Source organism: Musca autumnalis, unplaced genomic scaffold (assembly GCF_047663935.1).
Source record: "Musca autumnalis isolate F117 unplaced genomic scaffold, ASM4766393v1 scaffold_1, whole genome shotgun sequence".
NCBI classification, from domain to species: Eukaryota; Metazoa; Arthropoda; class Insecta; order Diptera; family Muscidae; genus Musca; species Musca autumnalis.
In genome coordinates, this window is record NW_027411644.1 from 217,849,205 (window position 1) to 217,910,152 (window position 60,948).

Here is a 60,948-nt window from a genome sequence, read left to right on the forward strand (position 1 = left end):
TTCGGGTTTTTCAGTTCCACAGGGCCTTCGGGTCAGCTTTTCCACTGTTTGGGTAATAGTAGTACATTGTAGAAACTAGTTCGTAGCCCTAGACTAACACCCGAGCGACGAATCCATCGTTTCAACATCCGAGCATCAACACTCCAACGTAGTATCCATCGTGTTCCCGAACATCTACAGCCGATTGCCGAACCCATCGTTTTCCCGATCATCTGCAACCGAACACCGAATCCATCGTCTTCCCGATCATCGACAGTCGAACAGCGAAAACATCGTGTTCCCGATCATCGACAGCCGAGCGCCGTGCCCTTCGTCTTCCCGATCATCTGAGCCGAACACCGAATACATCGTCGAGCCGATCATCTGCAGCCGAACAGCGAAAACATCGTGTTCCCGATCATTCACACCAGAACACAGACAACACGGTTTCCCTCGAAGAAGAACCCGCTAATTCAACACGAGCTCCTCAGCTGCCAAACCCCAGCGAGTTTGCATAATCCTCACGCCAACTATTACTCCAAATCTATACCCATTGAACTTATTCTTATCGCATTTAAACACAAATAGATTGTAAATTAGTATTTAATCAATAAATTCCTGATATAGCCCCCAGGAAATACTAGTAATATTGTCTTTTCATTTCGTAAGGTTTAGTGGGTCTTTATGGAGACCCTAGACGCCACTGAATTTACCCCAGCCGACGAGAAAACCACGTTACAGTAGGGGTCTGATTTATAATCGATAAAAAAGTGGTATGTGTCGATCTGCATCTCTTGGGTCTTCTCCAGGATTTACCGCAGGTTGAATATTTGCTCAATTGTGGACTTGCCAGGTCTAAAGCCGCATTGGTGTGGTCCGATTATTTCGTTGATCATACGCTTTAGTCGTTCGCACAATATCCCTGACACTATCTTGTAGGCAATAGCGAGAAGACTTATGCCCCTATAGTTAGAGCATACAGTCTCGTCTCCTTTCTGGATGCTCAGGCTTCAATCGTCGGGTACGCGTTCTTCCTGCCAGATGGTGGTAATTAACTGATGCATACACCTTAAAAGCTTGTCGTCTCCGGTTTTTAGCAGCTCGGCTGATAGGCCATAGGCTCCTGCTGCCGTATTATTTGCCGGTTTATTGCTGCCTTTACCTCATCCTGGCCGGGTGGTATACATTCAATACTATCTCTTGGGATTGGATCTGTGGTATCTTCGCCGTCTTCACTACTATTTGAGGTCAGTGTCCACTTGAGATGAAAGTGGGACGAATATAAATACTGGGCTTTGCCAAGTTAAAGTCGGCCAGGACCGTTCCTTGGTATCTTTCATGCCCTACGTCACCCAGAAAAAATAAAAGTAAAATCGCGAAAACCTCAAATTTTGAATGAGTGCGTTAGTGTAGGGGTACATAACTTCGGATTTAGTGCAAACAAAATACAATATGCTAAATAATCATAAATACCATTATTTATGATTACTTTAATTGCTTCAATTTTGATAAAAATCAGTAGCTCTTAATGCAAAAACAAATATTTTCGGGCTCATTAACCATTCGATGGGCAATTGAAAATGTTCCCTAAATCACCAAGTCGGATTTTATTTATTCTACTAAATTCGCTGATTCTACCGCAGATGATGTCATCAAAGGACTTACATGCTGTATCGATAATAAAATCATATAATACCAAATATTTGGAGATGTACAATGTTCAGATTAATCCCGGCAATAAGTCATTGAATATTTATTTGAAAATAGCAACATCATTTGTACAAGAACCATGGATGGCATTGACTTTAAGTTTGAAAAATATTACAACAAATGAAACAAGACGTATGCTGCAGTACGATACAAATGTGTGTGATCTACTGGACAAAGGAAAGGGTAAATTTTTAACAGCATGGATTCATAATTTTTGGAGATATGGTAATTTACCAAAAAAATGCCCATTCCAAAAGGTGAGTCGTCATTCGTTGAGAACTTTCTGTGATGGAATTTACTTTATATCTATGTACGTCTATTTTTATGCTTCTTCTTTGACGTCAAAAGGGCGTTTACTATTGGAATAATCTTACCATGGATACGAGCAGTATACCTCCCTTCCTTATAGCAAGATCACACTATGAAGCTTTAATAAAACTCTACTTTAAGGGCAGGAAATCAAAAACTGAAATAATTTCCAATACAATAGTATTGATGCAATGGAAATAATGAAAAATAAATGAATAACAATTTCTGAATAATTTGAAATTACGTACACGAATTAGATCGTTTCCACGACACCAATCGTAACTAACACTAATATAATTCGATTTTTCTTACTTTTGGGTTAGGGGCTTTTGGGGAGATCTGTAAGAAACTCATACAAACAACATATAATTTAAAATTGCAAGAATTTATTTATTTGTTTTTTTTTTTTGTATTTATTGTGAAAATTTGATGTTTTGATAAAATTTTATATTTTCCTGTTTTGTAAATTAAAAAATGTAAAAAAAAAAAATTCTACACATTTTTTCAGTTATTTGTTTGCTTTTTATATCTTTATGGGTCAGGATATTTGAATGAATGGACAGAAGATGTGCCATGGATTAACATGAAAATAAAATTTTCTTCCGTAGGGTGATGACTTTCCCATTTTTTTCTACACTTACTTACATAGTTAGTCCTCTACAGGACGTTTGTCCTATAGGTCGAACTAAGAAAATATATCCATTCATTATTATCACAAAGTAAAAATACAACTGATAAAATATTTCACATGTTGACTAAAATATTTATCGATTTTTAATATTAAACTGATAAAATATTTTGAATATTTTGATAAATATTTTTGTCAATATGTGAAATATTTAATTAGTTGTATTTTTACTTTGTGATCAAATAATTTTATCGAATTTTGTCAATATAACATTTTTTTTATCGCCGGAAAATCGATAAATTTTTGATTGAATCTTTGAATTTTTTTTTATCAAATGCCTAACATTTTTTTTCTGTGTACGTTTAACTACCCAACAAACCAAACTTCCGATGACCGAATCTTCCGAACAATTTCGGAAGAATCTTCGTTCCGATGTCTAATCGATTTTCTAAGGGATTGTTTGTTTTATTGTTGTCGAATAACAAAGTGTTTTGCTATAAAATTCGCATATACAATTTCCCAATATTTTTTCTTTGGCACTACGCAAACTCGAGCAACTTCACTTGCAAACAAAACCAAATCTTTCCCACTGCTATGCTTTCGTTGATTCTCAGCCTAAAAAATTCTCGATCAGAGTGTTTCTTTGCACACGCATCTATTTAAGCGGGCAATTGACACTTGGGTATAAAAAGTTTCTTGTTGAAAAACAAGAATCAAGGGAACTGATGAAGATCTGTGGCGAGATCTGAAACTATAGTCTTCCCTGCCTTACCCCTTGGTAAACATCGCCAATTTTTTCCCACTAATAAATTAAAGTTGTTTTAATAAAATATTAAAACAACGACTATGGGACTAAGCCTGACTATTTTGAAAAACAAAATAGAAGTCACCATCCCAAATAAAAAACCAGTAAGGAAAGGATCAAAGTCGGGCAAGGCCGACTATATGATACCCTACACCACTGTGAATATGTAAAATATAAATCGGAGCTATATCCAGATCTTAACCGATTTTTATATAATTTGGCACATTTATTTCCAGACCGAATTCAGTCACACATTCCAAATATCATTGAAATAGGACTTATATATCGTGTTTGGAGCAGAAAATACACGAAATCGACCGAAAATATATATGGGGCTATATCCAAATCTGAACCGATTTCGATATAATTTGGCTCATTTATTTCTAGACTGAATTCAGTCACACATTCCAAATTTCATCGAAATCGGAAATATATAGCGTGTTTGGTACAGAAAATACGTGAAATCGGCCGAAAATATATATGGGAGCTATATCCAAATCGGAACCGATTTCGATATAATTTGGCACATTTATTTCTAGACCGAATTCAGTCAAACATTCTAAATTTCATCAAAATCGGACGTATATAGCGTGTTTGGTGCAGCAAATACGTGAAATCGGGCGAACATATATATGGGAGCTATATCCAAATCTAAAACGATTTTGATATAATTTGGCTTATTTATTTCTAGACTGAATTCAGTCACACATTCCAAATTTCATCGAAATCGGAAATATATAGCGTGTTTGGTACAGAAAATACGTGAAATCGGCCGAAAATATATATGGGAGCTATATCCAAATCGAAACCGATTTCTATATAATTTGGCACACTTATTTCTAGACCGAATTCAGTCAAGCATTCCAAATTTCATCAAAATCGGACGTATAAAGCGTGTTTGGTGCAGCAAATACGTGAAATCGGGCGAACATATATATGGGAGCTATATCCAAATCTAAACCGATTTCGATATAATTTGGCTCATGTATTTCTAGACTGAATTCAGTCACACATTCCAAATTTCATCGAAATCGGACATATATGGCGTGTGTGGTACAGGAAATACGTGAAATCGGCCGAAAATATATATGGGAGCTATATCCAAATCTGAACCGATTTCGATATAATTTGGCACATTTATTTCTAGACTGAATTCAGTCACACATTCCAAATTTCATCGAAATCAGAAATATATAGCGTGTTTGGTACAGAAAATACGTGAAATCGGCCGAAAATATATATGGGAGCTATATCCAAATCGGTACCGATTTCGATATAATTTGGCACACTTATTTCTAGACCGAATTCAGTCAAACTTTCCAAATTTCATCAAAATCGGACGTATATAGCGTGTTTGGTGCAGCAAATACGTGAAATCGGGCGAACATATATATGGGAGCTATATCCAAATCTGAACCGATTTCGATATAATTTGGCTCATTTATTTCTAGACTGAATTCAGTCACACATTCCAAATTTCATCGAAATTGGACATATATAGCGTGTGTGGTACAGGAAATACGTGAAATCGGCCGAAAATATATATGGGAGCTATATCCAAATCTGAACCAATTTTGATATAATTTGGCACATTTATTTCTAGACTGAATTCAGTCACACATTCCAAATTTTATCGAAATCGGAAATATATAGCGTGTTTGGTACAGAAAATACGTGAAATCGTCCGAAAATATATATTGGAGCTATATCCAAATCGGAGCCGATTTCGAATAATTTGGCACACTTATTTCTAGACCGAATTCAGTCAAACATTCCAAATTTCATTAAAATCGAACGTATATAGCTTGTTTGGTGCAGCAAATACGTGAAATCGGGCGAACATATATATGGGAGCTATATCCAAATCTGAACCGATTTCGATATAATTTGGCTCATTTATTTCTAGACTGAATTCAGTCACACATTCCAAATTTCATCGAAATCGGACATATATAGCGTGTGTGGTACAGGAAATACGTGAAATCGGCCGAAAATATATATGGGAGCTATATCCAAATCCGGACCGATGTCAATATAATTTTGCACACTTATTTGTAGACAAAATTCAGTCACACATTCAAAATTTCATCAAAATTGGACGTATATAGCGTGTTTGGTGCAGCAAATACGTGAAATCGGTCGAAAATATATATGGGAGCTATATCCAAATCTGAACCGATTTTCACCAAAAGCAATAGCGTTCTTCCTATGGCTAAAAAAGTTGTAGTCCCTAATTTTTAGCTGAATCGGACAAAAAATGCGACCTGTATGTTGCGAACAAAAATACATGGACATACGGACAGACAGACAGACGGACGGACACGCATAAATCGACTCAGAAAGTGATTATATCTATATCCCCAAAAGGAACTGTGGGTCTATTTCGTTTCCTTTTGTATGTTACATACAAATGCACAAAGACATAATACCCCTTACCACTGTGTGGTGTAGGGTATAAACACCAACCCTCCTAATTCTTCTTCTTATTTAACAACTGATGATGTTTAGTGCGTTTGCCGAGGTAGACGAAGTCTTTAACTACCTTAAAATTATAGGAACCAACCTCCACAGTTGGCCTGAGTTCTATGAAGGTATTGCGCGTCGACACCATCAACTTCGGCTTGTCACCGTTTACCGGCAGACCCAATTTAGCAGATTCTCCTTCGACCTTCTTAAATGTATCGACCCATGGTGTTGATATCGTCAGCATAAGCAAGTAACATGTGGCGTCTATTGGTGTAAATTGTACCATTTCTTTTAACGCTTACATCTCGTATAACCGTTTCCAGCAGGATCACACGAAAGGCTGTCTCCCTGTCTTAAAACTCTTATGGCAGTGAACTGTTCGGAGAGATTCTTTCCTATTTTAACTGAGGACCGGGTCATCTTACAGAGCCGAATGAGCATTGTGGGGATACAGACGTGGCTTGGAATGCTTTATAATGTACAAAAAGTGCTAGATGTCGGACCTGCATCTGTTGGGTCTTCTCTAGAATTTGCCGCAGGGTAAATATCTAGTCAATGGTGGATTTGCCTGGTCTAAAGCCACATTGGTAGGGCCCAATTATTTCGTTGACCATAGGCTTTAGTCGGTCGCACAATATCCCTGACACTAAGGAGAAGACTTATACTCCTATAGTTAGAGCATACAGTCTCATCTCCCTACTTGTGGACGGGACACAGGATGCTCAGGTTGCAATCGTCGGGTATGCGTGGCCATCGGCTCCTGCAGCAAGTTTATTGCTGTCTTTACCTCATCCTGGCCGTGTGGTATACATTCAAAAACATCTTCTGGGATTGGATCTGTAGTATCTTCGTTGTCTTCGCTACTATTGGATACCAACAGTTTGTAAAAATGTGTTTTCCATGTTCTAAGCCCACTATCTGTATCTGTTGCCAAATTACCTTGCTGTTCTCTACAGAAAGATGTGCCTGTACCACAGCCATCAGTTTGATGTTTTACTCTTTGGTAGAACTTTCGGACTTCATTCTGGCTCCAGTACATCTCGATTTTTCCACACTCCCGTTTTTCCATTTCTCGCTTTTTCCTGCGGAAAAGACGTTTCTCCTCTCTCCATTTCTGTAGCAGCACGACACTACTGGTGGAGGTCTCTGCTATCCAAGTATGGACTTTGCGGCTGTTTGCATGGAGTGGACAATATTTTGCCATTGTGCTGATATGTTATCGGGACGAGAAGTGCTTTGATTAAGCAATTGGGCCGGTTGAGTGCAATATGCTGTGGTTATCTGTTGTGTTTGCAGCCAACCTATGTCCAACTTCCGCGTTCTATCTGTTCGTGCTGTATTTGCAACGTTTAGACGGGTACGTACCTTTGTTGCAACAAGTTAGTGGTCCGAGTCTATGTTTGCTCCTCGGAAAGAACGCACATCCAACACGCTCGATGAATGTCTTCCATCTAAGACAACGTAATCAATTTGATTTCTTATTTTTTGTATGGAGACAGCCAGGTGCCCTTATGAATGTTGAGATTCCTAAATCTGGTACTGCTAACTACCACATTTTTGCCGCAGCGAAGTCTATCAGCCTCATTCCATTGTCAGATGTTTCAATGTGTAGACTGAATTTCCCAACTGTTGGGCCAAAGAAGGAGAATATCCTTTCCAATTTTTGCATTAAAATCTCCTATAATAATTTTAATGTAATAGGCAGGACAACGGTAAGTCGTTCATTAACTGGGGTGAAGCTGGAGACCAGATGTTTCTACCTCCGACCAACTACAAATCCGCAACCAAACTCATGCTTTGTGTCATGGCAGCTATAATACAGTGCGTCACCTTTAGATGTTGTTGTGACGCCTTTCCCATTCCATCGTATTTCCTGTATGGCTTTAAAGTCGGCCTTGTACTTTTCAAGTACATCTGCCAATCCGTAAACTGCACCTTCTCTATAAAGTGTGCGAACATTCCAGGTGCAGATTAGCAGATCATGGTCCTTAAAACGTTGTTTTTCTTTTCTTTCGGTTTTTTATAGTAGGCTGCTTTTTCTAGGGGAGGGTTACTAACCCGACGCCGTTTTATGGGTGAACGCGCGGCACATCTCAGCGCACTAGCTTTAACGGGTCTTAAAGAGAGCTCCCCCAGGTGACACCACGGGAATTCAGTGTCCACTTGAGATGAAAGAGGGACGAATATAAATCCTGGGCTTTGTCATGTTAAAACCGGTCAGGATCGTTGCTTGGGATCTTTCCCAAGGCAGCGGTCACATAATCTCCATATGCGCTCATTGAATATATTTGATTTAAAATTATTTGGTTTCTGACAACCCCTTGTGCCTTCGGGCATGTTTGTGCAAACAAAATGTTTAATGTTTTCAAATGAAACAGGGGTCGCATTCCATAAGTATTTTATCAATCGTTCGTCACTATAAAATTATCTCATATTTTGTAATTATTTTTCCATTTAATGAACAATAATATCATCACAGCTACGATATACATACATACGTACTACCAACATCAATAACCCCTCTGCCTGTCTTCTGTTAAATTCACTCATCCGAACAGTATAAAATAATTTTTTGATTTATATGGAGGAATTATTGAAATGCATTTGAAATGACATTTAATTGGCATTTGTTTCTTCCATTGTAACGCGATAGCTGTTTGAACAAATGTTAGCCGTCTATTGTTTAAGCTGCTCTTAGTGTCAACGAGCTGGAACATCTCGAGCATCTGTTAACAAAAAAACACAAAAGTGTTTAATTAATATGAAATTAATCTATGATTTTTGTGGTTTTGTTGATTTATCCGAACGACATGCACTAATGTTGTGACCGAGCCGAACAGAAAATATTTCACTTTAAATTCAATTAAGTTTGCAAATATGATATGGAAAATTAGAAAAAAAATATTACCACTACATGTGATCCTCAGGAAAAAAAACTTTTCTATTCAGATGTCAGCATGAATGATCTGCGAATCTGTAACTGGATGTACGTATTATATTATTGTTTCATAGGGAAAGGCAACAGACTTGGGGTTATTAGAGTTAGGCAATCTAGTTCAATTGAACGATCCGGATCAGTATCTCGTTCAATGGACACCGGTAATTTCTTTGACAAAACTGCGTATACTTAATTTCACACTATGTTTTTATGATGTTACTCATTCGTCATTGAACGAGGACAGTGATCCGGATTTCAATTCAATTTCAGTTCAATTGAACGAGATTGCCCAACTCTAGAGGTTATCGAGGTTATACACAGGGAATACGAGAGCATAGACCCCACATATATTTGGACGAAGGCCGTTTCAGACATATTTTGCCCTCCTAATATTATGTCCAAACTTGATCAAGATTTTCGAACTTTGGTGCACTCCTTCAGAACCAACTAATAAATCAACCGAATTAGTCCAAAATTTGTTTATAAAAAAATATTTCTTCCAGACATAGATAGGGTTTGAACAGGGACTATTTCAGTCAACTTATTCGGTTACCCTCCACTCAAAATTTCAAAACTGTTCAAACAAATGCCGTTTCAGGACATGTTTCGTTTCGTTTTGAAATTTTTTACATCAGTTTGTCCTCGCTGCTCGTATTTCGGTGCAAGTTCTTACTTCCTGAGATAAACGCCCAAACGTTCTAAAACCCCATCGACTAAAATGAATGATAAGCGCAATTACTTACGAATTGAATAATCGATTTGGTCGAAACTTTGCACATCGTTAACTTCTGCCCAACGTATATCAAGTTCCGGAAGGTTCATATCGGACAACACAGATAAGGTACCCTTATTTACAAAGGTTCAAAAACGTTTTATAATTTTTAAAAAATGTCATCCTTGTGGTCCTGTTTACAGCTGTATAGTGGTCCTACAGTGACCAACTTAAATGGTTTGTGGTCACGAAAAGGCTCATTTATAATGTCGTCTATACAGAGACGTACAGAGAAGACTTTTTTGGGGGGTCTTTCAAATCGCAAATACCCTTTGATATTCTATACTAACTTACTAACTTAAGACTTCTGCTATAGGGAAAAGACCCCTTCGGTAGGTCTTCTATACAGAGAATACGTCTTTGGGAGGTCTTCTGTAAGAGAGGATCTCTTTAGACAGTCTTCTATACAGAGAAGGATCCTTTAGAAGGTCACTTATACAGAGAAGATCCCTTTGGGAGGTTTGTTGTAAAGAGAAGACCTTTTAAAATGCCATCTATAAAGATAATATCCCTTTAAAAAGTCCTCTATGCAAAGAAGATTCCGTTAAGTTGTCTTCGGTAAAGGGAAGACTAACTTAAGAGGTCTTCTACAGAGAGCATACCATTTTAGAAGGTCTTCTATACATCAGCCAAGATCACCCATATACATACATACGTTAACGTGACTGCAACAACAACATATGTTCTCTTTATTCTCATCTGTCGTGATTTAGCAAAGGAAATACTCGCTCAGAGAGACTAATGCAAAAAATATTTTGAGCACCACCGCTATACAGAGAATACACTTTTAGAGAAGACTAACGTAAGAGTTCCTCCACAGAGAGCATACCCATTTAGTAGATCGTCTATACATAGAAGACGTTTTTGGAAGGTTTTTTGGACAAACGGAAGTCTTTTGTATAGAGACAGCGTCTTTGGAAGGTCTTCTATATAGAGAAGACTCTTTTGGAAGGTCTTGACGGCTCCTTTAGAGAGAGAAACCATCTGGCAGGTTTTCTGTACAGGACAGATTCCTTTAAAAAGTATTCTATACATAGAAGATTCCTTTAAAAGGCCTTCTATGCAGAGAAGATTCCTTAAAAACGTCTTCTTTACACAGAAGACCCACCCAAGAAGAGAGAGGTCTTCTATACAGTTAAAACTCCTTTGGGAGGTCTTCTATACAAAGAACACACCTTTGAGAGGGTTTTATATACAGAGAATCCCTTCAAGAAGTCTTCCATACAGAAAAGATACCTTTGGGAGGTATTCAATACAGAGAAAACCCTTTTCGATTCATCTTTAGAAGGCCTTTTATGATGAACAGACTCCTTCGGGATGTCGTCTTTGCTGAAGAGGTCTTCTGTTAAGAGAAGACCCCTTTTAGAGGGCTTCTATTCAGGGAAAACGTCTTTGGCAGGTCTTCTATGCAGAGAAGGCTCCTTTAGAAGGCAATTTATACAGAGAAAAGTTCTTTTGGGGATCTTAAATGCAAAGAATCTATCTTGAAAATCTCTTCTATACAGAGAAGGCTCCTTTGGAGAGAGAACACCTCTGGGAGGTTTTCTTTACAGAGCAGATTCCTTTAAAAAGTATTCTGTACAGAGAAGATTCCTTTAAATAGTCTTCTATGAAGAGAAGATTCCTTTGGAATGTCTTCTATACAAAGAAGACATCTTTAATAGGTTTTCTATACAGAAAAGACCCCTTAGGAGGAGGTATTCAATACAGAGAAGGTCCTTTTCAATTCGTCTATAGAAGGTATTTTATGTCAAACAGACGCCTTCGGAATGTCTTCTATGCAGTAGAAGACCCCTTTTAAAGCTCTTTTATACATAAACGATTCACTTAAGAGGTCTTCTGTACAGAGAATATACCGTTTGGTGATCTTCTGTACAGAAAAGGCCCCTTTAAATTGTCTTCTATACAGAGAAGATTCTTTTAAAAGCAATTCTATGCATGTAAGGTTCCTTTAGAATGTCTTCTATACAAAAAAAAAAACAAATATGGGAGGTATTCTATGCACAGAACACCCCTTTGGATGGTCCTCTGAGTAGAGAAGACCCCTTTAAGAAGCCTTCTATACAGAAAAGATTCCTTTGGGATGGGGAAGACTCCTTTAAAATGTATTCTATACAGAGAAGACTTACTTAAGAGGTCCTCTACAGATAACAGACCCTTTTAGAAGTTCTTCTGTACAGAGAAGACCCTTTTAAAAGGTGTTCTATACAGAGAAGACACCTTCGAGCTTTTGGAGAATTGGGAGATTTTTAATACAGAGAAGACCCAGTGGACTCCTCTTTAGAAAGTCGTATATAGAGAGCAGAACCCACTGGGAGGTCTTATATACTTAGAAATCCCCTTTGGGCGAGCTTTTCTATAAAGAAGACCGTTTGTAGGCCTTATATGAGGCGCTCAGCGCCAAAACGGCCTAACCCACATTTTCAAAAAAATCAAACTGACTATGCTGGACGAACCGGAACCTTTTGTGATACATACTAAAAAAATCCCCAATTGCATAGATTAACCCTATGTTATTCTACATGCCGAAAACCGTTTTTCGTTTACTGAAAGTTTGAAAAAATGTGGACGCCAAAATGGCCTAAGCCACATAGACAAAATCGAATACTGGAAAAAATACGTGTGGGTTAGGCATGTTACGTTTTAGTCAGGAGTATATTTGAAAAATAATATAAAAATAAATTTTCGAGAAGATTTTGTAAGTAAAAACCAAAGGTTATGTAATAAAGTTGACTTACTGCCTGGCTTCAATGTACAATGTAAGAAGTTAATAATGTATCGCGATCAATGTGGTGGCCAAAACCGTAACATAAGAATGAACAATATTTGCACATTCATAGTCAATAATTCGACCTTCTCAGTGGAACGGATAGACCACCAATTTTTAGTGTTTGGCCATTCATGCCTACCATGCGATCAAGATTTTGGTCTCATTGAAAAGGAAAAAAATATTAAAAGGGCATTTTTACGCCTGATGATTGGGATCGTGTAATCCTCACGGCAAAAAGGGAACCATGTCACTTGGTAAAGATGACGACAGATGAAATAAAAAGCATATCCTCAATTGAGAAACTAGTATCAAACAGAAAAATCGATTCCAAAATGCCATACATAAATGTTTTATTTCAAGAAGTTAATATTTTAAAAAGGAACTGCAGCAAGTACGTAAATTTTGAATTGGAACCGCTTTATCCGGGAGGAAGATTCATTAAAGTTGCAAAGTTTAAGGATTTACAGAAACTCAAAGGGTAAATCATGCATTTTATAATAATTTAAACACAAATTCGAGAGCCGAAGATGAAGATATCCAGGAAGAAGACGAATAATTTTTATTAATATGTATCAATTAAAATGCTCACAGTTATTTTTATTATTCATCTGCATAACTTTTGTTTTGATAAATGGAGACAAAATGGCCTAACCCTCAGTTCCTATCAATATATTTTTTTTAAATGGATGCCAAAACGGCCTAAGCCACTTTAATTCTTTTATTAACTGATTAAAACAGTTTTCATCTATGTAAACTAATACCTAATGATTAACCTAAAACAAATATTACAACTAATATGTATTTATGATTAATAAAAAAATTATAAAAATATTTTAAAAACTTGTTTTCTTTGAACTTGGTTTTTCTCGAAACCATCTCTATGTGGGTTAGGCCGTTTTGGCGCTGAGCGCCTCATATATAGAGAGGAAACCTTTTAGAGAGGTCTTCTGTACAGGGAAGACAACTTCGGGATGCCTTTTATGCATAGTAGATCCGTTTGAGAAGTCTTCAATACAGAAAAGACACCTTCTTGCACTCCTCTTTAGAAGTGTTCTATGTTGAGAAGACCAATTTAAGAGGTCTTTTTAGAAAGTTCTCTACACAGAGAAGGTGTCTTTTACACAGAGGAGACTTATTTAAGAGTTTAGGAGATAATATTTTTAGGAATTCGTCTATATGGAGAAGAAGCTTTTAGATTATGTGTTTTCTATACAGATAATGTTTCCTATGTACAGAAGACATATTTAGTATGACTTCCATACAGATAAAGTCTCTTTAAAAGTTTTGTTATGCAGAGAAGATCTCCTTTAAATGATCTTTTATTCAGAGAGGTCCTTTTTGAGGGTCGTCTATATGGGGGTTTTTCTTAGCAGAGAAGACTATTTTAGGAGTTCTTCTATACAAAGAAGACCCCCTTCTACACAGACAACACCTGTTTGTCAGATGGTTTCTACAGAATAGACCCCCTTTTGGTTAAGCCCTTTATGTGCTATCCTTATAATGAATGTGAACGTTCTAGGTGCAGATCCTGGGTTGAAAATTGTAGCAGGGGTTGTCAACGGTGAGAATTCGTTTGTTTTTTGGTTTTTTTTTATAAATTGTCTTTTCTTAAGTTAAGTTACTTATCCGTCACCTAAAACCTATGACCTTGTAATAATTGACGTGGAGGACCTGCTAAGCCCATGACGTTTAAGTTCATGACTTTGACTTCTGTGAATGTTGCATAGTTTGTTTAGGGGTCACCAGAGACGTGGTTCTCTGATCGTTGGATCATAAGCACTTGTCGCTTATTCTGAAACTCAACTGGGCATTGTTGGCCAATGTTGTTTTACACCTGAACATTTCAACGTAAATCTCTGTGGAACAAATTTAACGAAATGAACTTATAAATCGATTAACAGTTTAGATTACCAGGTTATAGATTATTTTACACATCTTTGCAGAAGTTAAGTGGCCAATCTCCTTGAAAATATAACAATTGTATACACGTACATACAAATCGTTCATACTTTAAAATGAAGCCTTTACGCCGACCTCCTGACACACATTGACATCGAATACAGCATTGGCTAGTGAGAGTGGGAAGAATACGAACAATATTGAACAGCAGTAAACCACAAAACAAATCACTTGCAAAACAACTTGTTTCCACTTGAAAATCTACTCAAGAAAGAAATCCTATTTGCTCTCCACATATTCGTCGTCTTCTTCTTCATCATCTTCTTGTTCGACTTCTATTCATTTCATGCTGACTATTGACTCGGTTCGATTCAATTCATTTCATCTTGAACATTTCCCATCAAAGACCTTCTCATATGGACAACAAGTATGCCACAAAATAGCCACAATTCCATAGAAGTTCCTTTTTTTCCAATGGTCCTCAAGAGTAAGTAACGATTACATTGAGATCAAGCTGTAGCCTAACCCAATAGAATTGCATGTTTTCTTCTTCTTCTTGATGTGCTCTTTTCAAAGCTAAATTGTATTGCGGCTGGCTCGATGGCTGGTGGCAGACACTTGAACTCAAAGGTGGAAATGAAATTTCTCAATTTTTAATGCAATGCCAACAAGAAAATGAAACTCACACTCCGATACCGACATCGACATTAAGAACTTTGCCAACATCAATAAAAAGGTAATTATTGGCAAGTGCTTGAGAGATGAAAGAAAGCTGCTGCTTGAAATTGGAGGACGACAAAACAGAAGCAGAAGAAAAAATTAAACATGAAAACGCTCGACCAGGTCAATTGGTTTCTTGGAAGATTGAGAGATTCAATATATGAGGGTGGGATAAATAATAATTATTGAGAACTCTAAGGACTGTTGCCCGATACTATTTTTGGCAAGGTTGCTAAAATTATGTAGACATTGCACCGATGTGGCGCCAAGCGACTGTGGGGTAATACGAAATACAATTTCATTTTCATTAAAATGATCGTAATAAAATGTTATATAGTTTTTTACCTATTTCAAAACTGTGTAATTTATCGCTACACTTGACGAAATCACAAACTAATTGAAGCGTTATTCATTAACACCTATTTTTTGTGCAAATTCTAACTAACGTTTTTCGTTCCAGATCGTTGAGATTAGAATAATTATTAAATATTGTTATTAAGTCAGCAACAAACCAGAAAACATTGTTGAATATATTTTAACAAATGTTTTACGCTGAAAAAATTTAATTGATTTGAATGGAAATGGCAATATGTAATTAATTTTCACCAAAAATGCATAGTTTAAAGCTATGGGATAAAATTTGGACCCTATTAAAGGCGGCCGCTGAAGGTCATTTAATTCAGTCACTGGGAACAATTTTTATACCCTCAGCCTTTAGGCTAAAGAGATTATATACGAAATGTGCCTCATCGAAATAAATTTTTTTGACCCCAAGTATGTTCACGGTGAGCCTTAACTAACTTTAAAGAATAGAAAGGGGGCGAATGACTCGTCTTTGGAAATAAAAAGCTTCAATTTGAAATTCACAAACGCAAATTTGCAATCTTTGACGTAGAAATAGGGGCTCCAAATGGCGAAAATTGTCTAGCAACAACAACTTTTAATATGCCTGAGGATGTTAACCTAACCAGTTAACGAAACGATCCACTGTGGTCGAACTTGTATGGGAAGAGCGGCCAAAAATACTTCCTGTGCAGATATAAATACGAAATTTTCAGTAAAGGCTAGTTTAGCAACACAAATAAAAAGGAGCAAAAAATTCAACATAGGTCCAACTTTATGTATGTATAGTCCCCTTAGAACGGTACCCCTTGACTTTTGGCATTTTGGGGGTCTTGACCACATTTTTCAATGAAATTGGATGAAATTTGGCTATCGGTATTCCCAAGTGTTAGAAAATCTTCTTGCAAAATGGTACCGCCCGATTTTTGGAATTTTCAAGGTTTTATATAAATTATTAATTCGAAATGGCCCAAATGCCACTAAATCTGCTACCCCCAGAAATTTTTCGATTAGTGTAGGTCGACCCTTTGACCTATCCGTAATAATCAATCAAAATGACTGAATTTTCCAAATTGTACATTGAGGACCACATTTCGACGTATCTATATGGTAATATTCAAAAATGTTTTACAATCGTTGAAGTTGAGGTTCACCATTTAATAAGTCGCGAACTGTCAATATATTTTATATAATATGAATATATTTATAATAATTGAAGTGTTTTAGCCGGGGTCTCATAATATAGACCATAGTAAATAAATTACGTGGAAGCTGGGTTGGTGGTAATATAAAAAACTGGGTAAAAATGTGTTGAAGTTAGCAAGTTTTTTTGTGTTTTTTCTTGATTTCTGGTCAAACCAGGGAAAATTCAGACCTGAGCTCAAAGAAAGAATTGAAGAATACCTCTTTGGCAACATGGTTCTGATGTATGACTTCACGATATAAAGAGTGCATCCCCCTTAAATCGATGCTGACATTTTGAAGTTTTGAAATCGGGGTTTTTTGAATTTTTCTTACAATTGGAGGGCGCAACCAGATAATGACCTAAACTATTTATTGGATTGTAGAACTCGTGATTCCACGTCGTTTGATGTATATCTCATGAGTGTGCTCCGTACAGCTCCCTAGTTATAGGAGTCCAAAGTCGAATTTTTGGTGCGTAGATTTTCCTTAAAAACCTATTTTTTGGCTTCAAAATTTACAACTGCGACTCAGGTACCCTTGAACCCCGCGTGATTTTAGTTTTTTTCCGCGCCGGATTTAATGAGCCCTACCGCGATCGAATCCATCCACTAAAACCGCTGATATAGATACCCTGAAAATAGGAAAATAAGCAAAATTTTATTTTGACTAATCCGCATACTAAACCGCGATTTCCCTTAAAATTTTTTACATAAATGGAATCCTTTATACGCGATTATAATATTTGTCAAAAAGGTGTGTCATAAATTACAGAGATTCGGGAGTAGTATTCGTGTTTAACCAAAAATAGAATCAGCTAGCACATCCGCGGTTCTTGACGAATCTGTATAAAATTTGTCTTATTGACGTATTTTTAACAGGGGGTCACTGAAATCGGATGCGCCTTATAATCATATAAACATCGCGTTATTTTTACCCACATGAAGCATTTTGGTGTAATAAGATGCAACTGATGGCACACTTTGGTCGCTGAATGAAACATGGAAAAATGCAAACATATTGACAGAGATGCACTCGCTCTATGCGAAAAGCACATGCGCCTCAACTGATTTTAACTATTTCGCGCGTTATACGGTTTTTAACTTTTATGTTTTTTCTTTGTTTGTAATATCAATATCACTCTTTATTTCCTAAATCTATTGCTTATCACACTAAGCAAATATACTTTCACGATGATAAACTATTTTCCTTGAAGAGGTTTTAGCAAAATTATTCAGGTTTTGTTTGGAAATTTAGCGAAATAGTAGAATAACTCCCAAAAAAATGTCAAATTTTTCGTATTAAACAAAAAAATATATTCTTGAAATAATGTTCCTACAATAAACTTTTGTCTTTTGTTGTAGCTGCAATATGCAATTTAAAATCCTAATCTATAAAATTTTGGTCTCACATTTTTCTGGACATTGTCTAGATTCTGTACGTATTTTTAATTTATTTTTTAGAGATTTTTATGGACTCTGAGTTAGAATAAATAAAATTTACTCCAAGATTCCTTCATTATTTGTTGTTTTTCCGCGAAAATGAAAATAAATTAAGCAAATATTTAGGCGTCTACGGATAGATACTAAATGTTGTTACCGATTTATATATACATTTTGGTATTACAACACAAAGGGAATTTTTAAATATTTTTTCTTTATAAGGGAATAAAACCCCCCATAACTTTTGGGCGCAGCATCCAATTTTGTGAACGGGAACAGATTTGAAACCACAATTTTTTTCTTAACCCATGTACCAAAAATCGTGAATGTGCTTGTAAACAATTTTTTTAATTTTTTTTCGATGGAATTGTAAAGGAAATTTGAAATTTACCATATCTATATATGTATATAAAATTGAAATTTGTTTGTACGTTTGTTTGTTTGTTTGTTTGTTTGTGCCTTATAGACTCGAAAACCGCTGAACAGATCTTACTGAAATGTTAAGGGTACATTGCTACATGGCCTGGAATGAAAATAGGCTATATCATTTTTTGAAATTTCGCGTTGATCTGGAGATATAGCATCAAAACCGGAGGTACCTCCAAAAAATTTAGATTTTGTATGCAAATATCTTTAGAACTATTACAGATACAATCTCCAAATTTTGTATGTGTGACGGAATTTGGTGTAGCAATAAATTTACTAAATTTTATTCAAATCGGTTCAGATTTGGATATAGCTCCCACATACATATATTTTCGGCCGATTTCCTTATTTTATGTACCAAACATGCTATTTATGTCCAATTTCAATGAAATTTGGAATGTGTGGCGGAATTTGTTTTAGAAATAAATGTGCCAAATTATATCGAGTTTGGTTCAGATTTGGATATAGCTCCCATCTACATATATTTTCGGCCGATTTCTTTTTTATGCACCAAACACGCTATATATGTCCAATTTCGCTGAAATTTAGAATGTGTAACGGAATTTGGTCTAGAAATAAATGTGCCAAACTATATTGAAATCGGTTCAGATTTGGATATAGTTCCCATATATATTTTCGGCAGATTTTCTGCATTTGATGCACCAAACACGCTATATATGTCCAATTTAGCTGAAATTTGGAATGTGTAACGGAATTTGGTCTAGACATAAATGTGCCGAATTATATCGAAATCGGTTCAGATTTGGATATAGCTCCCATATATATTTTCGGCAGATTTTCTGCATTTGATGCACCAAACACGCTATATATGTCCAATTTAGCTGAAATTTGGAGGATCTGACGGAATTTGTTGTAGAAATAAATGTGCCAAATTATATCGAGTTTGGTTCAGATTTGGATATAGCTCCCATATATCTACATTTTCGGCCGATTTATTTATTTTATGCACCAAACACGCTATATATGTCTAATTTCGCTGAAATTTAGAATGTGTGATGGATATTGGCCTAGAAATATATGTGCCAATTTATATAGAAATCGGTTCGGATTTGGATATAGCTCCTATATATATTTTCTACCGATTTCATGTGTTTGAGGCACCAAACACGCTATTTATATCCAATTTCAATAAAATTTGGAACGTGTGACTGAACTTGGTCTAGAAATACATGTGCCAAATTATATCGAAATCGGTTCAGATTTGGATGTAGCTCCCATATATATTTTCGGGCGATTTTCCGCATTTGATGCACCAAACACGCTATATATATCCAAATTCGCTGAAATTTGGAATGTGTTACAGAACTTGGTCTAGAAATAAATGTGCCAAATTATATCGAAATCGGTTCAGATATGGATATAGCTTCCATATATATTTTCGGCAGATTTTCCTCATTTGATGCACCAAACACGCTATATATGTCCAATTTCGCTGAAATTTGGAATGTGTTTTAGAACTTGGTCTAGAAATAAATGTGCCAAATTATATTGAAATCGGTTCAGATTTGGATATAGCTCCTTTATATATTTTCGGCCGATTTTCTGTATTTTATGCACCAAACTCGCTATATATGTCCAATTTCGCTGAAATTTGGAATGCGTAACGGGGTTTGGTCTAAAAATAAATGTGCCAAATTATATCGAAATCGGTTCAGATATGGATATAGAAATAGATGTTCAAAATTATATCGAAATCGGTTCAGATTTGGATATAGCGCCCATATATATTTTCGGCCGATTTCATTTATTTGATGCACCAATCACGCTGTATATGTCCGATTTCAATGACATTCGTAATGTGCGACGGAATTTTGCCTATATTTCGAAATCGGTTCAGATTTAGATATAGCTCCCATGTATATTTTCGACCAATTTCATGTATTTGATTTGATATATATTTATCATTATTGACATATCTCTATCAATATTGGAGTAAAAATTATCAATAACAGAAGCAGTTATCCTAAGAATAATTTAAGATGGCCCAATAGGCTGAATAAATTACAAGTATCCTCAAACTTAAGGCACTCAATTTTTTAGGAGAGAGTGGACTCAGGAGTGTTAGAGTATATAAAATTTGTAAATGTGACATACGTAGGACTCATTCATTTATTTTTCACTTAGTCGGGGTAGCGAAGCGCACCGGGTTAAGCTAGTCCTTCATATAACTGAACCGCACAGTATCTCTTCTATATACTTAAAAAGCTGAAATGTATTACCTGCACATTTGAAAAAATTACAAAATCACCCTGAAAGGTACCTTAGTATTTTGGGAACAAGTTCCAAAGTTGCGGAAAGTTGCAGCTGATATTTTGGAAATAGAATCTATAGGCTACTACTTATCTTCAAAAAAATCGTTGGGGGGATAGAGGGGGAACATAACTAAAACTTTACATGAATTTTAATTTTACTGAAGAAATGACATTACAAAAGTCCTTCACTCAAAACACGTATTCAATAATTAATCCCAAAAATTAACAAAACTGCATAAAAATTATGTTAATACATTGTTTTTCAATATTCGAATTAAGTTTAATCTACATAGAGTTAATTTAGTTTGATATTAATATTTTACATTCACTTAACATTTGCATTGAATTCACCTCGAAATCCAACCTGTTAAAATTTCTCTTTTTTGATGCTATTCTCAAAGAGTACAGTGAGAAGTAGTCCATAACAAATTTATTTAGAAACATTTAACATGAACACATTTGGTACCAAAAATTATACGTTCATTTTTTTTTAATTTTGGCCAATGGCAGCGTCCACTGTGCGATCGTCGCATAGCGCTTCATGTGTGTGTAGGGCTTCTCTAGATATCAGTTTTTTTATTACATTAATTAAAAATCTCACAAATAATGGCATTCGCCCTAAAAAGGCAAAACTTTAAAAAATACAAAGTCAGCGGAGCCCGGCTGGGATTCGAACCTCGGTCGTCGCCAACTAACAGACAATATTGCTGACGTCTTAGAGTTCTGAACCACAATTTACTTAAAATCTTTCGATGTGAAAGACATACTTAAGCTGTGTTCCTTTACTTACCTGCGATTACCATTTGTTATCATTTTTAACGTTTTAAAGCGTTCCTTAACCCCAAAAAGTGGTAAAACTGGCAGCAATTTTTAAGAGAGTGAGAGAGGAGAGAGAGCGCATTTGCATTTCTATTCTACCACAGGCTACCAGACAAATTTCTACAGGTAAAAAATGGTAGACATTTGTTTGACGATTATTTCACAATGAAGAAAAAAATGAACGAAAAACAAAAGAAAAAGTCGAACGCTGACGAAACAAAATTAAAAACTGTGAAATAAAAGAAGAAAATTGATTTTTTACGTTTCTTTTTGACATTGCTACCAGATCTACCATTTTTCGTTCCTTTACTTTTCTGGTAAAAATGTTCGTGAGAGAGCAATTTAGAGCAATTTTGACACTTTTCTCCTTTACCACTTTTACCATTAAACAAGTAAAAAAGTATCAGTCGGCTTTGACGACAGAGATATACGCTCAGCCTATGTGAATTGGAACTTTCATCTACGGACAGATCGAATGTATTTAGGGTCTTTTCAGAATTTTGTGGCACTTTTTGGACATTTGAACTCGCCGACAAAAATGTGGATAAGGATTAAAGCAAAAGTTTTGCTGAGGAGGGAATGGATCGAAATAGTGCATTACGGAAGTGGATCTTATTTTGAGAGTCATATCTTTTCGATAGATATCGCGGCCACTAGTCATTTCAGTGGGTTATCGTACACCTGTTGGATCAGTATGCCAGGAAGCATGGACTTGTCCACGGAAAACATAAATTTCCAAAGGATCTCCGAACAGACCCTAAACTGCACTTGGACACAAATGTTGAACTTTTGTGGGGGAGGTATCCTAAGGAGAGGACCGATATGGGCCATTTTAGAAGTTAAACCAAGTTTGGACAAAATATGACGAAGGCCAAATTTTGGACCAAATCGGGTTTTCAGTTCGAGAGTTATTGTGTTCTTCAGCTACTACATATGGTGCCATAGGGGTTTTTTACAACTTTCGGGCTGTTTCACCAAGAAGTATGGACTTGGCACTGAAAAACTTTTACCGTCGTAATTGAGGCACCGATTGCAAGTTGCTTCAACAGAAATCAAAGTTAGTCAAGAGCTGGTCTTTAAGTGAACTTATCCGAAATTTTGTGTGGGAAGTACCCGAAGGAATGGACAAATATAGTCCATATTCACACCTGATCTATATCTAGTAGATATATTAGGATGCGGTCCTTCCCTTCAAGAGTTATCGTGCGCACAATTTTTCCGAACATTTTTGAACTTTTGTTGGGGAGGTACCTGAAGGAGTGAACGGATATGGCTTATCTTCGAACTTAAATTAAGTTGGGACAAAATATTATGAAGGCCAAATTTTGGATCGAATCGGCATATCCGTTCAAGAGTTACCTTGCGCTCCAACCACTACCCACGGTGTCATAGGGTTTTTTTTGAAACTTTTAGGCTATTTTCTCAGAAAGTATGGGTTTGCCCCTGATGAAACTTGTACCTCCGTATGGAGGGCCGTGAATACAAGTTGCTACAACAAAAATCAAAACGATTCGAGAGCAGGTCCTAAAGTGAACTTTTCCGAAATTTTGTGTGGGAGGTACCCGAAGGCGTCGACAGATCGAGTCCATATTAGAACCTCATTTAAGTTTTGTAGAAATTTCACGATGTGCCAAGTATGGACCAAATCGGTTACTCCCTTCAAGAGTTATCGTGCGCACAAATCTTCCGAACATTTTCGAACTTTTGTGGGGGAGGTACAGGAAGGAGTGGACCGATATAGCCCAAATTCGAACTTAAACTAAGTTTGGACAAAATATTGCGAAAGCCAAATTTTGGACCAAATCGGTTCATCCGTTCGAGAGTTATCGTGCGCACCAGCCAGCCAGACAGACAGACGGACGGACATTGCTAAATCGACTCCAAATTTTCTGAAACACATTTCGTCCAAACATACTTGGGGTCTAAAACCATTATTTCGATGAGGCACATTTTACCAGTATGAAACTGTATATACCCTCGTTAGCATAAATGCTGAGGGTATAAAAAGTAAAGGAACAAAGCTGTACAGTCTACGATGGAAAAAAGCTATCGACTGTAATATGATGTAATATTGAAAAATTGATTTCTAGAATAGAAGGTAAATTTGCAATGTTGGACGAATAAATAGGGGCTCCAAATGGCGAAAATTGTCTAGCAACAACAACATCAGTTGATGTGTATGTAGGACTTCGCTAGATATCAATTTTTCAATGTAATCTCCTTAGGTCATATATCTAAATTAATTAAATTAAATAAAAGTTGCTTAGACCTGAGAAGATTTTGCGGATTCTGGAAGTACAATGTTCATAGATGAGAAAAATAAAAAAAAAACAAAAGAATCGCCGGAGCGATTATTAAATAAATCACGGAAAAAGTTCACGTTTTTAGGGTTTTTTTACGTTTTCACGATTTTGCTTGGAAACCGCAAGTCCTATCGCAATGGGATTATGGCTGTGAAACTTCTATACATGATTGACATTTATGACTTTTTCCTAGGTTTTCCCATTTTTGAGATATAGTAGTTGAAATTGGGACAATACACTGACTGTATTGCCTCCTTATAAAACCAAATTTCAGCCATTTTGCTAATATAGTTAAAACCTTCAAAATACCAAAAATCGGGAGTTACTGTCCTATGGGGGCTATATCAAAATATGGACCTACATAGCCCGTTTTCAATACCAAAAGTCTTACATACGAGGGTTACTAAAAACCTTCTGGCCTAGGCAAAACGCAGTGTTGCCAGGCGTCATTTGACAGTTTTTAGCCTAAGCGTACTCAGGACAGTTTCACATACGACGATGTGTTGGGTTGTTTACAGTGACTTAAAAAATTCACTTTGCATAAAAAAGTGAATTTACTCGTGAACATTTTCGTCCGATAATTTTTCACAACTTTATGGAAGATACCAAGGAACGGTCCTGACCGGCTTTAACATGGCAAAGACTAGGATTTATCTTGGTCCCTCTTTCATCTCAAGTGGACACTGACCTCCCCGTGGTGTCACCTGGGGAACTGCCCTTAACACCCGTTAAAGGTAGTGAGCTAACATGTGCCGCGCGTTCACCCATAAGAACGTTAAAAACGTGGGGTTGGGCGTCGGGTTAGTAACCCTCACCTAGAAAAATCAGCCTACTATGAAAAAACGAAAGAAAAGAAAAACAAATCCCACAAAAGTTGACGACCCCCGCAAACGTTTTAAGGGCCATGATCTGCGAATCTGGAATGTTCGCACTCTTTATATAGAAGGTGCAGTTTACGCATTGGCAGATGTACTTGAAAAGTACAAGGCCGACATTACTGCCATACAGGAAACACGATGAAACGGGAAAGGCGTCGCAACAACACCTAAAGGTGACGCACTGTATTATAGCTGCCATGACACAAAGCATGAGTTTGGTTGCGGATTTGTAGTTGGTCGGAGGTTAAAACATCTGGTCTTCAGCTTCACCCCAGTGAATGAAAGACTCGCTGCAATTCGATTAAAAGCAAAATTCTTCAACATCAGCTTTATTTAGGTGTCCGTACTCTATTTTGTTAATGTACTCTATTTGTCCTCTATTTTTATTGCACGTACTCTATGTCCTCTATTTTTGATTTGCTTTACAAATACATGTGAACACATAGGTAATGAAATCAGAAAACCTTAGGCAGAAATTAAACAAAATATTGTATTGTTGTCTTAGCATGTAACTTTTCATCAATGGGTTACATATATAAGTTGCTGGCCTCATTATGAAAACGCAAAGTTTTGTCAACAAAAATAGTTTTAATGTTTTCTAAAATAGTCTTCAGCATTATTTATACACTTTTTCATGCGCTCAAACCAATTATTGAAGCCCTTTTTCGACTCCGATTGAAACACTAACAAAACGTGGTTTTTGAACGTATGGGGATTGCTGTTTTGTTTCGGGCTTATACGAATTACGAATAGATCCATGATTCGTAACCCTCGACGGTCTTATAAACGTCTTCTTAAGCAGCACGATTGTATTTTTTTTCGAAATTTCTTGCACCGATCGACACGGTACCCAACGAGAACAAACCTCTTTTGCGGCTAAGTGTTGCAGTCGATGCCGGGCTTCAATGTTTTCTAGCACAACGGCCGTTTTCAGACGACATTCCCCACCTTCGTTTTTCAAAGTTCTTAAAAATATTGTTTCAGCGCCATACAAAGATTGAATTTCATCGATGCACTCTTGTCGTGACAGTTGTGAAAAATGATCGGACGAAATTTATCACATGTAAATTTCATTTTTTTTTGGCAAATTGATTTTTTTCAAATTACAACGCAACGACCAAGTGTTACGTCAAACGTTTATGATAAAAAAGTCCAAGTTTTCAATGGAAATGTTTCCTAGGCCAGAAACTTATGTAGTAGCCCTCGTATATGTACTCTATTTCCATTCAAAAGTATTGGTCACCGTACATGTAGGGCTACTTTACAATCAGTAACAACGCGTAGCGCACGGGAGAGGTATCGGGAAAAAAAGAGAGGAGAAACGTCTTTTCCGCAGGAAAGAGAGAGAGAGAGATGGAAAAGCGGGAGTGTAAACAAATCGAGATATACAGGAGACAGAATGATGTCCGAAAATTCTACCAAAGAGTGAAACATCAAACTGATGGCTTTGGAACTGGCACATCCTCCTGTAGAGACCAGCTAGGTAAACTGGTAACTGATACAGATAGTGTGCTAAGGATATGGAAAGAGCATTTTTCCAAACTGTTGGTATCCAATAGTAGCGAAGTCGACGAAGATATCACAGATCCAATCCCAGAAGATAGTATTGAATGTATACCACCCTGCCAAGATGAGGTAAAGACAGCAATAAACCGGCTGAAGAATAATAAGGCAGCAGGAGCTGATGATCTACCAGCCGAGCTGTTTAAAACCGGAGGCGACTCGCTGATAAGGTGTATGCATCAGCTAGTTAGCTCCAACTGGCAGGAAGAACCCGACGATTGGAACCTGAGCATCCTGTGTCCCGTCCATATGAAAGGAGATAAGACTTTATGCTCCAACTATAGGGGCATAAGTCTTCTCCCTATCGCCTACAAGATAGTGTCAGGGATATTGTGCGAACGACTAAAGCCCATGGTCAAAGAAATAAATGGACCATACCAATGCGGCTTTAGACCTGGCGAGTCCTGGAGAAGACCCAAGAGATGCAGATCGACACCTACCACCTTTTTGTCGATTATAAAGCAGCCTTCGACAGCCCGCTGCGTTCAAAGGTATTCCAAGCAATGTCTGAATTTGGTATCCCCGCAAAGCTCATTCGGCTTTGTAAAATGAGTCTAACTGACACAAGATCTTCAGTTAAAATAGGAAAGAACCTCTCCGAAGAGTTTTGTACCAAAAGAGGTTTCAGGCAAGGAGACAGCCTTTCGTGTGATCTTTTCAACATCCTTCTAGAAAAGGTTATACGAGAGGCAACCGTCAAAAGAAGTGACACAATCTACACCAATAGCCACATGTTACTTGCTTATGCTGATGATACAGACATCATGGGGGATCAGTAAAAGAGGTAACCGATACCTTTATGAAGGTCGAAGGAGAATCTGCTAAAGTGGGTCTGGCGGTAAACGGCGAGAAGACCAAGCTGATGATGTCGACGCGCAATGCGTCCATTGAGATCGGACCAACTGTTGAAGTTGGTTCCTATAACTTTGAGGTAGTAAATGACTTCGTATACGTCGGCACCGCCGTAAACACAACAAACGACATCAGTTGTGAAATAAAAAGAAGAATTGTATTGGCCAACAGATGCTACTTTGGCTTAAGTAAGCACTTTAAAAACAAAGCCACAACTCGTAAAAAAAAATAACGCTTTACAAAACACTGCTGGAGGGCCATCAGCACTATGGTTTAATGAATTCAATTGTGGCTGACACTCGCCAAAAAAAACGAAGTTCGTGAGGGTCGTCAAAAAATGGTCGTTGTGCCAGACAAAATTAAGCCGTGCGTGAACGGATAATGCAAGATCGCCATGTTATGTACCGTGAGATAGAGGCAACCTTTGGCATTTATTCCACCAACTAACATTTGATATTGCATGAACGCTTGGCGCCAATAATGGGGGTTTTCTCGTCGGATTCCGTGTTGGTCGGTGCAAGAAATTTCGAAAAAATACGCGGTGCTTCAAAGACGGCTCTTCAAAAGACGTTTATAAGGTGGATCCAGGTGACGCATCATTTAACTATGTGTATGAGCCGAAAAATCGCTGCAATCTCCAGTAGATGCTGTAAAAGCGTTCAAAAACCATGTTTTGGAGGTGTCTCAATCAACCCAACACATGGTCGTATGTCAAACTGTCCTGAGTACACTTAGACTAAAAACTGTGAAACTTTCAAAAAATGTCAAATGACGCCTGGCGATTCTGCGTGTTGCCTAGGCCAGAAGGTTTTTTAGTGACCCTCGTACAATAGATTTTACCAACATTTCATCCACCTGCTACAATCCGTGCGGACGCTAGAGAGATTTCCACAGACGGACGGACATGGCTATATCGATATAGAATTGCACGCTGATCCAAAATAATATATAGTTTGTAGGGTCTAAAAATATTATTTCTGGTGGTGGAGGGTATAAAAATCTCACCATATTCTTATCTGTGTGTAGAAAACCCAATTGAACAAAAAATTTATTGACACACATCCATTCAATAATTGATTGCAAATGAAGCATTACCAAGAATTTGACGTTGTTTTAAGTCGTCTTATCTTATTTTATTCAATATTGTTGTTGTTGTTGTTTGGAGGAAATTCCCTCCCATCTATTGATACTGATCGATTTCAGTCATTCAGACACACACAAGTACATATGTATATTGTAATATTTCAGATTAAATAGGTTAATTATACTTAAAAGAATTTCATTTCAGATTCGAGTTTTAATTTTGATATATATGTAGGAAGAAAATACATATTGATAAGTCGTTTATACAAATATATACAGTGTTATATGTTTGTATATACATACATTTGTGTACATACATTGTTGATCATTGTATTTCATCGCCAACTTTAATAACGTTTCACGCTGTTGCAATAATTCGAGTGCACTCGATAACAAGCGGCAAAATCAGCATACGGGTATAGGCAACAATGGAAACATTCCACAGGATAAACATATTGATATCCTATTGGAAAGAATGAAGGGGAAACATGAGAAAATATGAAATAAGTTTCATTGTAAGAAAAAGTTTTTTGTAATTGTTTGGTGTTTTTTTGAATACCAACCTCTACAGGTCCATAGCCAACGGGCATGACCATATTGTTTTTTGAAGTAACATTTTTTGTTTTGGTAGTCCGGATAACCAGGATAATAGGGATATGTTGGTCTTTGAGGAGAATCTGTGACAGGATTTTGTGGTGTTACACTGGGTTCTTCGGGTGTGACTGGTGCCACTGTGGGTTCTGCTTCTGTTGTGGTGGTGGTAGTGGGAGGTTCAGGTGTTACCACTTCAGGGGTTGTGGATTCTGGTGTTACCACTTCTGGTGTTACAACTTCTGGTGTTGTGGCTTCCGTTGTGGTGGGTTCCTCGTTTGTTGGTGCCTCTGTCGATGGTTCAGGTGCTTCTGTTGTGGTAGTCGTTGTTGTTGTTGGAGGATCCAAGTCTGGCGGTGGCATATCCTGGGCCAATGCACCAATTAATAGAACACTTAAAATTATGTAAAATTTCATCTGAAATACACAAAAAACAACACATTGTTGTTATTGTTATATCCCATTTCCCGGGGGATAAGTTAATCATTCAATACCATGTCGATGTTTTTTTTTTCTAATCTAAAAATATAAATTCTTGTTTTACTATTCGCCGCCTCTTAGTTTCGTTTTGTTTTGTGAATTTGTCAACGTATGATTAACGTGTTACTTGTGGCCCGTGCTATTTTGTACTAAAAACTTTTCACTTGCCCACATCATTACCAAGTCTCTCAGTTCGAGCAAAGCGTTTGTCGGTTTTACTGCGCTCTGCTTTTGAATTGTTTATTTTGGTTGTGCGATACGCGACCAACAAGCATTGCTAACTGCGAAACACAACCGAAAGCAGATCAATTCATTTCGCATTGTTGTGGATGGGGGGGGAGGTGGGGACTATGGGGTGACTTGTTGCCTCTTGCCACTGCACTACAAAATTGAAGTTCATATCGAATATCACTTAGAATTGAGTGATGATGATTATTCATATTATTCTCGTTTAGTGTCAGAATGTTTCTATGAATCAGTTTGTTGTGGGCAATTTGCTGTAGATGAAAATCAATAACCTTTGTCTACAAACACAGTTTATAAATATGTAGTAACACCTGATATATGCAAATATATAGTTATTTAGCCATTTTTGGATAGAGTGGAAGACGATTAGGTGTCCGATAAATTCTTTATTCTTTTTTAATTTTATAGCCTCCTCAATGAGGAAAACTTAAAAATGTTAATGAAAAATAGGGATATACGAGAGCGAAACCAATGTGGGCAAAAATAACTTTGTTAAAAGAGGATCTGAACGGCCAGATCATCCTATGCATCAAATGAAGTTCAAGGTGTATGAGATGAAAATTTGTGTTTGGTTTGGAAGCTCGGGTTTTGGGTTCTATATACTTATGATCCGATTTTCACAATTTTTTGTAGGTTTCGTTTCTTAGCCACAACAAAGAACTTGTCAAAATTTTCATGGGATCATTAATGCGGATTTTAAAGAATTTTCGTGAAAATGCACCGTTGGCCCCATACAAATTACTATAGAAACAATGATCCCTCTGGTGGCATGGGTTAACGTTAACCGATCGCCATAACATTTCATGTATAAGGTTTTGGGATCAAATGGAAAGAATTTAGTGTGTACACGTTAAAAAACAACTTTTTCGATTTTGGGGCGCCTTAATGCACATACTTATTTATTTTGCTCAACCGTCGTGATGAGTTTTAATGACAACTTTTTATGGACTTTGTGCTTGACAATTCAAAAATAGGTATTTTGTACCTCACTACTTCGGTCCATTGCCAAACCGAGATTTTGTCTGTAACCTTTCTTTTCTCTTATGGACTGTCGGATTTTTTTGCCAATTGATGCTGTTTATGATTTATTTTCGTCCATGTACCCTGTCTTTATCCTGAAGCGATCTAATTATATTAGTTAAAACCAGTAAGAAAAGTATCACTCCTTCAATATAATTTGGCCAAATTTTTCTAGAACAAATTGGGTCACATTTTCTAAATTTCATCAGAATGTATATCCAATTTTGTGTTTTGTGCGTCAACTCCAAGAAATTGGGCAAACATATATGGGAGCTATATCCAAATCTGAACCGTTTTCAAAATACTTTGGCGAACTTATTTCTAATCCAAATTCCGTGACACATTTAAAATTTCCATGTGCTGTTTTGTTGAAATGTGTGTTTTACTTACTATTTGTTGGTAAGTCAAGCTTAATCTCATATTTGTTGTTTTCAAATTTAAAAACAACAAGTTTTAAAGTGGGATGTAGTTAAAATAGTCTTCCCTGCCATCCTCTAAAGTAATAAATTTTAACTACATCCCACTTTAAAACTTGTTGTTTTTAAACAGATATGAGATTAAGCTTGACTTACCAACAAATAGTAAATTCAAAATTTCATCAAAATTGGACATACATGGCGAGATAGTTGCACCAAATACTTAAAATCGGGCGAAAATATATATAGGAGCTATAACCAAATTTGAATCGATTTCAATATTATTTGGCAAACTTTTTTCTAGTGCAAATTCCGTCATATATCCCGAATTTCATCATAATTGTCTGATTGGTGCACCAAATACCTCATATCGGCCGAAAATATATAGGTGGGCTATATCCAAATCTGAACCGATTTCAATACAATTTGGCGAACTTATTTCTAGTCCGAATTCGGTGATATTTTCTAAAATGCATTAAAATCTGCCAGAATTTGCGTGTTTGATTCACCAAATACTTAAAATCTGGCAAATATATACATATATGGGAGCTATAACCAAATCTGAACCGATTTCAATACAATTTTTCTAGTGCCAATTTAGTCATATATCCCAAATTTCATCAAAATTGGTCACACGATTTTGATGTTATTTGGAAAATGTCACCAAATACGGTCTAGAAAAGCGTTTGTCAAATTACATTGAAATAGGTTCAGATTTGGATATAGCCCGATATATATTTTCGCCCGATTTGAGGTATTTGATGCCCCAAAATTAATTTGCAAGCCGATGCACTCATAAGTTTAGCAAATATAACGATTATAAAACAATAGGCTCCCGAAATTCGTCTACAAATATATAGAACTAGCAAATGCCCGCTACTTCGTATGCGGAAAGGAAACGAAATATATATAAACAATATTTAATACGGGAATGGTGAATACTGGAGATTCTGTTGTACTAAGACCTATTTTTACTACCAGTATTTTTTCGATTGTAGTCAGAATTTAAAAAAAAAATTGCCGTATCGCATCCCTACACAGCTACCATATTTTTTATTTCGAATTTCCAAAACTACGTATCATATTGCAAATTTCAGATTTGACTCCTGGTTTTACCCCTTCACTAACACAGCATTCTCTTCCAGTACGAATTTCCAAACACTAAACTTTATCTCACCCCTTCACAACAACAATCACGCACATTCACAATTCAAGGTTCTAGCTTTAGCGGTTTTGCCCAGAACCCGAATAGGTCCGTTAAATTTTCGGCCACGTTTTCGTATATCCCCATATAACGGTACCTCTCGACTTAGTGTATTTTTAAAGAAGATCAAATGTATATTGTCCAATTTTCTTTAAATTTGGACCATGAAAACTCAGAGGATATAGAAGCTTAATTTAAAAAATCTCCACTTCAATCCACGTTTATTAGAAGAGATATTTTGAAGGTTTAGAGTATTTTGAAGATCTTATGCACATTTTCCAACCGCAATTCGGAATTTGTGGCATGAAAGGTTAGAAAACTTCTTTACAAAAAATTGTACTTAATGTGCACCGGTATGTCAACCGTATATAACGGCAATTTTTCTGAAGGCATTTCAATTTAGGATTTTTTAATATCAGGGGTAAATACCTTCTAGTTAACAAAAATGTCGCATTGAACCACGTTTTCAAATTTACATACCAAAGCGGTCAGACAAAAAACAGTTTTTGAAAAGATACTTAACGTTTGACTACTTAATTTCAGTACATTATTTAGAAACTCCTTGGCGTTAACATCAAATCAATGGGACAATATTCAGTACAATTTTTCAAACTAAGAACTTTGTCTCAAACTTTAGAGCGATCTTCGTAACAAATATTTTTCCATTTCGTATTTTTTGTACAAATAGCATATTTTTAAATTATATAATCCCAGCTTTGTTCCTACACCCAACACCAAATTTAGTACCTTAACTATTTAAAATGGTTTTGGTATCAACATGTTACCAAACTTTTCCTACACATAGGTAAACGTTTCAAAAATTACTTCCTTATATTCAACATATATCCTAACCCCAATTCAGTTTTCCAGTTTTACCAGTTCCCCTGAAACCCATTTGAGGACCAATTGCTAATCTAATACCGAATTTCAAAATTCCAGTTCTACCCTTTACAAAATCACAAATTGTACAAAATTCTATACCATATAGCAAATACCAAAAGTTACCAAATTTTGTACCATTTAGCACTTTTCGTACACGATTTTCCAAAATGTACTTTCATATCTCAGCTCTATCCGTTCACCTAAACCCAAATTATAGCCAATGTAGTTCCATTTAGCACTTTTCCATAAGTACGAATTTCCAAAACTACCTCAATCCTACACTCCAACAATAATATGTTCACGCAAATACAAATTATAGCGAATTTCGTACCATTTAGTACTACTTCGTACACATTAGTACGATTTTCCAAAGCTACCTCCATATCTCAATTCTATATTCCAACAGTAATCTTAATTCCAAATTTCAGGATTCCAGCTCTTCAAATCCAAATCATACTAAACTCACTACCATTTAGGACTTTTCGACCTTTGGTACATCTTTCTTACTCTTCATCAGTGACCCCCATTCTAAATTTCAGGATTCCGGCCCTATTCGTTAACCCATACCCAAATTGTACTATATTTAGTACCATTTAGTATTTTTCGTATAATTTTAATTCGAATTTCCAAAAACCTTTCTTTTTTACTCTCCATCAGTGACCTTCATTCCAAATTTCAAAATTCCAGCTCTATCCGTTCACCCAAACCCAAATTGTACTAAATTTAGTACCATTTATTACTTTTCGTACACTAATAGTTCGAATTCCAAAAACCTTTCATTGTTACTCTCCATCAGTGACCCTCATTACAAATTTCAGGATTCCAGCTCAATCCGTTCACCCAAATCCAAATTGTACTAAATTTAGTACCATTTAGAACTTTTCGTGCACTTATAATTCGAATTTCCAAAAACCTTTCTTTATTACTCTCCACCAGGGACCCTAATTTCAAATTTCAGGATTCTAGCCCCATCCGTTCACCCAAATCCAAATTGTACTAAATTTAGTACCATTTAGTACTTTTCGTACCCTTATAGTTCCAATTTCCAAAAACCTTTCATTGTTACTCTTCATCAGTGACCCTCGTTCCAAATGTCTGTATTCCAGCTCAATCTGTTCACCCAAATCAAAATTGTACTAAATTTAGTACCATTTAGTATTTTTGGTACACTTGTAATTCGAATTTCCAAAAACGTTTCTTTTTTACTCTTCATCAGTGACCTTTCTTTCCAAATTTCAGGATTCCAGCTCTGTTCGTTCACCCAAACCCAAATTGTACTAAATTTAGTACCATTTATTACTTTTCGTATACTTATAGTTCGAATTCCAAAAACCTTTCATTTTTACTCTTCACCGGTGATCCAAATCCAAATTTCAGGATTCCAGCTCTATTCGTTCACCCAAATCCGAATTGTACTAAATTTAGTACCATTTAATACTTTGCGTGCACTTATGGTTCGAATTTCCAAAAACCTTTCTTTTTTACTCTCCATCAGTGACCTTCATTCCAAATTTCAAGATTCCAGCTCTATTCGTTCACCCAAACTCAAATTCTACTAAATTTAGTACCATTTAGTACTTTTCGTACCTTTATAGTTCGAATCTACAAAAACCTTTCATTGTTACTCTTCATCAGTGACCCTCATTCCAAATGTCTGTATTCCAGCTCAATCCGTTCACCCAAATCAAAATTGTACTAAATTTAGTACCATTTAGTACTTTTCGTACCCTTACAGTTCGAATTTCCAAAAACCTTTCATTCTTACTCTTCATCAGTGACCCTCATTCCAAATGCCTGTATTCCAGCTCTATCCGTTCACCCAAATCCAAATTGTACTAAATTTAGTACCATTTAGTACTATTCGTGCACTTATAGTTCGAATTTCCAAAAACCTTTCTTTGTTACTCTCCACAAGTAACCCTAATTCCAAATTTCAGGATTCCAGCTCTATCCGTTCACCCAAATCCAAATTGTACTAAATTGACTACCATTTATTACTTTTCGTACACGAATAGTTCGGAATTCCAAAAACCTTTCATTTTTACTCTTCATCAGTGATCCTCATTCCAAATTTCAGGATTCCAGCTCAATCCGTTCACCCAAATCCAAATTGTACTAAATTTAGTACCATTTAGAACTTTTCGTGCACTTATAATTCGAATTTCCAAAAACCTTTCATTGTTACTCTTCATCAGTGACCCTCGTTCCAAATGTCTGTATTCCAGCTCAATCCGTTCACCCAAATCAAAATTGTACTAAATTTAGTACCATTTAGTACTTTTCGTACCCTTGTAATTCGAATTTCCAAAAACCTTTCTTTTTTACTCTTCATCAGTGACCTTCATTCCAAATTTCAGGATTCCAGCTCTGTTCGTTCACCCAAACCCAAATTGTACTAAATTTAGTACCATTTATTACTTTTGGTATACTTATAGTTCGAATTCCAAAAACCTTTCATTTTTACTCTTCATCGGTGATCCAAATCCAAATTTCAGGATTCCAGCTCTATCCGTTCACCCAAATCCGAATTGTACTAAATTTAGTACCATTTAATACTTTGCGTGCACATATGGTTCGAATTTTCAAAAACCTTTCTTTTTTACTCTCCATCAGTGACCTTCATTCCAAATTTCAAGATTCCAGCTCTATTCGTTCACCCAAACTCAAATTGTACTAAATTTAGTACCATTTAGTACTTTTCGTACCTTTATAGTTCGAATCTACAAAAACCTTTCATTGTTACTCTTCATCAGTGAACCTCATTCCAAATGTCTGTATTCCAGCTCAATCCGTTCACCCAAATCAAAATTGTACTAAATTTAGTACCATTTAGTACTTTTCGTACCCTTGTAATTCGAATTTCCAAAAACCTTTCTTTGTTACTCTCCACAAGTTAACCTAATTTCAAATTTCAGGATTCCAGCTCTATCCGTTCTCACAAATCCAAATTGTACTAAATTTAGTACCATTTAGTACTTTTCGTACCCTTGTAGTTCGAATTTCCAAAAACCCTTTGGTACATCTTTCTAGCTCTCATTCAGTGACCCTCATTCCAAATTTCAGAGTTCTAGCTCTACGCGTTCGCGTAATACAAAGGGTACCATATTTAGTACCTTTTAGTACTTTTCGTACCCTTCCAGTTCGAATTTCGAAAAATCCAGCCTTATCTCACCCCTACACACCAACAGCAACCCACACTAAAAATTTCAAGTTTCTAGCTTCAGCCGTTTCGTCTGGGCGTTGATGAATCAGTCAGTCAGTCAGTCAGTCACTCACCTCACTACTCTTTTATATATATAGATTTTGGACCACGGGATATTCCTGAACATTTTCTGAAAATTGCATGAAATAACAGCCTGTTCATGTATGTCGACCGAAAGGTTTTTTGCGCTTCGAAAGTGGGAAAAAAATCATTTTCTGTTCATGTAAACGCCTTCGAAACGAAAATCTATGCGACCGACAAGCCATACGAAATAACACGTAAACGTACACTTTTCCATTAAATTTGGGTTTATGTATTTCGAAAGGGCTGTCTCTTATAGAAAGAGAATGTCAAAATCACTCACTTGCTTTGTAGCTGCCGAGTAGAACGTAAACTCGCGAATAACACCGAAAATCTTAAAACAAATTTATGCAACACATTCTTGAAACAAAATAAAAATTTTATAGACACTTATTAATGGCGGTTTCATTCATTATTTTGAAGAAATCAATTAAATAAAATAATTCAAAATACCGACACATTTTATTTTTCAAACAAAACAAATCACACATATTCCAATATTTGTATGTATATGTGGATTTTGTTTTCATTTTTCATTTGGCTCTCATTTATGGAACATAGTTGTACAAATGTACATTCAAATTAGTAGAATTTCGCATAGGATACGTAACGGCAGACGCACGATATTTTGCGAAATACATGAACGCATTTTTAGACGGAAGCGAGTGACTGCTTAGGTTTCCGTGCGACATACATGAACAGGCGGTTAGTTTCAGTAGTTTTGGAAAAATAATGTATTGAAAAGAGTGGGTGTTGTCATCAGTTTTCAAGATATAACATATTTAAAAAAGTGGACGTGGTCCGGTATTTTGACTCCAAATATGTACCTAGGGTACACACAACCCCATTGTCTCCCAAAATTTATGCTGAAACCCATATAATAACAAGTGAACCAAGGCTATAGTCGGGTCGGGGCCGACTATGTGATACCCTACACCACTACCCCTGTTCATAAGCTTTTGACTAATAAAATTCAAAATATTAAAATTGGGATTGCTTAGCGCCTTTGCTCTGAATGTCTTCATTAACACAGGCCAATTTTTTTGAAACGCATTTAAGTGCATCGACAGTACAACCCAAATAAAAAATGGAAAAGTGGGATGTATGCCAACCATCAATAGGCTTCTTTCTCTGTTAGACCCCCATCAACCCCCAAAATTTCGTGAGGATCTGATCAAAATTTCGTAGTGTGATTGCACAAAAATGGAAAAAGGGATGCATTACCGACTATTGCGATATCTCTGTAGTTTGACCACCTATGACAACCTACTTCACATCGTTTTAAAGGTGATATTTTCTACTTTCCTTGCCAGGTTTTGCTTTCGATATACCTCCTACAGAAAGGAGATATTAACTTGGAAATAAAACGTTGGTCTTTTTTCCAAATATTTTTTTTGTCACATTCCGACCCCTGAATAATATCGGACCATTATCAAAAATCAAAAGGTTTTTTCCTTTGTGGGACCCCCAATAACACACAAAATTTCGTGACGATCCAATTAAAATTGCGACCTGTAGCGTGATTTCCAAAAAAGTGGAAAAATGTGATGTATTACCGACTATTGCGATATCTCCGTTATTTGGATACCTACGCCAACCTGCTTTACATCATTGTAATGATGAGATTTTTTACTTTCATTGCCAGACTTTGCTTTTGGAAGGTCCCGAACCAAAGCTGTGATATTCGTCATTATTATTAAAATCTCAAACATGAAAAGTTGTGTTCTATTAGCGTCTTTTGCGATATCTTCGTTGTTTGACCACCTACGACAACCTACGTAACATCGTTGCGAAGGTGATATTTTCTACTTTCATTAGCAGGTTTTGCTTTTGATATACCCCTTTTAGAAGCGGAGATATTCGCTTTGAAATAAAACGTTGACTTTTTCTCCAAATAAGTTTTGTGCCCATTCCGACCCCTGAATATTATCCGTCCATCACCAAAATCAATAGGCTTCTTTCTCTGTAGGATCCCCATTAGCCCCCAAAATTTCGTGACGATCCGATCAAAATTGCGACCTGTAGCGTGATTACAAAAAAATTAAAAAATGGGATGTATTGCCGACTATTGTGATATCTCCGTTATGGGGCCACCTACGCCAACCTACTTTGCATCACTGTAAAGATGGGATTTTCTACTTTCATAGTCAGACTTTGTTTTTGGAAGATCCCCAACCGAAGCTGTGATATTTGTCATTATTATTAAAATCGCAAAAATAAAAAGTTGAGTTCTATTAGCGGCTATTGCGATGTATTCGTTGTTTGATCTCCTACGAGAACCTACTTTGCATCATTAGAAAGGCGATATTTTCTACTTTCATGGCCAGGTTCTGCTTTTGGTATACTTCATATTGAAGCTGAGATATTCGCTTAGGAAAAAAACGTTGTCTTTTTCTCCAAATAAGTTTTTTGCCCATTACGACCCCTAAATATTATCCGACCATCACCAAAATCAATAGGCTTCTTCATCTGTGTGACCCCCATTAACCCTCAAAATTTCGTGACGATCCGATCAAAATTGAGACCTGTAGCGTGATTTCCAAAAAAGAGGAAAAATGGGATGTATTACCGACTATTGCGATATCTCCGTTATTTGGTAACCTACGCCGACCTAGTTTACATCATTGTAAAGAAGGGATCTTCTACTTTCATAGCCAAGCTTTGCTTTTGGAAAGTCCCCAACCAAAGCTGTGATATTCGTCATTATAATTAAAATCGCAAAAATGAAAATTTGGGTTTTATTTGCGACTATTGTGATATCTTCGTTGTTTGATCACCTACGATAACCTACTTTACATCATTAGAATGGTGATATTTTCTACTTTTATTGTCGGGTTTTGCTTTTGGTATACCCCGTATAGAAACTGATATATTAGCTTTGGAAAAAACGTTGTCTTTTTATCCACATACGTTTTTTGCCCATTCCGACCCCCAAATATTATCCGACCATCACCAAAATCAATAGGCTTCTTCCCCTCCGGGACCCCCATCAACATCCAAAATTTCGTGACGATCCGATCAAAATTGCGACCTGTAGCGTGATTACAAGGTTTAGATGGACAGACGGACCTACGGACGGACGGACTGACGGACGGACACACATAGCCAGATCGACTCAGCTCGTCGAGACATTCATTTTGGATATATAAGTATGGGTCTACGACCATTATTTCGATGCGTTACAAACTTTTTGGCCAAAACCAACTTATAATACCCTCCCCACATAGTGGTGTAGGGTATAATAAAGGCGTGGGAAAGGTACTCTACCTCCTTCGAAATTCATAAAATATACATAACAACGGCAAACATTGAGCTTTTGCTGCAAATTTGATGGAAATCGGTTCAGAAGTATCGGAGATATAACATTAAAAAAACAGGCGTGGTCGGGTTTTAGGCCCCAAAGAAGTGATACATTGTAAATTAATCCGTAAATTTTTAAACCGATACATGCTTAAATTTTGCAAATATAGCGTTTCTTAAAAATATTGCATAGGGAAGTTACCCCGCCTCCTCTAGAATTCAATAAAATATATAGCCTGGTTTCGGGGGCCATCCCTGTACATTCCCTTACAATTTTAGGAAAATCGGTTCAATAGTTTTTGCAGAAAAACTTTAAATTGAAAATTTAAAATTTAAATTGAAAATTGAAAAAAGTGGACGCGGTAAAATTTTCTCTCCATAAAAATCTAAGTTGGGTTATGACGGCCTTTTATTTTTATTCATAAAGATATAGCGTTTTTTTAAACATGGTAAATGGAAGTACCCCGCCCCCTTTGAAATTCAAGAAAATATAGGATGCATATTTTCTTGAATTTCCACCGGAGGCCATTCCTGTACATTTCCTGAACATTTCGAGAAAATCTGTTCAGGAGTTTAGTAGATGTAAAATATTTTAAAAAGTGGGCGTGGTCAAGTCTTTGTGGGGGAGGTAACCTAGGGAGAGGACAGATATGGGCCATTTTAGAAGTTAAACTAAATTTGGACAACATATTAGGAGACCCAAAATTTGGACCAAATTGGTTGCCCAGCTCAGGAGATATCGTGCATATGACTTTACTGAAATTTTTGTAAATATAGGGGTATATGCACCGGTATTACCCATCTTCGAATGGAAACTAAGTTTGGACAAAATATGACGAAGGCCAAATTTTGGACGAAATCGGTTGATCAGTTCGAGAGATATCGTGCTCTCCAGCCACTACATGTAGTGCCATAAGGTTTTTTTACACCTTTTGGGCTGTTTTCTCAAGAAGTATGGACTTGCCTCTAAAAAAAACTTTTACCGTCATAATTGAGGCAGTGAATGCAAGTTGCTTCAACAAAAATCAAAGTTATTCGAGAGCAGTTCTTAAAGTGAACTTATCCGTAATTTTGTTTTGTTGTTTGTTTGTTGTGATAGGTACTCGAAGGAGTGGACAAATGTAGTTCATATTCGAACCTAATCTATATCTGGTAGATATATTGGGATGTGTAAAGTATGTACCAAATCGGTCACTCCCTTCAAGAGTTATCGGGCGAACAATTTTTAAGAACATTTTTGGACTTTTTTGGGAGTAGAACGATATGGCTTATTACGTATGCCAAAATTTGGACCGAATCGGTTGATCCGTTCGAGAGTTATCTTGCGCTCCAACCACCACACACGGTGTCATAGGGTTTTTTTGCACCATTCAGGCTATTTTCCCAGGAAGTATGAATTTGCTCCTGATGAAACTTGTACCATCGTATGGGAGGCAGTAAATACAAGTTGTTACACCAGGTCCTTAACTGAGAGCAGGTCCTTAACTGAACTTTGCCGAAATTTTGTGTGGGAGGTACCCAAGGGAGTGGACCGATTGAGTCCATACTAGAATCTCATCTAAGTCTGAAAGAAATTTCACGATGTGCAAAGTATGGACCAAATCGTTTGCTCCTTTCAAGAATTATCGTGCGCACAAATGTTCCGAACATTTTCGAACTTTTGTGGGGGATGTACTGTATGTACCCTCGTTAGCATAAATGCTGAAATAATAGTAGCTTCTTGCAGGTTCTGGAACAGAGCAAATATTTCACATTTGTGTCATAAATGTGGATATGGAACAAATCGACAAAAAATCTATTTTTTTTAAAATTCTATATAACTTTTATATTCCAATACATATTCCAAAAACATTAATATGGAACCCTTAGGCATGACACCGACCATAAGTAAACCTCTTCAACATTACTTTGCCAATGAATGGTGTAAATGGAAAAAAAGGATTCTGGAAGTTGAAAATTTTATATGTTTAGAGAATATTTATTTTACTCATGATAAAATCTGATGCCCTCAATTCATAGATTTTTGCCCATGGACGGAACCACTGTGCAATAGTATGCTTTTAAATGCTATAGAATGGGACCGATTCCTTAAAAATATACATACTTAATGATCAAGAGAGAAAAGAGCATGCACACCGATAAATGCCGAAAACAAACGAAAGTGTGTTTTTCTTATCGAAATTATTGGTAAATAGTCAAAACGTCAGAGCATATCGCCCATACAGACATTGAGTCTTCAAGTCGCCTCACATATCCCTCCACACCAATTTGTATTTGTCAACTGGGAGGAGAACTGATAACTTTGGAAAATATAGAAAAAAAAGTAACGAAATTGTCACCAAACATTGATCATCATTGACATGGTGGTGCGACTATTGCTATGCAGCAGGTGTTAAAATTATGGTGGCGTTACGAGTAGTAATTTTTGCATCACTAATGACGTATGTAGTTCGACGTTTTTTTCTAAAGAAAACAAATAAAACCCAAAACAAAACAATAAAACACTCACTTGTTCTTCAAAGTGCAGAAACAAAAAACACATGTAAAACATGAAAACAATTCATTTTGAAAACTTTACACATTCATTCCATTTAATGGTGATAACCTTTTTGGCCATGTGGCCCTGGATTGTTGTAGGAGATTCCATCCCATGCTGTTGGGGAATCTACATATGATGATAATAAAAAAACTGTTGGTTGGTTGTGTCTGTCTCATTAACTGTAAACGTACGTGAAAAAAGCGGGCAAAAATACTCTCGTTTTTTTTTTTTTTGCTACTTTCATAGACGACCCTCATGATTCTTCAAGCGGTTTGGACGGGCGTGTGTCATGTATGGCATGTGACGATAAGCTGCGCTGTTTTTTTGCTTTGTTTTGGGTGTCATCCATTCATCGATTGTTTGTTTTGTTTAAACAAATGAATTAAACAAAGTCAAGATTATTGTTTTACTTTTGTTCGCTGATTTGTGTGCACGCTGGCTGGCTTTCCTTAGTGGCTGAATTCAGGTTCATTTGCCATATCCGTGCAATTTGTTTGAAAATGCGTGACAATATTGCTTATGAATTCGATCTGTGTTGTTCCATTGAAAATGTAAACATAACGATCGCTGTAGACATATGACGATATGATAATATGATTAATTTTGATGATTCCCCGCTAGCAATGAAAATTCCAATTGTCGCAATTTAATTAGTCCGGAACTAGTTCTAAGTGGTAATACTGCAAAATTTACTCCTAAGTAATGCGAAGGGAACCAATTGACAACATTTTATACCCAAGTTGCATGTATTAAATTTCAAATAAAAAGCACCACTTTTGTAAACAACAACAGGAGAAAGGAATGATGCAACATACTATATAATGTACAGGTAATGCAGAGGGAGTCAATTGGTTGCCTCCTATGACATCCCAATTTTACAGTTTACAGTTGAAGCATGGGTGCCCAGCTAACATTTTCTTCCGAGGGCTCTGATTTCCGATTTTTTGTGAGATTTCCTGAATATTTTTTTTAGAAATTTGCCGATTACTCTAATATTTTCCTAGAAATTGGACCGATTTTCTATAAGGTTTTTTTTAAGAATCTCTGCACATTTAATTAAAAGAAAATTGTGGGGTTTGTTCAGTACAACACAACACGTATTGTGTCAATATCAAAGGCGTCAGCGTCAGAATTGTTTCCAATTTTTTCAGAAAATCTTTTCTTAAAATTTTTTCAGAATTTCTTTCCGAATTAGGACCGATAATTGGGAGGTATTTTCCTAAGGGGGCTATATGAAGCCATGGACCTATACCGACAACTTTCATATTGAAAATTTTGTACCCCAAATGAAGACTAAATACCAAATTTCAACAATTTCGGTGGAATATTGATGCCACAACCTTCAAAACACCCAAAAATTGGGGGTACCGTTCTATGGGGGCTATATGAAGGAGTGGACCTATACCGACAAAATTCTGGGGGGAAGTTTTATATCTCCAAGAACGACTAAGTAAAAAATTTCAGCCATTTTGGAAGAATATTGAGACCACAACCTCCAAAATACCGAAAAATCGTGAGGTATTGTTCTATGGCGGCTATATAAATGCGTGGACCTATACAGACAAATTTCATATGGAAAGTTTTATACCACAAATGAAGACTTAATACCGAATTTCAACAATTTCAGTGAAATATTGATGCCACAAACTCCAAAATACCGAAAATCGGGAGGTACCGTTCTATGGGGGCTATATAAAGGAGTATACCTATACCGACAAAATTCTGGGGGAAAGTTGTACACGCCCAACGAAGACTAAGTACTAAATTTTAGCCGTTTCGGTTTTATAATGAAGTTAAAACTTTGAAAATACCGAAAATCGCGTGGTACCGTTATATGGGGGCTATATCAAAACGTGGACCGATATAGCTTATTTGCAATACCAAAAATCTTAGGAGTAATAGACACTTCTGTACCAAATTACAAAGCTCTATCTTATCTTGATTTCAACAGACGGACGGACAGACGGACATATTTTATATCGATTTAGAAATTTGCCCTGATCAGGAAAATGTATAATGTATAGGGTCTCCGATGAATATTTCGATGTGTTACAAACGGAATGACAATTTTAATTATACACTCCATATTATGGTGGAGGGTATAAAAATATATAGAAACGTCGTTGAACGCATATCCTTAGTTGTGAAATTAAACATATTCTCCTCTTCTTTGTGCAAGAAAATATGTCCATTCACCTTTTTGATTCAATTATAAAAATTCCAATATAAAATGTATTTGGCATTTAATTTACTAAAAAGCACAATTTCTTCAAGAACACACAAACCACTGATTTATTCACACACTTTACCGTTTTTACTCAATGATTGTATTTGGAAAACTGAAGAAAAAAATAACAAAAATAATTCATTCCATTTTTTCTTTTCCTCTTCGCTTACTCCTCTCTCCACCCATAAAACATATGTTCTAACATAAAAAATATGTTGGTACCCAAATAAATATAATTGAGATATTTTACAAAATGTTGCAAACATATATTTGTTTTGACCCAAACATAATTTGTTTGCAACCAGTCCCAAACATCAATTGTTTGGATCCAAATTCTAATCCGAAGACAATTAAGTTTGGAAGTCATTAGTGCAGTTCGATCCAAAACATTTAAATGGGGTGTCATTATTATATAATTGTTCTACAAACATTCCATGAATGTGTTCACCCCTATTCATATGTCGCGAGTTCACATAAACGGTGGACAAAAATAGGAGTTCACGTAGGTGGATGCTTTTTGGTACAAGTACTTATTGTTGGCTGGCAATGTGTTGGGAAGGTTGGTACTTCCCAATGTTCGATATTTTAATATTTTACCTAAATTTATAAACCAAAACTGCTGAATTTTGAGGTCCAGGGTTCCCAGTTGACAAAAAAAAACCTTCCAGATAAAAATTATGGACAAAGGTCCACGATAGACCCCATATAACGGTACCTCCCGATTTTGGGTATTTTGAAGAATTTGTCTAAGTTTCTCGATCAAATTGACTGAATTTTTGCATTGAGTGTTCCCAGACCTAAAGGTTTTCGTATAGAAGACCTAAAGGTCTTCGTAAAGAAGACCTAAAGGCCTTCGTAGAGAAAAATTGTTCGTAGAGAAGACCTAAATGTCTTCGTGGAGAAGAACTAAAGGTCTTCGTAAAGAAGACCTAAAGCTCTGCGTAAAGAAGTCGTAAAGGTTTACAAATAAAAGACCTAAAAGTCTTCGTGTAGATGACCTAAAGATCTTCGTATAGAAAACCTAAAGCTAAAGGTCTTCGTATAGAAGAGGTCTTCGTATATAAGACCTAAAAGTCGTCGTATAGAAGACCTAAAGGTCTTCGTATAGAAGACCTAAAGGTCCTTTAGCTTTAGGTTTTCTATACGAAGATCTTTAGGTCATCTACACGAAGACTTTTAGGTCTTTTATTTGTAAACCTTTACGACTTCTTTACGCAGAGCTTTAGGTCTTCTTTACGAAGACCTTTAGTTCTTCTCCACGAAGACATTCAGGTCTTCTCTACGAACAATTTTTCTCTACGAAGGCCTTTAGGTCTTCTTTACGGAGACTTTTAGGTCTTCTATACGAAAACCTTTAGGTCTGGGAACACTCAATGCAAAAATTCAGTCAATTTGATCGAGAAACTTAGACAAATTCTTCAAAATACCTAAAATCGGGAGGTACCGTTATATGGAGTCTTCGTATAGAAGACCTAAAGGTCTTCATATAGAAGACCTAAAGGTATAGAAGACCTTAAGGTATAGAAGACCTAAAGGTCTTCGTATAGAAGACCTAATGGTCTTCGTATAGAAGACCTAAAGATCTTCGTATAGAAGACCTAAAGGTCTTCGTAGAGAGGACCTAAAGGTCTTCGTATAGAAGACCTAAAGGTTTTCGTATAGAAGACCTAAAGGTTTTCGTATAGAAGACCTAAAGGTCTTCGTATAGAAGACCTAAAGGTCTTCGTATAGAAGACCTAAAGGTCTTCGTATAGAAGACCTAAAGGTCTTCGTATAGAAGACCTAAAGGTCTTCGTATAGAAGACCTAAAGGTCTTCGTATAGAAGACCTAAAGGTCTTAGTCAATTTGATCGAGAAACTTAGACAAATTCTTCAAAATACCCAAAATCGGGAGGTACCGTTATATGGGGTCTTCGTATAGAAGACCTAAAGGTCTTCACACAGAAGACCAAATGGTATAGAAGACCTTAGTCTTCGTATAGAAGACCTAAAGGTCTTCGTATAGAAGACCTAAATGTCTTCGTATAGAAGATCTAAAGGTCTTCTAAAGGTCTTCGTATAGAAGACCTAAAGGTCTTCGTATAGTATTCGTATATTACTTTGGAAGACATTAAGGTATTCCTATAGAAGAACTAAACATCTATTTACAGAAAAACAAAAGGTGTTCTTATAAAATAGCAGAACATGTTTACAATATAACCTTTGTTCCTTTACCTTTTTAATGGTAAAAGTGGTAAAAGAGAAAACTTGCCAATTTGCTCTCTTATTAACAGTTCTACCAGACAACAAATGGTAGATCTACTAGCAATGTCAAAAAGAAATATAAAAATTCAATTTTCTTCTTTTATTTCACAGTTTTTAATTTTGTTTTGTCAGCGTTCGCCTTTTTCGTCAAACAAATGTCGAAAAATCAGTTCTACAATTTTTGACCTGAAGAAATTTGTCTGGTTGCCTGTGGTAGAAGAAAAAGCATTTTTTGCTCTCTCTCTTCTTTCACTCTCTATTGCTTTCAGTTTTACCACTGTTTGGGTTAAGGAACGCTTTGCAGGTTAAAAATGGTAACAAATGGTAACCACAGGTAAGTAAAGGAACACAACTATAGTATATTTTTTATAGCAGACCAAACGACCAAAGATGATCCTCTTGTTGAACAGAGCAGAAGTCCAGAAGAAACCAATAATTCTTCCTTTAAAATATTATTTGGTCTTTCCAAAGAAAATCTCAAATGTTTCAGAAACCTTATAGTGAGATCTTTTGATCTTACAGAGGATCAATAACTGGGATTTTACTATTAGTAGACAGTTTTTTGACTTCCCTATAGAAGTATTAGCCCGGAAGGCTATAAATATGTTCGTAAAATCAAAACTTTTACAAAATAATGGGGGTTAGAGTGTTTTCCATTTGTTAGCATGTTAGTTGGGGGGTTTTCTTGCTTTTCATCTAAAGTTGTGTGAAAAAAACTTTATTCTGAATAAAAACAACAGAATACGTCAACAATTTAATATCTTATCAGCTACGAGTACCAACTAAGAATAAATTGATGTTGGTTTTCAACGAATAAAATCGTCTACAAATAAATATTAATATTATTATCAGTTAAATACCATTTCTCTAGAAATTATATTTTTATTTATACTTCATTTCAACAGTTTTTATGACGAAAATTTTCGGAATTCAATGATTTCAGGGAAATTAAATAATAAACAAATACAAAAATGTGACATCATAGTATTGAGTGAAAAAATATTATATTTGAAAACATTAACAGTTTTCAAAATTACCTAATACGTGCTATGTTTCCGATGGAATTTCGTAAATAACGTATTATTCATGCTATACAAATATTATTTAAAACGCTGCCTTTGTCGCAAAAAAATATAAAAAACCAACAGATGCGATTTTGAGTCACACTGGAAAAAATTCAAAAATAAATTCTGCTGAAAACGTTTTCAAGTCAATGACTTGCAGGAAGTAAAAATGATTAATTTCCACTTTCTTAGAAAATACATCTATTGAAGTAATTTAAATTATAACTTCCCAGCAAACATAACTATTTAAGGAACTTTCGTTTCGGATTTGCAGGCGTGTGAGATACTCTACAATAGTGCCCCGTGCATAAGCGTTTCACGGATCAAATCAAGGATTTTTTTTATAACTGAGCATCGATTACGTCAGAGATATTATATTTTTTGTCCTATAAGCCAAACTTAGAGTAGATTTGCACTCCTCTCTCTCTCACGCCCATTCTGGTATGGCATCGCTCTATACGTTTAACTATGCAGATGTCGTTGTACATCTTTTATAGAATTTTCCTCTCAAACACCAAACACTGGATTATCTGTCTGAGCATGTACCCATGCATCGGAACCATACATTAGCATGGATGTGTTTTTTAAATCTGATTTTTTGTTTATCACAAAGTAGCAGATTCTCTTTTAACTTTTACAAGGTATCAGTTAATTCGTTTACAGATCGACCCATGGCGTACCAAATTGAGGCGTGTCCTGACCTTCGAAGGCTGAAAAACATGATAAGTGTCATGGTACAATAATATTAATACACACATACATCCCCCAAGGGACAAGGCAAATTTCTCTCATATCAATGAGGACATGCCGCACAATGGTTCAAGAAACGATTTTCCTGGCTAAAAATATTTTTTTTTTGTCACATATATTTAATTTATTTATGGGACTCAATAATAAACACAATTAAAAGTAAGGAAACCAAAAAATTAGTTCAAAATATTGGAAGATGTGGGCGTGGGGGGTCCCTAAAGACGAACACTTTTCCCATTTTTGGGAAATACGTAATTTTTGCAAATTTCTGGAGAAAGAAGTAGCTATTTCTCGGAAACTATCACATATATTGTGTTCATTGTTTTGTCGTTAGTTAGGTAGGATTGTGGCATTTTCAAATCGATTTAATAAATTACCCAACCTTTGCACAATATGGGCTATTTTATTTTTCCTCAGTGGACTACAACAACAACATGGAACAATGTTCTGTTTTCACAGAATGATGCTCGAGAGGGTCCTCTTTCAGCCCATATATACATTCGTACCCGTCTTTAATTTTTTTCTTTAATTTTTTTTTAAATTACATGTGTAAAAATATGTATTTTTTCCATACCGTTTCCCATATAAATTATAGCTTTTATACACAAAGGACATTTTTCTTTAATGTATGAGCTTTTATAAGAGTTATAGGAGTTTTATAAAACCCAAGGAGTATTTTTCAATTTTTGGAAAAATATAAAATTTTTCGATTTTTTTATTTTTTGTATTTTTATTGTTAGTTTCTTGGTGTTTGACCTTTTTTATTTATTTATTTATTTATTAACATTTATATTTAACCTTTTTAAATAGTTAGAACGTATGAAAAACTCAAAAACACTCATATTTGGATTGAATTCATTGGAAAGGCTATTGTGTTACCTGTCGAACAAAACAAAAGTTACAGAGTTTTGATGAGGAAATAAAATATAGTTTAAAAAATTAAGTTTCAGTGTTTTATTTAGAAATGCACTTAAAACTAGGAAATAATTTGTCGCTTAGCCTCAATAAATATATTCTTTCTCATGATGGAATCTCTCAAATAAAACGCTTGCCGTTTAATTTTGCCACCATTTATAACTTAAATGCAAGCGTTTTATTTGAGAGATTCCATCGTGAGAAAGAATATATTTATTGCGGCTAAGCGACAAATTATTTCCTAGTTTTAAGTGCATTTCTACATAAAACACTGAAACTTAATTTTATTAAATTATATTTTATTTTTCACTTTTTAATAAATACATTTTTTTGACCACTGAGAACAAAATTATAATCAATTAAGGCCGAAAATTTAAATAAAAAATTTAAAATGCCTGAAATCGTGTAGTACCGTTATATTAAGGCTATAGCAAAACCTGGACTTCTGTCCATACTTTTTGGTGGGGAAGTTTCTGTACCATTGGGGACTCCAAATGCCAAGTTACAGCCTGGACCTATGTCAACAATTTTTGGTAGAGAAGTTTCTGTACCATTGGGGACTCCAAATGCCAAGTTACAGCCAATTCGGCTCCAAAATTAAGATAAAATCCTCACAATACTTGAAAGCGGGTGGTACCGCTATAAGGTACCTATGTTCACAATTCTTGGTGAGGAAATGTCTGTATCATTGGAAATGCCAAATGACAGCTAATTTGGGCAAACATGAAGATAACATCCTCAAAATACCTGAAATCGGGTGGTACCGCTATATGGGGGCTGTAGGAAAAATTGGGTCCATATTCATGTATTGTCATCCAAATCTGAAATTTGTGCAAAGTTTCAGTTCGATTGGTCAACTGCAACTGTGTGGAAGTTAAATAAAACACTGTAAAATGGACCAATCTTAGTTTAAATTTCATATTCATGTATTGTCATCCAAATCTGAAAAGTGTGCAAAGCTATAGTCCGATTGATCAACTGCAACTGTGTCAAAATTGAGTTACCAGATTTTAAATGCAATTTAAATAAAACACGTTAAAACGCAGTGAAATGGGCCAATCTTTGTTTTATTTTCATATTCATGTATTGTCATCTAAATCTGAAAAGTGTGCAAAGTTTTAGTCCGATTGGTCAACTGCAACTGTGTTAAAATTGAGTCACCAGATTTGAAATGCAATTTAAATAAAACACAGTTAAAACACTATAAAATGGACCAATATTGGTTTTGATTTCATATTCATGTATTGTCATCTAAATCTGAAAAGTGTGCAAAGTTTCAGTTCGATTGGTCAACTGCAACTGTGTTAAAAATGAGTTACCAGATTTTAACTAAACGGACCAAAGCAAGTTAAATAAAACACCGTAAAAACGATTCTGAACCACTGTACGCCGATTCATTGTGGCTCAATGACATGGGATCTACTTTTTTCGCCGAGTCCGAACAGTGTGTCTGGCGACATTACTTGCAGAGAAGTTTTGCATGGCTGAAATACTCAGAAAATGTAAGCCAACATTACAGTGTAAGGATTTGCCACCGCCGAAATTCAAAATATTAATATTGGGATAGCTTAGCGCCTTTGCTCTGAATGTCTTCATTAATACAGGTCAATTTTGTTGAAACGCATTTAAGTGTATCGTCAGTACAACTCAAATAAAAACAAGTTAAAAAGCTTTAAGTTGGGCCGGGCCGAACTTTTTATACCCTCCACCATAAAATACTCTGAGCTAATATGGAATTATTAGTTTTTTTCTGTTGCAAAAGTACCTATGCACACAATTTTAGCTGGAGAAGTCACTTGACCACTAGAAACCCTAAGTACCAAATTATAGCCAATTCGGCCGGAACATGTAGCTAAAAATTTCAAGATACCGGAAATCGGACGGTACCGCTATATGGGGGCTACAAGAAAACATGGACCTATATCCATAATTTATGGTGGTGAAGTTTCTTGGTCATTGGAAACCCTAAATGTCAAATTATAGCTAATTCGGTGAAATCGGCGGTACCGCTATATGGTGGCTGTACCAAACCGTGGACCTATGACCATAACAAATGGTGGAAAAATTTCTTGATGACTAAAATCCCTAAATGCCAATGTATAGCTAATTCGATCAGATCATGTACCTAAAAACGTCAAAATACTGGAAATCGGGCGGTACCGCTATATGGGGGCTATAAAAAAACGTGGACCTATGTTCATAATTTTTAGTGGAGAAGTTTCTTGCTCACTGGGAATCCTAAATGTGAAATTATAGCTAATTCAGTCTGAAAATGTGGCTAAAAACGTCAAAATACCTGAAATCGGGCGGTACGGCTAAATGGGGGCTGTACCGTGGACCTATGACCATAACTTATTGTGGCCAAAGTATAGCTAATTCGATCAGATCATGTACCTAAAAACGTCAAAATACTGGAAATCGGGCGGTACCGCTATATGGGGGCTATAAAAAAACGTGGACCTATGTTCATAATTTTTAGTGGAGAAATTTCTTGCTCACTGGGAACCCTAAATGTCAAATTATAGCTAATTCAGTCTGAAAATGTGGCTAAAAACGTCAAAATATCTGAAATCGGCCGGTACCGTTATATGGGGGCTATACCAAACCGGGGACCGATATAGCCCATCTTCGAACTTGGTCTTAGTTCAGACCAAAAACACATGTGTACCAAATTTCAGCCCTGTAGCTCAACTCACTCGGAAGATAACGGACAGACAGACGGACAGGGTTAAATCGACTTAGAATGATTATTTCGATGAGTTACAAACGGAATGACAAACTTAATATACCCTCCATATTATGGCGGAGGGTATAAAAATGGAAAAGTGGGATGTACGCCAACCATCAGTAGGATTCTTTCTCTGTGCGAACCCCATCGACCCCCAAAATTTCGAAAGGTTCCGATCAAAATTCCGACCTGTAGCGTGATTGCACAAAAAATGGAAAAAGGGATGCATTGTCGACTATTGCAATATCTCTGTTGTTTGACCACCTATGACAACCTACTTCACATCGTTGCAAGGGTGATATTTTCTACTTTTCTTGCCAGGTTTTGCTTTCGATATAACTCTTACTGAAGATAGATATTCGCTTTGAAATAAAACGTTGGCCCTTTCTCCAAATAAGTTTTTTTTCACATTCCGACCCCTGAATATTATCCGACCATCACCAAAATCAATAGGCTTCTTCCTCTGTAGGACCCCCATTCAGCCCCAACATTTCGTGACGATCCGATTACAAGGTTTATATGGACAGACGGACGGACGGACACACATAGACAGACCGACTCAGCTCGTCGAGACATTCATGGTACAGTATAACCTCGATAATCCGGATTACCGAGTACTTACAAAAAACACACAATTTTGTGTTTAATTATAAATAATGCAAAATTTATTCAATAAATACATTTTATTTAACATAAACGAAGTCTTATATAAATAAGGATTTGAAAAAAAATATACCGTATTTTGAATATTTTTAGTCTGAGACAGACTTCAATTCACCTTTCGTCAATGTCATCATCGGCATCATTTATTTCTATTGTCAATAAGGTGTATATTTGCAGGAAACATTTAACACACTTTTATGCCCGGGTTCGATTTTTAGGTGAGAAAACATCAACGGTGACAAAAATGCCGCTCAACGTAATTTTGGCGCAATTTCCTGAGTATTTCGGAAATTTATCTACAAGTGGTGTCGTAAGACTCGCTGTTCGGACTCTTACATATAAAAACTGAAACGGGGTGCACTTATTAATATGAGGGAAGAATCCCTTGTCCCTTCGGGGATGTTTTTGGGAACATACCTACAATGTTGAATGACTTTAAACGACAAAATTTGTTACCCAGAAGTTAAATAGCATTATTGGCAAAATTTTTATTTTCTAGTATTCTTTTAGGAAAACCCTTCAAATGTTTACCAAATAAAATTTGAAACCACTTTTCTAGGCTTGTTGATAGAAAATTGGCAAATCCACATTTTTAAAAGATTTTGGAACTTTTGATTTTCTATTTCTCTTACTTATGATCTGATGACGTTCTTCCAAATTGTAAAATAAACTTGGAAATATAATATTTTCATCTGCCATATTTTCATGCAATTTTAAGATAAATGGCTGGACAGACGATTTTCTCCACAAACTAAACCAACCTCTCGCTAATTAGTGCCCTAAAACTCTGAACAAAGTTATTTTGCTTTTATTATTTTCGCCTTGTTAAGGCAAGGTCGTTTTATGGTGCTATTTCAATTAAATCTCTTTCAAAGCGGTACTTTGAAAAATTCGGAGACCACCGAAGTCTCACAGATTCAACCGGGTTAAGTTCGATCATAATCTTGCTTTTAGCTTTTTACCCCAATCAAGCCAAATCATATTCAGCACTTTACGTTTACAGCGTAAATATTTTTAGGGTCCGGATTACTGCGTTGTCGGTATTTTGAAGGTTATACCTACAATTGAGGTTTACGGAGGTCACAACACTTCTTCACCAAATAGTGTTGACATAGCTTCATGTTTTGGTATAGCCACCATATAACGGTGCCTCCCGATTTTCGGCATTTTGAGGGTTTTACCTACAATTTTTTAAAGAACTAGCTGTAATTTGACATTTGAGGTTCTTGAGGGCCACAACACTTCCTCACCAAAAATTTTCAGAATAGACCCATGTTTTTGTGTAGACCCCGTATAATGGTACTTCCCGATTTTGGGTGTTTTGAGGATTTTTGCAACAATTTTTAACCGAATTAGCTGAAATTTTACATTTAAGATTCTTGATGATCACAAAACTTCTTCACCAAAAATTTTCAACACTGGTCCATGTTTTGGTATGGCCCCCATATAACGGTACCTCCGATTATCAGTATTTTGAGGCTTACACCTACAATTTTTTACTGAAATATCTGTAATTTGGCATTTGAGGTTCTTGGAGATCACAACATTACTTCACCAAAAATGTTCAAAATATGTCCTTGTTTTGGTATAGCCCCCATATAACGGTAACTCCCGATTTTAGGTTTTTTAAGGGCTTCACCTAAATTTTTTACTGAACTGCTGTAATTTAACATTTGAGGTTTTTGGGGCCACAACACTGCTTCACCAAAAATGGTTAATACAGGTCCATATTTTGGTACAGATCCCATATATTGGTACCTCCCGATTTTCGATTTTTTTTCAGGGTTTTAGCTACATTTTATACTGACCTAGACGTAATTTGATATTTGAGGTTCTTGGGGACCACAACACTTCTTCACCAAAAATGTCAACATAAACCCATATTTAGGTATATAACGGTACCTCCCTATTTTCGATATTTTGAGGGTTTTAGCTAAATTGTGGACCACAACACTTCTTCACGAAAGATGGTCCATTTTTGGTATAGCTCCCATTTAACGGTATCCCCGATTTTCAGTATTTTGAGGGTTTTAACTACAATCCTCGTCTTAGATATAATGGATTTTTTGACCTTTAGGCTATGGAATTGCAATCCAGAGGATTTCGTAAACCTAATGACTCAATTGAAAGTGATACTCACCATGAACTTATATTTGTAGTGCAATGGCATGAGGTAACAAACTTCTCTATATTTCCCACCTCCGACCCCCTCAAATAATGCGAAATGAATTGACCGGGTTTCAGTTACGTGGTTTCGCCGTTAGCAAAGCTGTTTGGTAGTATTGCAACCAAAATAAACAATTAAATAAAAAGCAGAGCTCAACAATACCGACAAACACTTCACTCTTCTCCGTCCGAACTGAAAGACTTGTTAATGGTGTGGTCAGGTGAAAAGTTTTTACGACAAATTATCACAGGCCACAAATAACACGTTAATCATACGTTGACAAATTCATAGAACAAAACGAAACTAAGAGGCGGAGGATACTAAAACAAGAATTTATATTTTTAGATTAGTAGAAAAAGAAGCAGCCAGAAAAAAACATCGAAATGGTATTAAATGATAAACTTATCTTACGGGAAATATAAAATAACAACAATATATTGTATTTTGTGTATTTCAGTTGAGATTTTATATAATTTTAAGTGTGCTATTAATTGGAGCCTTGGCCCAGGATATTACCACCACAACAGAAGTGGTAACAACAGAAACCACCACAACAGAAGTGGTGACAACAGAAACCACCACAACAGAAGTGGAGACAACAGAACCCACCACAACAGAAGTTGTGACCACAGAACCAACCACAACAGAGGTGGTGACAACAGAATCTACCACGATAGAAGTGATTACAACAGAACCCACCACAACAGAAGAGGTGACAACAGAAATCACCACAACACAAGAGGTGACGACAGAACCCACCACAACAGAAGTGGTGACAACAGAACCCACCACAACAGAGGCCGTGACAACGGAACCCACCACAACAGAAGTGGTGACAACAGAACCCACCACAACAGAAGTGGTGACAACAACCGAACCCACCACAACAGAAGTGGTGACAACAGAGCCCACCACAACAGAGGTGGTGACAACAGAAACCACCACAACCGAAGTGGTGACAGCAGAATCCACCACAACAGAAGTGGTGACAACAGAACCCACCACAACAGAAGTGGTGACAACGGAGCCAACCACAACAGAGGCTGTGACAACGGAATCCACCACAACAGAAGTCGTGACCACAGAATCTACCACGACAGAAGAGGTTACAACAGAACCCACCACAACAGAAGTGGTGACAACAGAACCCAGCACAACAGAAGTGGTGACAACAGAACCCACCACAACACCAGTAGTGGTAACAACACAACGAACAAGGTGTTTCACCAAAAAACGATATGGCATACGAAATCCTGTCAAATATTCTCCACAACGACAAACATATGGCACAAGATATGGCACACAAAAACCTGTCAGATATTCTCCACAACATCCAACGTATGGCGCACGATATGGCACAAGAAATCCTCCCAGATATTCTTCGCAACGTCCCACATATGGCACACATAATCCCGCCTCACATTCTCCACGCCGTCCCAAATATGGTGCACGATATGGCGCACAAAATCCTGGCACGCATTTTCCAAAGCGTCCAACATATGGCTCACGGTATGGCGCACAACATTTTGCCACACATTCTCCACAACTACCAGCATATGACGCACAATATGGCACACGAAATCCTCCCACACATTCTTCACAACGTCCAACATATGACACACGATATGGTCCACAGAATCCTGCCAAGCATTTTCCACAACGTCCAATATATGGCGCACGATATGGAACACAAAATCGTGTCAGACATTCTCCACAACTAGCAATACATCCCTTTTATAGTGATTATTCGAATAATCAGAACCATAACCAAAATTGTTACTTCAAAAAACAATATGGTCCTGCTGAATGGATATGGACTTCAAGAGGTAGGTATTCAAAAAAAAAGCTCCATACAATCACAAGAAACACTTTGTTGCAATGAAACTAATTTTCATATTTCTCCCACATTTTTCTCTCTTTTCAATGCTGCCTACAGGACATCAATATCTTCACCCTGTGGAATGTTTTCAGTGTTGCCAATATCCGTATTCTGATTTTCCCGCTTGTTATCGAGTGGACTCCAATATTTGCAATAGCTGGGAACTTAATTAACTTTGCTGATGGAATACAAAGATGAACAATGTGTGTACAACATATACCACTGTATATATTTGTTTATACATAGACTTTTGTTCCTATATATGAATTTTAAAATTCGAAATCCTTTAAAGTACAATTAACTTAAATCTTACTACTTGTGACTGAAATCGACCTCTATCAATTGATGGGAGGGAATTTCCTGTAAATAAATTTGAATAAAACAAATAAAAAAACTTAAGTTTGGCCGTACCGAACTTTTTATACCCTCCACCATATAATGTTCTGAACTAAAATGGAATAATTTATTTTCTTTCCTCTCCACAATTTTAGGTGGAAATATTTTATGACCATATATATATTTGTGACCACTGGAAACCTCAAATGTCGAATTACAAATATTTCGGTCAGCATATCGTCGGTGTCATGCTTAAGTGTTCCATACGCCTTTTTTGACATTTTGAGATACCTTACAAGGTTTTGAACCATGTTCTTTCAGATTTTTTGGTCGGTTTTTCTCTATCTCTTATAGTTTCTGAGATATTCAGATGCCAGTATGTTCCATATTCGCTTTGTGACCCAAAAAATCTTGTCGTTTTGTTCCATATCCATAAAGCCTGGCGTATGGAACAAAACATCTTTGAACTTTTTAGTTCCATATCCATGTCGTTTGGCGTATGGAACAAAAAGAGACAGAAACGAATTGTTCCGCACCAAAAATGATGGCGTTTGGAACAAAAAATTGCTCATTTTTGCCAAGTTACGGAAAAGTGTGGCGTATGGAACAAATTTTTTTAAAGGACTTGGTTCAAAAACTGAAGAATAATAGAACTGAGCTTTTAAAGTATTGGATTATTGCACCATTTTTATCCTGCATGGCCTTAAACATTAACTTGAGTTTTTCTCGAATAAGGCAAATGGCGTATGGAACACTTAAGCATGACACCGACGATATGTAATTAAAATTTTAAATATAACGAAAATCGGGAGGTACTGTTATTAGGGGCTATACCAGGCCTATGTTGACAATTTTTAGTGGAGAATTTTCGTGACTGCAGGGAACCTCAAATGTGGAATTACAGATAATTCCGTTAACAAATGTAGGTAAACTTCTCAGAAAAAAACATAAAATTGGGTTATATGGGCGCTACACCAAAACATGCACCTACATTGACAATTTTTGGTGGAGAAGTTTTGTGACCACTGGGAATCTCAAAGGTCGAATTACAGGTAGTTCCGTCAAAAATTGTAGCTAAAATCCTCAAAATACCGAATATCGAGAAGTACTGTTATATAGGGGCTGTACCAAAACATGGGCCTATATTCACAATTTTTGATGGAGAACCTCAAATGTCAAATTAAAGCTAGTTCTGTTAAATATAGCAGCTAAAAGATCGAAAATAACGAACGTCGGGAGGTACCGGTATATGGAGGCTATGCTAAAACATGGACCTACATTAACAATTTTTGGTGGAGAAGTTTTGTGACCACTGGGAATATCAAAGGTCAAATTACATATAGTTCTGTAAAAAATTCTTGCCAAAATCCAGTAAATACCGAAAATCAGTAGGTACCGTTATATGGAGGGTATACCAAAACGTGGGACGATATTGACAATTTTTGGTGGAGAAGTTTTGTGATTGCTGGAAATCACAAGGGTAATATGTTCCGACAACAAATGTAGCTAAAGTTCTCAAAATATCGAAAATTGGGAGGTACCGTTATATGGGGGCTATACCAAAACGTGGGACGATATTGACAATATTTGATGGAGAAGTTTTGTGACCACTGTGAATCAAACGTCAAATTACATATAGTTTGGTCAACAAATGTAGCTAAACTCCTCACAACACCTAACATCAGGAGGTTATATTATATGGGAGCTATATCAAAACATCAATCCATGTTGACAATTTTTGGAGTAGGAGTTGTGCGATCGCTGGAAACCTCAAATGTCATATTAGCTGAAAGAATTGGGATGTAATGTTAGTGTCAAATTCCGTACGATTTTTTTTGTTTCTATTTTCCATGTATGTATTAGGGATATAACGTTTTGCACTTTTTTGCAAATATCAAAAATACCACCACATAGCCGTGTAGGGCATGAAAAACTATTATGAAATAAGGTGTAATTTTTTCTCTATCGCGAAAAAAGTTTCCGCACCAAATGCATTGAAGTTCAGTAATGCATTTTATCATTTTATCTGTTATTAAAACATATTTGCTTTTCATTAAAATTTTTATTTTATTGTAATCTAATTTAAAATCATTATCAAACCGTTCTGGACCAATTTGTACTCAAATCGCGACATTTCGGAGCATATTAGGAACTTTTGACACTATTGCAAGTTTTGGTTTTTCTTTATAAACTCGTGAATTTTATGTTTACATTTTTTGTACCTATCGGACAAGAGAATATTGGGTCATTTGCAACGAATTCGCGAAAGTTACAGGCTGTTTTTGTTGACTTTGCCTGTGAGAATTGTATTTATTTTTTATAAATATTTATTCAAACAAAGCAAATTTAATATTGTAAGTAGAAAAAATATCAAAAGGGTTTTAGTAATCACAGTCGGTGCGGAATTTTTTTTTACCGAGTCGATCTCAGAAACGCGTTTTCATTACTAGGACAAAATTCCTCGTAAAAAATATGAAACCAAAATTATAAACATAGGCTTTTTAAATTGCATATTACAGCAACAACAATAGAGAAAATAACTTATTGTTAAAATATTACTGCAAATGTTTGATTGTTTTTAAGTCTGGAGTATTGCCCCAACGCACAGTGGATTCACTTGTATGGAGAAAGTGGCCAAAAATATTTAGAGTGTAAAAATGAAGCCAATACGCCTGTTACAGCTTTGTGCTGCTGGAAAGAGTCTTTTAAGAAACCATGAGCATAACATTCTCCCCCCTTTCCCCTCTGGAGGGGGTATACGGTACGAATTGTTTTATGCTGTTAATACAAAATGACATGAACAAAGGTCCCGATTATCTTATGATGCACATATAGGCTTGGGGAAACAAAATAAAATCCAACCAATTTAGCGGATTAAAAAAAATCAACATGTTTGTCTGAAAATTGATAAAATTGTTAATATAGATCTTATAGTGTTCTTCCTGGAAGGCACGTACCGCCAACGTAAGACAAATTTGGAAGAAGATTTCTTCATATTGCCACTGATATTAATTATGTTAATGTACGTGGTCAGATAACAGATTTATACGCTAATATATCCATAGAAACTCTATTCTAGGTCAGCTTTAGTCAGCGGCCCACCATTTATAATCTGGCACTATATGGCAGCTGATTTTAATACTGAATAATCTTAAACTCATAAACTACTTTGGAAAAATATTCCCGAGGTGGGCACTGGTGGGCATCATGACTAAAACCTTAGGTCAAATTTAAGTATATGATCGAATTGACATTACAAAATACTCTAAGAAAATATGCAGCTAACTAGAATTCCACAACACGCTAATGTTGTGTGAAAATTAAGCTATTACCTCCTCCTTCAAAATCCACTATAATATTTTGCTATACGTATTAGTTTCCCGATATTTTGAATATATTTACGTGCACTTAAAATATAGGTTGTACTCACAACAAAAAATACTAGTCAAATGTTCCGACTCTTGAAGCTATTCATAAGAAGATCGCGTTCGAATGAAACAAAAATTAATATATTTTTAAAAAGGTCCATGTCATAGCTGTCAGAGTTGCCACATTTTTGACATTAATTTTTTTATTTATGGCCAATGGGTGGATCCACTGTGCAACGGCTTCAACATCATAATTACTTTCTGTTAAAGAGAGTATTGTTTTTCAAAACGATGATCGCTGCCAATATCATGATTTCATTCCGGCGAAAGGAATTATCAATTGGCTTTTAAGCTTTTTGAAATGATGACTTTTTTAGCGAAAAGCTCAACTCTCAAATAAATGAGAATCACACTCACTTTTCGGCTTTCCCAAAAAACATCAGAACAAAACTATTTGCAAACACCAATCAGCACGTGGCAACTAAGA

General features: G+C 36.2%; 2 protein-coding genes across 2 annotated transcripts; one reads left to right on the plus strand and one right to left on the minus strand.

Annotated features, from left to right (window-relative positions):
- Window positions 1–28,177: 28,177 nt before the first annotated feature.
- Window positions 28,178–29,532, minus strand: LOC141389138 (uncharacterized). Its single transcript, XM_073960203.1, has 3 exons — window positions 29,245–29,532; window positions 28,723–29,167; window positions 28,178–28,622 (listed from the first exon to the last, which is right to left on the minus strand). Exons 1-3 carry the CDS (start codon window positions 29,245–29,247, stop codon window positions 28,507–28,509), a joined length of 564 nt encoding a protein of 187 aa, XP_073816304.1. The 5' UTR covers window positions 29,248–29,532; the 3' UTR covers window positions 28,178–28,506.
- A 25,539-nt stretch (window positions 29,533–55,071) lies between these two features.
- LOC141390523 (uncharacterized) lies at window positions 55,072–56,930 on the plus strand. The gene is made up of 3 exons (XM_073963468.1): window positions 55,072–55,264; window positions 55,336–56,704; window positions 56,815–56,930. The coding sequence occupies exons 1-3, from the start codon at window positions 55,262–55,264 to the stop codon at window positions 56,928–56,930; spliced, it is 1,488 nt and encodes a 495-aa protein (XP_073819569.1). The 5' UTR covers window positions 55,072–55,261.
- The last annotated feature ends 4,018 nt before the right edge of the window (window positions 56,931–60,948 follow it).

Excerpts from the sequence above, each read along its gene's own strand:
- LOC141389138 (XM_073960203.1), bottom strand. Across the intron at positions 28,623-28,722 it reads TTGGCTATGGACCTGTAGAG|GATATCAATATGTTTATCCT; the intron begins GTTGGTATTCAA and ends TCTTTCCAATAG.
- LOC141390523 (XM_073963468.1), top strand. Across the intron at positions 56,705-56,814 it reads ATGGATATGGACTTCAAGAG|GACATCAATATCTTCACCCT; the intron begins GTAGGTATTCAA and ends TGCTGCCTACAG.